Source organism: Lissotriton helveticus, chromosome 3_1, assembly GCF_964261635.1.
Source record: "Lissotriton helveticus chromosome 3_1, aLisHel1.1, whole genome shotgun sequence".
Lineage (NCBI taxonomy): Eukaryota > Metazoa > Chordata > Amphibia > Caudata > Salamandridae > Lissotriton > Lissotriton helveticus.
Window position 1 is genome coordinate 721,234,955 of NC_136061.1, and position 72,089 is coordinate 721,307,043.

Below are 72,089 nucleotides of genomic sequence, written 5' to 3' on the forward strand. Positions count from 1 at the left end.
ACTTTCCTCAGTGCTACCTACCACACTTAGCTGTAGAGGAGGATAATGATCAGCCTATCCCGCTGACTGCCATGGTATTACACAATAGATCAGAGGGGAATATAAATGTGATAGACCAGTCACATGCAGTATTAAAGCGTGGAAGGCCCTGGGTTCCCATACAGGACTTGAGTGTTTGTATGCCCTGGCTATGCTGATAGCGGCTCACCCGGATATTTAAGTGTCGCAAGACCACAGGGCACTCAGTTTCTTGTTAGGTGCAGGGATTACTAAGTTTGGGGATTGGTACACAAATGGAACGTTTATTTCCCTCGACAACTTTACATCAGGGAAATCTTATAGTGCAATGCAAGGGTTTGTCTACACCAGACTGCGCATGGCTGTCAGAACACTCAATCGGGTGTTCCCCAATGAGTCAATGCTGTTAAATTCATTACAAATTGTATTATCAGTAGAGGAATGTAAATGGCTAATCACTAGACTATATATAATGCATCCCAAAGAGAAATTGATGTCAAATGTTCTACCTCCCCTGATAATTGGAATAGATAGTTGGCGGAACCTTTGGCCAGGGAGGACTGGGAAGCGTGCTGTGAATTTTCCGGGTGCCTAACTGCCAACTGTTCCTTTCGAATAATACATTTCAAGTTTCTACACCAAATGTATTACACACCGGTGAAGCTTAAGAAATACAGGCTGCGTGAGGACGCTCGATGTGTGAGATGTGGTGAGGACGGGGCAGATTTTGCGCACCTGGCTTGGGCTTGAAAATATATTTATGATTTCTGACAGAACGTAACCCGGACGTTAACATTAATAGCAATGGAAACTGTGGAATGTACACCTGAGATATGTTTGCTAGGATTGGTAAAACAGCTCAAGCCATGTAACAGGTTTATGGTGGCTGTCACCACCCTTTTGGTGAAACGCATGGTGGCAAAGCATTGGGAGGCAGAACTGCCCCTACAGTGGCGAAGTGGATAAAAGAACTTGCCTACTGTAAAGAACAATTAGCCACATAAACAGAGAAATTCTTGTGGCCTCTAGACAAAAAGATGTCTGGGCGCCACTGACAGCATATCTGTTAAAGCACCCGGACATGGTGTAAGCACACCGTCTGTGCACTGCTGAATATGGGTAAATGTGATGCTCAGATTATTGATAAGAAACGTGGTTGCTGCTGAACATGTACTATGGGAAGTAGCACTGTACTGCACATGTTGTGCTTTTTGTTTGTTGTTCTTACCAAAACTATGCATCTTATGTATTATTGTAACCAATGCGTGATACTATTTGCAATGTAATGCTGTAATGTTATAGATGCCACAATTTAATGCAACAATAAAAACATTTAAAAAAAACTCTGGCCAGCTGCTCTGCCAGATTTACCTGTTGAGAAATAGAGAACATTGCTAGTGGTGGAAGTGTGGCATCTACATCCACATTTGTTGTGTCACAGTAAGTAGAGACCTAGGATGACACAAAATATGTAGAGATTACTATTGTGATCTATATGTGTGGTACTGAAGTTGGTTACAAGACATTTGGAGATATACAATACATGTAGTAGAATTGAGCAGCTCATTTGATGGGCTGATATATATCATTTTGGATTTAGGGATAAACATGACATCTCTAAAACATTTCAACCAACACAGTGTAGAAGTAACATGTTTAATTGACCATTCCAAGTCCTAGTGGTGTAGGATACAGGCGAAAAGGCAATTTGGTTGTATATTTAGCATTATTCATCATGTGAGTAGTGCAGAGTAAATGGGTCACCTATCACATCTAATCACAGAGTTACCTTCATGGCTTACATATATTTGAGGTACACACTTGGTATGGTGTCACTCACTGGTTTCAGTTGAGGAGACCAGGACACCATCAATTAAAGTAGTCAGACATGTCTATGAGTAGCACATTGGATGTAGATTGCACAGTCCATGATGAGTGAACATCAGTTGTAAAATGGCAGACAAGTGAGCAGAGGTAAGATAATTATTGCATTGAGGTTAGAGTTACTGTGACAGGGCCTCATGGTAGTTGTAGTCATTTTTATCTCGACTTACCAAGACTTGACAAATGGTTAGTGTAACATATCTGTTGGCAATATGCATTTGGGATGGACCATACCTCAAACATTTTAGACATATCATGGGTTATGGGAAGATAGTTGTCTAATTATACACTTACAGACAGCATTGTAAAATGTGGCATGTAATGGAGACTGATACATGTGATCTTCTATGCAACAGTACAGATTAAGATAGACAAACCAGCACCTGTGATACTTTGAGTATAAAATGGTAGGAAAGTAGCTAGATAACACAATAGCAACAGCAGAGTTGAGAGCCAACAGGACATTGAGATATTGTGACAGTCAGTGAAGTATAACTTACCAGACTCCACTCCCCCAAGTATGCCTGTCATGCCCTCAGTATGCAGGATGGCCAAGACCTTCTCCTCCCAGGGAAAAAGTTGTAATAGGCTTCTGGCAGGGCTGTCACCAGTCCTCTGGGCTTTCAGGTGGTGCATGGAGGCCAGAGTATGCACCTTCAACCTCAGGTCATGTCACCTCTTCCTAATGTTGCCCTTTGTGCACAGGGTGGTACTAACAGCAGTCACTCTGTTGACTATCCTGTTCCACAATTCCATTTACCTACTGAGAGGAGTATGTTGGACTTGGGCTCTAGAAATTGGTAGCTCTACTCCAATAATTTCATTTACCATGACTGACAACCCAGCCTCTGTGAAACGTAGATTTTTGGGGGAAATCACAACTGTAAAATAGAGTGAGTGACAAATGAACACAAAACAGAAGGGGTATTAGTGAATGGTTTAAAACAAAATAGGGTATGGAGAGTGCTAAATTGGAAGATGAAAAAAGGGCTGCCTTAGCTCAAAATGCACACAATGATGGTGCCTGTCTTGTGGAGTGTGTTTATAGTGTAATTTGCAGACATGTCCGCTTGGCAAAAGGACATCAGCTGTGTAGTTTTTTAATCCACCCAATAGGTATTGCTGTGGTGCTTTGCTTCAATCGTACCACAGTGGTCTACTGGTAGAGAACCTCCAGTACAACTGTGTTGTCATAAGAAGCCATGGCCCGACGAGGTCGGAATATGAATGGCCAACATCGCAAACTGCCGCAGCACAGGCAGGAACCACACCATCGACGCAGTTGGCGTTTAAGGCTGCATATCTCGTTGTACAGCGAGCAGATGACCACCGGCTCAGAAGTGTTCTATGGACTGCGGTGATAGGAGAGTTGGGCGGTCGGACCGGCAAACTCATAATCAGGGCCTCAGTCTCTTCTTTAGAGCATAAAAAATGGTACAAACTATTGGTACAAGCCTGAAAAAATCAGACACCTTTGTTGTGAGGTCCTGTGGAAACTCCAGAGGTCTTGGAAGTCCAGGTTTTCAAGTTTTCTGAGTTAGTTTAATCTTAGCCACTTCTAAGGTTTCCAGAATCTCAAGGACAACACATAGGGGCTGGGACACACTTCAACTAAGGCCACTGGTAAGGTCCAGTCCTTGTTAACCTATAACTGGTTAATACGTCATTCCTGGAAAAAGACCTCTTGCAGCTTTATTGTCCCTCTAGCCACACAGAGGTCAGCCACCTGACCCTTGCAGTTTACTTCTTAGTCCAGGGGATAAGTTGGAGCATGCCCAGCACTTCAGATCTTCATACAGGTTACAAACAGCCATTTCCGTCCTCTTCTGTTCTACCACTGGTCCAGAACGTGGCCTGAGGAGCTGGAGGTGAAGTGCTCCTTTTATTAAATTCACTGGCTGATAGTGACGACTGGACAGTAACTAACAAATGTACAAACATTGCCCAAGAGGAAGGTTTCCTACTTTGGCAGTACATCCTATTTGCCTCACTGCAAACTATTCCACAGTGTATAATTTTGAGTCAACTCGCTGGAGTGTGCTTGGTGCACACCTAGGGCTCTTTTTAGGTAATGAGCAATCCCATACCCCCCAACCACTCTAAACCGGTTCAGGGTCAGCTCCATCCATCACTGCGACTGTAGCAACTATACTAAAATGTGCTTTCATATAAAAAGATCTCTCCTCTCGAGGTCTCCCTCATCACTAACCTGTAAAAGTAAAAATCTCCCCCCAGTCCCTTCCAAGTTAGAGATGCTCCAAGGTACTCCTAAACTACTGTGCTTGGATTAAGCTGGGTCACAATCTTCCCTGAAGTCATCCTGCTGGTCTCAAGCCATTGCCTTGCTCTGATCTGAGACCAGTATTTCACACTGTTTAAAAGCAGCACCAACAGGCCAGATAGAGGATATCCAATACTGATTAACTTGCAGGTCCTTCAGGCAAGGAGAATATAACTTGTTAAAAATTACTGTTTAGGTCGAGCATTCGGGACCTCTTGTATACACTTTAGCATATACTTATATGTGTATGTGCTTTGTGGGCTCTGGAGATCAGCTTCCGCTTAGGGACTTTTTTTCTGGCAACTGCCTCTATTTAACTTTCTTTTTTTTGTTGTTTTCTTTTTTGGTTTTCCTCATATACCATGTTGGGCATTCTTGACGGGAAATAACACGTCCTTTCACAATTGGTCATCCTGTTCCGACCCTGGTGTTGTAGACCAATATATATGAACGGGGGCCAGATCCCTCAAGTTGCTACTGTTTTCTTAGTACACCCCATTTCGCAACACAACGGGGGCCCTATGTTACTTTGGAGAAAAAGAACCAACAGTGCCCGAGAGAATCATTGGAAGACCATTCACCTGTTCCGCCAAGCCACAAGGGCCGCCCAGATCTTATCGTAATTTGTACAGTCACAAGCCATATCGGATTCACTTGTAAAGATTATATATTTTAAGCATTCTGAAAAGGTTGGAGGATTTACATCTTTCCAGGCTCTGGAAATTTTGCGCCTTGCAAGAAGGATAACATAAAAAATGAATTTTGTAGGGAGTTCATTAAGATGGTAATCTGTCCTCAGTCCAGAGAAAATAGTCCTCAAGGTGACTACCAATTGTTGTTGGAGGACATCTTCCAAACATTCCTGTAGATTCTTATCTCTGGACAGTCGAGAAACATATGGAGATCATCCGCGGCAGGGTGCCTACATCTTGGGCAAAAATGCTAGTAAACTTAACTAGTTTTTTAGGAGTTATATAAACCCTATACATGGTGTATAAATGGTTTCTTTTTAGCGAGGCAGGCTTAACCACTGCCTGTAAGATGGTAAAGGAATCAATCCAGAGGTCCTTAATGTTGTCAATGTTTAGACTAAAAAGATTACCCCAAAGTTTTTGTAACTCAAGATCTGTAATACGCTCAGCCTCTAATATGGCCCAGTACCAAAAAGAGATCTTGCGCTTCCATCTACCCCTACTAGATACTGAGTCGAATTTTGAGTTTGATTCTTCAAAATCCCAAGATAGGGTTGCCCACCATCCTGACAACTGATAGTACTTAAATCCAGTGAGTGTCCCCCCAGTCAAACTAGAGGGGGACTCCCAACTCAACAGCTGCAAATATTTTTGGAGTTTCCCCCAGCAATCTAACCCTGCCATCCTCAAGGGCCGAGACAGTTGATCTTTAAGACAGGCTGGTGTACCGGGAGAATCCCAAATCGGGGCCTGGAATGTATAATAAGGAATGTTAAAACTTTTCCTGATCTATACCCAGTTTTTCAAGGCTGCACCCAGAATCTTAAGCCTCACTTTTTTAAAAAACTTGAAAAGAAAGAACTCTTGTCCCTGCGGTTTATCTTGCAATAGAGCTTTAAAGAGTATGCCTAGGGAAGATGAGTCTGTTCTATTGGCCAATAATCTAAAGTTTCTAAAATGAAATGACTGACAGTAAACAAGTATGTCTGGAAGAGCCAGTTCTCCTGTATTTAGACTTCTCCTTAATTTTTTCCAGGAGATTCTTGGGGACTTGGTATTCCAAATAAAGGATCCTATTTTTTCCTGTAATTTTGCAATATCCGGTGTGGGAAAGGATAAAGGAATAGTATTGAATAGAAATTGTATTTTGGGAAGGATGATCATCTTTATCAGGTTTACCCTCCCAAAGATGTTTAATGGGAGGCTTGACCACTGCTGGAGCGATAGAGTCCTTTAAGACTCTATCCAGATTTATTTTTGGTATATCATCAATTTTTTGGGCCAGATCCACCCGCAAATACCTCATTCGAGTCTTAGCTCCTGGCGTCCCTACATCTTGATGCCACTCCATAATCTCAGTTTTGTCTTTGTTTATATTATATCCTGAGATAACCCCAAAAGCTTCAGCCTGATCTATTAATGTAGGAATGGCTTCAGCTGGATTTGAAGTAATCATAAGTAGATCGTCGGCATATAAAGCAAATTTTAATTCGACATCTATGATTTTAAAAGGCTTAATTACAGGATCAGACCTAAGCTGACAAACAAAAGGTTCAATGTATAAATTAAACAATAAAGGTGACAGAGGGCAACCTTGCCTGGTTCCGCGAGAGATTGTTACCCAGTCTGTGAGAGATCCATTAACTAAAATGTTTGCTCGCGGGGTGCAGTATAGGGATCTAATTGCTGTCACAAAATGGATTGGGAATCCAAACCCCGATAAGGCCTTCCACTGGTATGACCAGTTGACTTGGTCAAAAGCCTTAGCGGCATCAATGGCTACAAGAGTCAGCGGAAGCTTCTTATCAATTGCAACGTCAATTGCCGCAATAGCTTGGAATGTTAGTTCATTTAATTGCCTATCGGGAATAAAGCCCCTCTGATCTTGGTGAACAATAGTTTTGATAACTCTTGCCATTCTAGCTGCCAGAACCCCCGCAAATATCTTGTAGTCTGAGTTCAACAATGAAATCGGTCTATAAGACTCAATTCTTAAACGATCTTTGTTAGGCTTTAACAATAGGGTAACAGTACCTTCAGACCATGATTTTGGGGCAGTCTATTTAACTTTCTTGATAGAAAACGACCAGCAGAGTTAGTAAAATACCAGAATCACTTTAGAATCTCTTGATTCCAGTCCATAGAAATTATCTTCCACGAGCACCTGAAGACAATAATATTTTCTTCAAATCTTGTATATTCAGTGATATGACCACCGAAGGCCCTGATTTTATATGAAAAACAGAGCTTTGGAATATACCATTACCAGCTGAAAGGCAATATTTCTCTTCATGTGTTCCCATACCTGGTGTGTCGCACAGTTTGGTGCTTACTTACCCTCCATGTCAAAGAATAGTAGATGTTTCAGCCCCCAGGCTAAATAGAATAAGGTCCGAAAGGCGAGACCAATTGCATTGCAAATGCTTGTTTTATATACTTATCAAAATGCAATTTCACGTTCAGATTGTTATTATAGTATATAAGAAAATTAATAATTAATCAACACAGTGGCTGAACCATTTCCAAGGCTTATTCCATACCCTGGATACAGGATAAACATATTAACTGTACTTTAGCTTTTTCTTCATCAAGCCAACTATAGCCCTAACAGAGAAACTAGCTTAAGGGAAATTGCTGTTGGAACATGCACATGTAGGCCTGAAGACATGTTTTCCTTGTCAGCATTGCGGATAGCACAACTGAGGATTTACCTATTTGACAGTGTTGTCAGGATCGGGGACACACATGGGGCTCTGGAAAGCAGTATTCCAGAACACTGAGGGGCAGACTTTCAAAACTGGCACCCAACACAGTGTTGTGTAGTTCCTATGTATCCTATACAGGATCTGCATGTTCGGATAACATAGCGACATTAGAATGCTTTATCTCCGCCAGCGGTGGTTGACGGTTCAACCGCCATTCACAGGCTGATGGAGATTGACTTTGAGGGCCCATTGCGGGCCCCCTTTGTATTTGGGGAGGTGTGAGTGTACCATTTCCCTGCACCAAGTGGCAGTAACCGCATGGTACCTGCAACATAGTGCATGGAAATACGAGACCTACATGTTTACCATTGCGGCAGGGGCTGCAGCCCAATGCGACTGCCACAGTGGCGGTTGCATTGTAATTCCATGGTCAGAACCGCCGCCATATAGTCGGACAGTCCCAATTCCGGTGATGATGGTGGATGGACTCAAGGTAACGAGCCCCTTAGATTGTCTCAGAATAAGAAGTCTGGGTGTTTCAATAAGGATTTATTGAACAGTTGTTATTCTAGTGCAGAATAGATTTGCAGAAAATGATGACCATAATGTTGATAGCAATACATTGTTTCAAAATCTGACGTGTCCTCCAACATTTCACTATTAAAAAACGCAGCAGATTTTAAAATATCAGACAACATATTATTCACAGTTTCATAATCCCAATCATCAGAAAATGTACTGGAGGCAATGATATCACTCAATGATATTTAAAATAAATGTGGAATTTTTCAAAGTTCGGTCTGACCAAATATGTTGAAATCAACCTTGTGCCATACTATACCATTGAGTATAGGAACTGCTGTAATGTTCACTGATGATGGCCCAAATTCTTTTTTGTCTAATCTGTTGTGTTGCATTGTAGTGTAGTTCCTATATTCCCAATAGGCTCTGCGCATTGCAATAATATATTCAGCAGTGTAGACGTAGGACTGAGGTCGACGAGGTCTCTACTGACTATATTAGACTTAAGGTTTGCCAGCTAGCTCAGAGGTCACTAGAAACTTTCTCGAATAAACGAGGAGGAGTTTTAACCTCCCGGGATAGACAAGAAGGGATTAGCTTCCAACAACCATATAACATGACAACTTTGATTAAGAGTGTATCTCTAGAGTCGTGTGAAAACAATAGACAGCTATTTCACTCAGTGAAAGGTGCGTACTTAGTTTCACCAGAATGCAGAGAAAAGAAAGATGGGCGTTTTCAATAAAAAGGTGTAATTTATTGAGCAGTCTTCTTCCTCATACAAGAGAAATGAATTGCCACAATTGCAATACTCATAGTAAAGTAAAGTGCGTACAGTAAAAGGAGGATTATAAAATAATACTGTAAAAGCATTGATATGGTTTCTTAGCCATATGATACTTTAAAATAGATAATATATATATACATATATACATTGACTAACGTACTCAACTGGTGCTTCTAAATACGCCTACCCCGGTGTACCTGACCTAAGCCTAATACGTGGGAAGGAGTAAGTAATTAGCAGTTTAAGTTAAGTTTGTTTTGCCAAGAATCTAACTCAAGAATTCTCTTTAAGGGTTTAGTCAGCTCCGTACCTGGGTAATAGAAAGCAGGAGGTCTTGTATCTCTCTCTCAGGACTCAATATCCCAGTAACCCGCGAAGGTATCTGGAAACACCGGAGCTGGATTTCTCGGCAGGAGAAAAGACAGCGTCTCTCTCAGTGCGTCAAAAGAGAGGGGCAGCGTCCGTGGGCTCTCGCATCAGCTGGGCTCTCGGGCAAGTAGATAGCTGCTCCCAATACCACCACCGTGTCTTTGCTTAAGGCAACGTTGGTATATTTATACCTGTAAGGTGCCGGGTTTGACGTAAGGCTGGACATAAGACGTCAATAAAGATGTCACTAAGAACTGGCCGTTCTTACAGTGCTTTACAGGAGTTCTAGGATGAAATCAAAACAAAGCAAGGGGGATTTCCCAGGTTGCTGGAGGTTTGGATTGTTTAGAGAGCTTGTTGTGCTTTCTAGGGGGCCGGGGAAGTAGCCTTGCTTAATGTGACAGCATGTGCTACGACTGAATCTGGATATGATTATTATGCTGATGTATGGATATTATTGATTATAACCTGACAAGGGCATAAAATAGGAATATCGATTTAGGCTCCTAGATAAAAACACAATACCCACTCCACGATCTAATGTCCATCATTACTAAAACTTAGCAATAGCAAACATATAAAAGTGCATGTGTATTTCAACTCACCCCAAAATACATTTTTAGCATTTGAAATGGTGCATAGATATACATGAAAATTGATCATAGGTACTGTACGCTATTCAAGCAGTGTAATCATTCAGTAAAAAAGATGCATATATATATCAGCATGAATGATTTGCGAAATGTACACATGAAATGGCTCTTAATACAGAAAAAACGTCGAGACCATTCCATCGTCTGTGTTAGTGTGCAGGTAATTCTGACATTGCACGCATTTTCCCCCTCCTGAGGCGGAAGCCGGGAGGTCTCCTATCTTTCCTGTATTTTAATTGCCGATTTTACTTGTCTTGCACTTGTTTTGTACTTTGCTCACACCTGAGTAAATAGGTGTGCTGAGACCCCCTGCGCTTAGTAGCACCTTAGATTTATTCTCACCCCCTCCCTGTAGCTCCGGTCCTGCTCTCGGCCGAGTGTTGACGCCGAGGGCAGGGCGCCGGTTTTGGCGGCCATCTTGAGTCGGGCTGGGCTGGTGACGCGATTGACAGCGCTATAAAAACAGACAGTGATGGCTCCGCGCAGCGGACGCGCCGGACCTGCGCCGGAGTCGTGCCAGAGTCCTGCCCGTCTGTGCCCGTCCACGCACGATCGAGCACAGGGCTCAGGAACTCTGGCACACACATCACCTATACTACTAATGATCTCCTAGCACTGAACTCTGACAGGCACAGTCTGTCTCCCACTATATGCGCCACTCTCAAGGAAAATAATATCCTCTGTATCCCCAGCCCTAAGAATTGCAGCCTTTTACTCCCTTTAAAATTAGCTACCCTCAATACTAGGTCACTACAGAAACACCATCTGGAAATTTTCACCCTCTTACAGGATGAGACTATCGACATTCTGACACTCACCGAAACTTGGTTGAGTGACACCTCCTCCCCGGATATCATAGCTGCCCTCCCTAGTGGGTATGATATGATCTGGCATAACCGTCCAGATGGGGCCCGAGGCGGCGGTGTAGCAACGATCTTTAAAAAACAGCTTACGGTGACCAAAATCCTAATTGAGACCATAAATGCCATCGATTTATTGGGGATAAAACCATGAATAACTCCTATCTTATCATCTTAAAAGTTTACTGCCCACCCCAAAGTACTCCAATGTTCAATGATCTCTTTTTCCCTATAATATCGGATCTATGCACACGTTATAAAAATATCGTGGTGACCGGTGATTTTAATGTCCATTGGGATAAAAGGGATAAAGATCTATTAGCTCAGAAACTGCAGATTTCCATGACCGCTCTTGGACTGGCACAAGTAGTGGAGGCCCCAACCCACATTAAAGGGCATATTCTCGACCTCATCTGGTCCTCTATACCAAAGGTGGCTCTCACAAATATTACACCTTGTATCTGGTCGGACCACCACCTAATCTTGTGTGATATACCACAAAGCAATTCCCAGGCTAAACTCCCATTAAAAACCAAAAAAGTGCGCCAATGGAAAAAAGTCAACCTTGAAACCCTGACTAAAGTCTTGTCCAAATACAAGCAGAAAGCCATAATTCCATTAGATGGCACTGACCTAGATCTAAACTATGATATTATTACAACCACCCTCAGACAATCAATTGATGTGATAGCCCCTGAAAAAACACAAAAAATAAATGGTGTAGAAAAAGGGGCCCCCTGGTTTACCCAAAGCTTGCGAGATCAAAAAAGAAAGCTCCGTTATCTTGAAAGATGCTGGAGGAAATCTAAAAAGGACACTGACAGGGAATTATACAGATCATCGTTTCAACTGTATAAAAAGCTCATCGTATCAGCTAAGAAGGACTACTATGAAACACGTATGAATAATGCCACAAATATCCAGAAAGAAACCTTCCAAATACTGAAAGAGCTAAGCAAAAAAGAGGAAAAGGCAGATACATTGATTGATTGCGACACTTTCCAAGGATATTTTCTTGGAAAAGTAGTGACCATACTGTCAGATATTAAGAAAGACAATTCAACTATACACACCATGCCATTGTCCCCTCTAAACCCCTCAACCCCCATCATCACTAGATTTCCCGAAATTGATTCCACTACCCTTAGACAACTAGTAATATCTACCAAATCAAGTTCCCCTGCCGATCCCTGCCCTCCCGATATTTTTCGATTAGCAATTCCGATTTTAGAGGACCAGATCTTAGACCTCCTAAATAATTCATTAGCTACTGGATCACTACCAACTACTTTTAAAGAGGCACGCGTCAGACCCCTGATAAAAAACCTGGGGCAGATCCAACTAGCCTGAAGAACTACAGGCCAATTTCCCAGCTGCCATTTCTAAAGTACTAGAACAGCATGTGTTAAAATCATTGTCATCCCTTCTGGAATCTCACCATCTTTTCCAGGAGCGGCAAGCTGGTTTTCGTGCCCACCATAGCACGGAACTAGTAATGCTATCAGTACTGGATGAGCTCAGATGCATGGCTGACAGTAAAAAGCCAAGCGCCCTGATATTATTAGACCTTTCAGCGGCGTTTGATACTGACAGCCATGCACTGCTTCTGGACAGACTAGCCAGGTCCGGGATAAGAGAACTAGCTCTCCAATGGCTAACGGCCTTCTTATCGGGGAGGACGCAGAGGATCCAGCTAGCAGATCAGGTCTCCGACGTGGGCGCCTTAGTTTGTGGAGTCCCGCAAGGGTCCGCGCTTTCTCCACTTTTATTTAATCTGTACTCACAGCCTTTGATAGAATCCCTGGCAAACATGGGCTGTAAAGTTTTTAACTATGCCGATGATACTCAGCTGCTGCTGAGTATCGACAATACAACATCGGCTCAGTCCATGGCCCAAAATATACTACGGTTCACAGTAAATTGGATGTCGTCCAACTTATTAAAAATCAATCCAGACAAAACGGAAGTCCTCGTAGTCGCAACCTCTACTTCCCCCTGGAGCGATCTGTTCTGGCCACAGGAACTTGGACCTACCCCAAAACCGTGCCCTAGTGTAAAGAGCCTCGGTATGAAAATCGATCAGGAACTCTCGATGACCAACCAAGTGTCCGCTGTGGTTGGCTCCTGTACCAACCTGATCAGGCAGCTACGTAAGCTCGTCCCCCTACTCTCAATGAATATGCTCCGAACTATTGTTTCAGCCACAATAGTGTCCAGAATCGACTACGGAAACGCGTTATACTTAGGTCTCCCAAAAAATTCCATAAATCGTCTTCAAGTTATCTTGAATGACGCAGCCCGCCTAATATTCGGAGTTCCTAGGCGGACCCATGCCTCCCCCCTGCTCTATAGATTACATTGGCTCCCTATAAAGCAGAGAGTCGAATTTAAGAGCATGTGCATTTGTCACAAAGCAATTCATGGACAGGCCCCAGCCTATATAAAAGATAGGCTGGAAGTGTATGAACCTAGACGCGCCCTGCGATCCTCCAACTCCTTTCTGCTATCCTGCCCACGCTTTAAACTGGCAACTAAAGGAGGTAGATCCTTTTCAGTCCAAGCTCCCTCCATCTGGAACAAGCTGCCGGAGGTGCTTCGTAGAGAACCCAATCTTCTCCGCTTTAGGAAATCCCTGAAGACCTTACTTTTCAAGGACGCGTTCACATCCCCGTAAGATTGGCCGATATTCCATATTTTCCCTTCTTGTTTCTTGTTGCTGTACTTGGTCAGAAGCGCTTTGAGACCTGTCGGTGAGTTGGCGCGATATAAAACCCAGATACAAATACAAATACAAATCACATATAAATACAGTTGCTGTAAATGTGCTAGAGGCTGAGGTAATATATTGTCTCTAGAGTTCCTAAAAATAGAAGCTCTGTTCTCTAAGAATAGTTCTACTTTAAGCAGAGTACAAGTGCCAGAAAAAAAGGTAAATATTTTGGAATCGAAGAAAAAATAATTTGGCTTTCAGTTGAGAGAAAAAAATATAGTTCCAAATATGTTCAGTAGCTTTTGTTTATCAAAGCCGAAGGCCGAATTCAGAGTTCAGGGAACGCTGTGTACTAGTTTGCTTAAAAAGTTATTCTTTTGTTCGGGGGAAAACATAATTTCAGACAGACTCGCAAAAAAGTTGTCTACGGCTTCAGGTGAAAGTTCGATTAAGTTCGAAAATGCCGCAACTGTACAGCCGTGAGAATGATTCCTATCATCGATGTCAGGATCAGCAATGCTCACAGAAGGTCCTACCTGGGTGATGTTGCTCTCATCTCGTACTTCACTACCCTCTAATCGCAGTGGTGAAGTCTCAACGAATGCCGTCATCAGAATGGGTAGCCGCTGGGGACAACACGATGCATGAGCCGTTACAGGACTTAGCAAAGTATCTGTATCCAATGGTAATTGCTGATGGTAGTGTAAGACAGACGTCCAACACGCATTCTTCTCCGCATAGCATACATCGAAGCACAGGTAAGATGCAATTCTGCCAGATGGGTCTAAATGTAAGAAACCAGGTCATATTCAGATCTCTTAGCCGGGCTAATCCAAGGACTTTAGTTATGCGGTCCCGATAGCGTATAGCTAGGATCGTTTCTTCCATCGTTGCTGGAGTCTTGTCTGCGATTTGGCTTGCCATATCGAAGCAGAAGTATCAAAAATAAAATGCCTGCTACGAGTCCCAACAGAAGTGGTAGGCCGCCAAAGACAGAATGGACAAAATTAGGAAAAATGCCCAGAACTGTTTGGAAGGGTGTTAACAGTCCCGAAAAAATTGTCTTAAATATGGGATACCACTGGTATCAGACATATTTAGGATTTGGCTTAGCATTTCTGCGAAATGCAGGGGGCAATTTGTTGATAAAAGTGTATGTATCTCTGCCGTTGTCCTTGCAACTTGAAGATCATACGTTTCTTTTGATGACGTCAAGGGCACAGTTGTCTGTAAAAGAACAGACTTCATTCTGCTTAAAGTATCAATTTGAATAGAAGAGATATTCAAAAAAGGCCAAATCTTCGCCTCCATGTCTGGAGTGCTGTTTGGATACAATACTTGCATACAGCAAGTGACCATGGAACTAACGCTCACGAGATAAGCTTTTGCTGGCACCATGCCACAACATCTGTGGTCCACTATTAGAATATAGCTCCCGTTAGAAAGCCGTCTAAAGAATGGCTCTATTCGAGTTGCAGGTGTGCCATGCTGGTGACATGAAAGGTTATTTGAAGTCCCCTCACAGGCCCATGCAAGTTAATACCTTGACAAAGAAGTATACCACTTAGTGATCGTTTACAATTGTTACCACTAAGAAATACATTCTGTTCCTTTGCACTATAACATGTGTGTGTGTAAGGTAATTTCCATGATGACTTAATGTACCCTTTACCCAACCTTTCATACTGGCCTGCTGGTATATACTCTTGACAGAATTTAAATTGGAAAGTTGTTATCGGAAATGTTATTATTCCGTGTATTATCCATTCAATGACAGGTCTTTCTGACATTGTCAATGGTAATCTCTCAAGTTTTTCAATGCTCAGAATTGTATACTCTGCTCCTTTTTGTGCCAAACTGATTTGTGTATCAGTAAGGTTAAAGATAGAGAATAATGACGTTGTGTTGATTAAACGCCAGGGCACGTAGCCTGAACGCAGATTTTGCAACGTCCAGCCAAGCTGTACAATAGAACGCAATTGGGACTGACCGTGTTGTAACATTAGTAAGTCCTGCTCTATTATATCAATAGCAGATGATACAATACTGTCCAGTGAATATATTCTGGAAGACAGTCATTAACCCATTGTCCACAACAGAAAGTGATTTTTGCAAATTGATACGATCAATTTCTCGTATTTTTTCTGCTGTTTCAATTTGCATTATTTTCGAAGCTTTGTTGTACGCAGCGTATACACCGGCCGCTATGAAACGTTTTTGACGCTGTTTGCGTGGTCCCATTATGAAATCACGCAAGTCAGCACTGTCTTTAAGTAAAGTCAAGTGTTGCTTAATTTCTGCCAGTGTGGATGTGTGTAGCCATTCGAGGCAGAGTTTTCCTACACTGTATGTTGTAACTATCCCTGGATGTTGTCTCTGGGAATATCTAGGTTCTGGCCTGGTCAATTTGAACCCCTGTAATTTGTTCAGGAATCTATCTTGACAGCTATTTGTGTCTGTGGGCCAGATCAACCATTTTTTCCAATCAGGATGTGTTCTGTTTCGGTTAAACATATGGGATACGTCTATCTCAACATCTGTAGTGCTATTACTGTCAGGTGTTGGCTTTGGAATAGACGGTTTGTTTAAGTCTTTAATTTTGGCTAGGCCAAGACAGGCTGTCTGTTGAATGGTGTCATTCAAGAATATAATTTGTTCTGGGATCATGCAGGCTCTACATAATGATTCTAAACCTTGGACCTGCCAATCTTTGGTACCCCAGATGGTTTTTGTTTCAATGTTGTTTTTCCGGAAATCAAAACCAAATATAGTCATTTTTTCATAAAATGCTACTGAATAGATTAATTTAGTGTTTGTCAGCATTGTTTTCATTCCTGTCTTATTTAACATTTTAAAATAAAACATTTCTGCATCACTTGTGTTAAACCCTGAGAAGTATGGGAATTTCTCGTAAAATGTTTTCGAACTGTCTTTTGGTGGAGTTGCACAATGTTCCCATTGATTATATTTAAAAACATTTCTAGGTTGAGCAGATTTATGCAAATAATGATGTGCAAAGTGGTTGTAGCAGTACATTTCTTCATAATTCGATGAACCCTGCAAGTAATCATGTTCTGTAAATTTTGCTGACATAACTAAATCTGACATCATATCATTAATACTTTCAAAGTCCCAATCATCAGAGAATGTGCTCGGTTTTACAAAGTCACTTAATGAAACCTTAAACTAGTGTGGATACTTCAAGAGCTCGCCCGGGCCATAGATTTCGTAATCTGTTTTGTCCCAAGCTACCCCACCGGGTATTGGATTGGCTGTGACATTCACGGATGATAGTTCTCTTTTCTCGATGTGAGATGACTTGTGTGGCTTTAGGACCAAGTTGATGTTCTGACTTGCTGTGTCCATTGTACTGTATTTTCCTTCAATAAAATTTCCCAAACAAAGAACCATGATTAGCCAAAGCAGGAGGAAAAGTACACCTAACACAATCCATGGAGAAATCAGATAGGTTTCTTTGAGTTGATGAAAGAGTTCTGTTACTTTGTCTTTAAAAGTTTTTGTTGTTGGCTGTTCTTCGGGCTCGCTTGGATCCTCATAAAAGTCATCGAAATTGATGAAGTAGCCAGATGCAGTTCTGTCAATTGTTGGTATCGCTTCCGGATTTTTTTTTGCTTTTGCATCTTTTGTTTCATTAGCATAGTCTGAGGCTACATCGTTGTAGACAGGTGTTTCTTGACGAACTGTTGAAATTTGGGTTTCAAGAGGCAGAAGTTCCATGGCATTGTTGCATAGTCCTTTTTTATTCACTGTAGGTTTATCAAATGTGATTAGTCTCTCAGTTTGAACCTCTTGTATTGTAGCAAGTTTTGGTGTTCTGCTACATCTTGGGAGTCCACTGGGCCTACTACTTATTATTGGCCACATGATTGTAGTTTTACCAGGTCGATGGATACAACTTGGTTCTCCTTTTTACCAGCAAGGGGCGGTAGTACTACTGATCTTGTTCCGCTGACAGCTAATACAGGTACTGCTTTTCTGTAAAGGCCCAAATTCCTTCTTCACCGCTATTTTCTCTCTTACTAGATCCCCAATCTTTAGAATCCAGACAGGCCTTGCTGGGACAAGTGGTTTCTCTTTAGTGGCTGTTGGCTGCTGTTTTAGCTTTATGTTGCTCAGGTCTTTTCTTGTTTCATTTCTGTCCTGTAAAATAGCCAAACGATCTTTGATATCAAAGCATTTTTCTTCTACCACTGAAGTCTGACTATCTAAGTCCTGAATAAGCATTCTAGTACCGAACAATAGTTCGTACGGGCTGAAACCTTTTCGAGAATTTCTTGGCAGATTATTAAGACTACGTTGGACACTTGTTAAATGTTGGACCCACCCATCACCCGAACCTAATACCTTCGCCGTTATAGATTGCTTTATGTCTCGGTTTTTTCTTTCCACAATCCCATTTCCCTCAGGATGCAATGCCCATGCTGGTCATGGCCTCCTTATAAGCTCGAGAGCTAAAAGCAGGACCCTGGTCAGAATGTAGCATGCCAATTGCGTATGTGCCGATATAGACTCGCAAATCTTTTATCACAGTTTTGGCGTCAGCCGAGCGCTGGTGTCTACATTTTAAGTGAATCTAGTCTTAAATAATATACATTGGGACGCATTTTTCCTGTTTGATTTTGCGTATGGATCGCCTTATGCTGTCTATTAGGTGTTCTGGCACTACTTCGGCCAGTTCGCCACTGCGATCTCTGTTGCAGTTTTGACAGTTTATTGCAAATTTGTGAATATGCAAGCTCATTCCCGGCCACCAGTATTCTGATTGTAATTCTGTCAGAGATTTTTGATCATCTGATACCTTAGACCTAATCCCATATGTGCTTCTTGTATTAAGAAGATTCTCCTGTTCGTGTTTGGAATTACTCTATCCCCCACTCCAGGGATTCGAGCAAAAGGAACGGAGTTTGCATTGATTATGTATGTATAATTGAGTGGATAGTTCACGGGTAATGCTGCACAGTCGCCTTTTGACGACGTTTTTACCGCCAGCATGGTTTCCCCGTCTATGTATTTTTCTGCATGCTTTTTTGTGGCTACGGAAGCCGGTCTAGTTGCTTCCGCTTTGGCTGTGTCAGCCAATGAATTCCCTGCAGCGTGAACGCCATCACGCTGATGACTCAGTGTATGTATCACGTGAGTCTTTTGTAGTTCTTTCTGCGAAAGAACTACCTGTTCCCAGAGCTTCTTATGCTTTATTGTGGCACCTGTGTCATCTTTGTAATCGTTTTGAATCCAGTTCTGCAAATCATCATTGTAAGATTTGACGCAGTAATGCGAATCGCACACTATTAGTGTGGGGAATTCGCGATTGGCAATATCGAGCACCATTTTTAAAGCTAATAATTCAGTTAGTTGACCTGAATTGACTTTTACGGATTGAGACATGGTTACCAGTGGTCTCAATTTACCTCCGTGCCACCGGTTTTTAACAACCGAGCACGTAGCATTGTAAGCTTGCTTTCCCCAAACTGAGGGTTGAGCAGATCTGTCTGTATATATTACACAGGCGTAAAGTTGTAGAGGCAGAATCTCGATTGGCAGAGGATATTCTTTTTCATATGTTAGATCTTTCAGTTTTTTCATTTCTGGGTCAAAATAGTATTTCACTTTTTCTGTAGCAAGAGAATTTTCCCATTCTATCCATTTTGGATCTAATGCCACGGTAGTTAAATTACGTGGGCTTGTTAATGACTCAAAGGCTGATTCTGCTGTTAAAACAGTTATCCTTTTGCCTTCGGCTTGGGCTTTTTCTTTTGCTACATCTGTTTGAACCGCATTTACAATATTTTCCGCAAGACTGAATGATTTTTCAGCTTGTGTGTGCAAGTGTGATTTGTAAGCTATTGGTACCGTTTCTCCCTCATTAGAGGTCAGGTACGTGAATCCGCATCTTCCTGGGATGACTCAGGTTACAAGGTTGCGTGTGTTATCGCGAGTTTGATTGGTTTAAAATCAGGTTTTATTAATTCATAGAGAGGTTTAACCCTCTCCGCATAATTTAAAATGTAAGTTCTTCCGAAATTCAGGAAACCTAGTATTGATTGTAAGTTCTTCAGCGTTTTAGGTGCTTGGAGTACAGCACACTTCTCTAAGAAATTGTCTGCTAGGCTTTTGCCTTCACTTGATAATTCATATCCTAAAAACAGGACTGTTAGATGGGCAATTCGTGACTTTTTAAAGTTGAATTTGTAACCCTCTGCAGCAAACCCAAGTATTATGGTGTTTACCCTTTTCAAGTGAGTATCCAAGTCATCATCTGTGAGATAGATGTCATCGACATATGATAATGCCTCATCATCATACATTTGTAGTAACTCTGTTACCCTTGCTGAGAATAAACCTGGGCTATTCTTGAATCCCTGTGGGAGTCCACAGAAATTTTCCTGCGACCCCATTATTGAGAAAGCGGTCAAATACCTGCTTTCAGGTGCTATGTTTTGACAAAAGAAACCATTAGAGATGTCTAATGTTGTTTTGTATTTTTTGCGCACAATGTTATTCATTAGTGCTGCACTGTGTGAGTTTTGTACTGCAAATGTCTTGCAACATGAGTTAAGGTGTCTGTAGTCCAAAACTAGACGATACGAATCATCTGGCTTGGAGACAGGAAACAAAGGGTTGTTCATTTGTGAGGTGCATGTTTCAATCACCCCCTGGTATTCAAGTTGATCTAAGATCTCCCTGACCTGTTTTTTAGCTTCTTGCTTAATTGGGTACTGTCTTTGTGCAGTTGGTTGACATTTTAACTGGATTTTGTGAGGAGGAGAGTCCTCATCCCATCCTACATGATTTTTATATAATGCAGGAGCTTGGGCTACTACCCATTTTCTTGCATATGTATATTTTTTATGAATTGGAATATGATTTGAGAAGGCAGGCATATTCATTTCTTCGCCATGAGGGCACTCCCTGACAAACTCTGGTGGTCAGTCTTTCTCAGCTAAAAGGATGTCATAGCCCTTTGAAAGGTTATCCCAAAGCAGACCCCTTACTTTCCTAGTCCTATCTCCCTCTATACGTAATGTTATCTCGTATATTTTATGAGGTTTGCTAACTCTGGTATCTGCAGTTTCCACCTGAATGTATTCATTCGTGTCCACTGTCTCCAGATGATTCATCAGGATCCTGCGAGCTATGGTCACTTCTGCTGCGCTGTCTAGCATTGTCTGGGTCCACTCTCCGTTTTTCAATTGTGTCCTCAGTATCCTCGGCATGTTTACCTATTTTAATGCTGGCTACCTTCTTCCTTGGAAATTGTAATTTTTTACTTTGATGAGCAGGTTCCTTGTCTTTGGACTTGACGTGCTCTTCCCTGTGTTCTGACCGTCCTCTTCTTTCCGATTTCTGCGAGGAAGTCTGAAAAGATCGAGAGGGACATGTATCAATGTCTTGATATCTATCAGGTTTCTTCAGATTATCCCTATTTCTAAGGTTGTATCTTTTCTCAGAGGGCTCCCTCTGGGGAGATTTGTGTCCTTGGTCCGGAGATCTTTCTCTCCGCCGAGGAGACCTACCTTTGGACTGGAATCTTTTTTCTTTGGGAGTGGATTGTTTATTTCCTTCCCAGATCTTTTTTTGGAGTGTTTAGATTATTTTTAATAAATATTTTTTCAGGATTTTCAGTTAGTTGGGGTTTTACTGGTTTCCCACCCAAACTATTTCTTCCTAGTTCTTCATAGGATTTTTCTATGATTCTGGCAAGTTCAAATGGTTGTTCTGCTATATCTGTTTCTTTCAATTTCTGGAGGTAAGTTATATCCTCCGTTGCCAATTGAACTAACTCTCTATATGCCTTTGTTAATTCTTTTATTTTAACTAAGAGTTCTTCGCTTGACATATTATCAATGTCTGGATGTGGTGTGTAGCTGGCTAGAACTGGCCACGTTGCTCCTGGTCTACCTAGTGGACCGATCCTGGTGATGTGATTATTATGTTTTAGGGCGCCTTTAAACCAGAGCAGGTGCTCTTGGTATTTTAATGGGATTTCCACCTCTTCGAAAGGGGTGTACTCATCCGGAGGTTCCTCTATTTTGTAATAGTGGAAGTCGTGTGTTACAGCGTTTGCTGCTGGAAAGTTTATCCATGTGTATAATACCTCTGTCTGCCGATATTCATGGGCCTCAATTACGAATACGACTATTCCACCTCTTGGTGTTAGTCCATTTTCTATAAGTTTAAGAGTTATAGTTTTTCTTATGTTGACCGGAATGAGTATAGCATTCGGGTCATTGTCTTGGAGACTTGTGTCATCCGCTAGGAGTTGAGCTGCTATTCTAGCTGCCTCCCTTTCTTCTTCACTTTCCGTCATTTTACTGGCAGAAAGGTTTTTGTTTGCAGATCAAGTTTCAAGGAAACAAAGATTAGGTGCACAATATTTTTGGAACACTGTATCCTTCAACGTTGACTAAACCAAAAACTATACATAGGAATCTATTCCTACTAAGTTCCGGAGGATTTTAACCTTTTACCCACTCCAGACGTCTTTTGGAGTATTTACGGGAAAAAGGGTCTGTGTGAAAAAGCACTTACTCTAACGTCTTGCGTTAGATTTATCGCCTTACCAAACGTTGGGCGCCATGTAGTGTAGTTCCTATATTCCCAATAGGCTCTGCGCATTGGAATAATATATTCAGCAGTGTAGACGTAGGACTGAGGTCGACTATGGATATGATTATTATGCCGTTGTAAGGATATTATTGATTATAACCGGACAAGGGCATAAAGTAGGAATATCGATTTAGGCTCCTAGATAAAAACACAAAAATGTCATCTAATTTAACCTCCTCTTGTGATGTTTCTTTACCCTCGGTTAGTGTTGGTAGCCGAGGTGTGTTCAAGTGTTTGTTCTTGGCTAGTCCAAGGCAAGATGTTTGTTGCACTGTCTCATTCAAAAACATGATCTGTTGAGGGATAAAGCGGTACAAAAGGGGGTGGTAATGGAGTTGACTGGGTATGAGTGTTTGATTGGTTCAGATCCTCCGTCCATTACCACCCCCTTTTGTACAGCGTTGTTCGCCATAAGTTGGCAGGGTATGCTCAGACGTGAGTCCCTTGCTCACTTTGCCCCCGGATTCAAGCAAGCCTGGCTGAAGACGGCTGTAATACCAGAAACCGGTCCTAGGAAGCTTGAATCCGGTCCAGGGAAGGCATGGCTTGACAGTTCGGACTGAACTGTTCCATGAGGCACAGGGTTAGACTGATTTGCTTATGGCCATGTCTGAACTGGGGTGGCAGAGTGGGCTAAAGAATGGTGATGGATTCAACCCAGATCTATTGACTGGGTGTGAGTGTTTGATTGGTTCGGATGCTCCGTCCATCATCACCCCCTTTTGTACCACTTTGTTTGCCATAAGTTGGCAGGGTATGCTCAGACGTGAGTCCGTTGCTCACTTTGCCACTGGATTCAAGCAAGCCTGGCTGAAGATGGCTGTAATGCCAGAAACCGGTCCTAGGAAGCTTGAATCCGGTACAGGGAAGGCATACCTTGGCAGTTTGGGCAGGACTGTTCCCATGAGGCACAGGGTCAGACTGATTTGCACATGGCCATGTCTGAACTGGGGTGGCATAGTGGGCTAAAGAATGGTGATGGATTAAACCCAGATCTGTTGAAAGGGTGTGAGTATTTGATTAGTTCAGATGCTCCGTCCATCATCACCCCCTTTTGTACCACTTTGTTCGTCACTATTTGGCAGGGTATGCTCAGACGTGAGTCCCTTGCTCACTTTGCCACTGGATTCAAGCAAGCCTGGCTGAAGATGGCTGTAATGCCAGAAACCGGTCCAGGGAAGCTTGAATCCGGTCCAGGGAAGGCATGGCTTGGCAGTTCGGGCTGGACTGTTCCCATGAGGCACAGGGTCAGACTGATTTGCATATGGCCATGTCTGAACTGGGGTGCCAGAGTGGGCTAAAGAATGGTGATGGATTCAACCCAGATCTATTGACTGGGTGTGAGTGTTTGATTGGTTCAGATGCTCCGTCCATCATCACCCCCTTTTGTACCGCTTTGTTTGCCATAAGTTGGCAGGGTATGCTCAGACGTGAGTCCCTTGCTGACTTTGCCACTGGATTCAAGCAAGCCTGACTGAAGACGGCTGTATTGCCAGAAACCGGTCCTAGGAAGCTTGAATCCGGTCCAGGGAAGGAATGCCTTGGCAGTTCAGGCTGGACTGTTCCCATGAGGCACAGGGTCAGACTGATTTGCACATGGCCATGTCTGAACTGGGGTGGCAGAGTGGGCCAAAGAATGGTGATGGATCCAACCCAGATCTGTTGACTGGGTGTGAGTGTTTGATTGGTTCAGATGCTCCATCCATCATCACCCCCATTTGTACCACTTTGTTTGCCACTAGTTGTCAGGGTATGCTCAGCCGTGAGTCCCTTGCTCACTTTGCCAATGGATTCAAGCAAGCCTGGCTGAAGACGGCTGTAATCCCAGAAACAGGTCCTAGGAAGCTTGAATCCGGTCCAGGGAAGGCATGGCTAGGCAGTTTGGGCTGGACTGTTCCCATGAGGCACAGGCTCAGACTGATTTGCATATGGCCATGCCTGAACTGGGGTGGCAGAGTCGGCTAAAGAACGGTGATGGATTAAACCCAGATCTCTTGATAAGTTGTGAGTGTTTGATTGGTTCAGATGCTCCGTCCATTACCACCCCCTTTTGTACCACTTTGTTCGCCATAAGTTGGCAGGGTATGCTCAGATGTGAGTCCCTTGCTCACTTTGCCACTGGATTCAAGCAAGCCTGGCTGAAGACGGCTGTAATGCCAGAAACCGGTCCTAGGAAGCTTGTTTCCGGTCCAGGGAAGGCATGGGTTGGCAGTTCGGGCTGGACTGTTCCCATGAGGCACAGGGTCAGACTGATTTGCATATGGCCATGTCTGAACTGGGGTGGCAGAGTGGGCTATAAAATGGTGATGGATTCAACCCCGATCTGTTGACTGGGTGTGAGTGTTTGATTGGTTCAGATGCTCCGTCCATCATCACCCCCTTTTGTACCGCTTTGTTCACCACTTGCTGGCAGGGTATGCTCAGATGTGAGTCCCTTGCTCACTTTGCCACTGGATTCAAGCAAGCCTGGCTGAAGACGGCTGTAATGCCAGAAAACAGTCCTAGGAAGCTTGAATCCGGTCCAGGGAAGGCATGGCTTGGCAATTCGGGCTGGACTGTTCCCATGAGGCACAGGGTCAGACTGATTTGCATATGGCCATGTCTGAACTTGGGTGGCAGAGTGGACTTAAGAATGGTGATGGATTCAATCCAGATCTGTTGACTGAGTGTGAGTGTTTGATTGGTTCAGATGCTCCGTCTATCATCCCCCCCTTTTGTACCGCTCTGTTGAGGGATAAGGCATGCTCTAAATAAAGCTTCTGTACCCTGCACTTGCCATTCTCTAGTACCTCAGACCGATTTTAAGTCTATGGTGTCTTTCCATGAGTTGTAACCTTGTTCATACAACTGGACAATAAAGGATGTAAAGTAAATCTGTTTGGTGCTTGTTAACACATTTTCTGTGCTGATGTTGGTGCAACCTTATAATAATATGAGGATGGGTCCGAAATATTGAACCCTGAAAAATATGGAAACTTTTGTGCAAATATTTTTGAACTGCCTTTTGGCGGCAGGGTCAGCTTTAGGGCAGTGCAACTGTGGCAGTCGCACTGTGTGCTGACCTGGTGACATGAGCCGCCGCCTCGAGCCCTCCTAACAGCTCCGTAATCTCGATTTATCAGATACGGACAGCTGATTGATCAACATCAACAGTTTCTCCAGAATAACAGATTGTCTACGGACCTTACTCTGCCGCATCTGACATCTCCCGACCCGCTATTGCGGCAAGAAATCAGCCCCCCCTTCCCCCGCACGTCCTGACGAAGACCCGCGCTGTAAGGATCAACTATCCTACAATTCCCAGGGTCGAAACGTAGACTGCTATCTACTTTATCAACTCCTACCATCAGCACGATATATACAGCCGTTCAGGAGTTTGATTGTCAAATATAATGTTTTGATTTGTGCATAGCATGTGTGGCCTTTCTCATGGGGACCATTTAGTACTAACTGAACATATACGTGAATTTAAATGTATGTTTTCTATGTTATGAATTATTGAATAGTGAATCACAACTATCTCTAACTTTACCCTGCACACCTTCCCCCTTTCCTATGTGGGCACATTGATTAAGGAAAATTCAAATGTTTCTTTTTGATACATATCTTCTAACCATTTAATGGTAATACAAGTGCGGTGAAAATAAAAACACTGCCCTTATTTGAATTGTTGTCTTTATCTATTCGTTTAAATACTTGTATATTCTATACTAATTTCTTTCCTCCAGTCTGAGACCCCTATGCCCATAACGACCTGTGGAGGGGGCGCTGACTTTAGAGGGGGTGCGGTGTTTAGCAATAACTTATGACTGGAAAGATGATGTACACTTTTGCCCGGTGGTAGTAAGAACCCGAGGAGTTAGTCAAGGGGAGTGGGGGCACCAAAAATAATTGTCGCACCGGGCGCCACCAGCGCTAAAGCCTGCCCTGTTTGGCGGTGTTGGGAAATGTTCCCACTGGTGGTATGTGAACACATTTCTAGGATTAGCAGATTGATGCAAAAAAATTATGACCATAATGCTGATAACAATACATTATTTTGTAATCTTCTGAGCTCTCCAATGTTTCGCTATTAGAAAATGCTGCAGATTTTTCTAAATCAGACAACATATTATTAACAGTTTCAAAATCCCAATCATCGGAAAATGTACTTGAGGTAATGACATCACTTAATGATATGTTAAATAAATGTCAAATTTTTAACATTTCTGTCTGGCCAAATATATTGAAATCAAACTTGTCCCAAACTATACCATGCGGTACAGGAACTGCTGTAATGTTCACTGATGACAAGTCTCTCTGTTCTCGATAAGATGATTGATGTGATTTTTAAAATTGTTAAAAACTATCACCAAGCTTGACCAGAAAAGAAAGAAATAAATCCCGGAATTTACCCATAGTTCTACCAATGGATGATACCAGGTAAGTTTTTCTAAGAAAGTTCACAAAGTCTTTAACTTGCTGCTTGCATGATTTGTGTGCTGGTGGCATTTCTGGTTCACTTGGATCCAAAGAAAATGTATCAAGGTTTATGTAGTAGCCAGAAGCAGTTCGGTCAATTGTTGGAATTGCATCAGGATTTGTTGAAATCGAACTTTGCTCTTGTCAAGGCATGTTGATGTAGACATCTGTGTTTGGTCAAATAGCAACTTGATTGTTATTTTGAATTTCATTTTGAAGTTGAACTTCAGGTTCAAGGGGAACGAGTTACATAGCATTGTTGCAGAGTCCTTCATTCCGTACAGGTGATTCTTTGAATGTGATGAGTCTTTCCATTTGAACTTCTTGAATTGTAGCGAGAGGAGGGCATCTGCTACTGTGGAGTCCACACAGCCTACTGCTTAGTTTCAGCCTCATAGTGTGGTTTGATTAGGTCAATGGAGACAAATCTTTTCTCCTTTTTTCTGGCAAGAGGCGGTAGAAGTACAGTTCATGTTCCTTTAATTGCTAGGACTGGTACAGATGTTCTGTAAGGATGGCTCAAATTCTTTCTTTTCCGCTCCTTTCTCTCTGACCAGATCCGCAACTTTTGGGATCCAGACAGCTCTTTCCGTGACTGGTTTGACTTCCCAAGTGGTGGTCTGCTTCAGGTGGATGTTACTTTGTCGTGTCCTGGATTAATTTAGATCCTGTAAAACAGCGAAATGTTCATGGATGTTAAAAGGTTTTTCATCGGCCACTGTGCCTTCACAATCAAGATCAGGTACCCATATCCTTGTCCCAAAAAGGACCTCATATGGAGTGACCCCCCCTAGAGAACTTCTTGGCATATTATTAAGAGCCCGCTGGACTCCATGAAGATGTTTTACCCAACTTTTGCCCCATCTTAAAACTCTAGTTGATAAAGATGCTTTAAGTCTCGTTTTTTTTCTCTCCACTTCCAAATTTCCCTCTGGATGGTACAGAGATGAGTACCACAATGTTACAGCCAAACTTCCCATGGCCTCCTTGTAAGCCCTAGAGCTAAACGCAGGGCCATGGTCAGAATGTAATGTGCCAATTGCGGATGCTCCTATGAAGACTTGCAAATCTTTTATAACAGGCTGGGCGTGCACCCATAGGACTCTCAAGCAGGAATCCACTGCTACCATGGCGCCTTCTGTATGATGGGGAGGCTAAACTCGCCTATAAGGCGGTGGTGAAGGCCTACCATCGGGACATCCTGGGAGCTAAGAGGGACTATTTGGCTAGGAGGATCGAGGCTTCGGCGAACTCCTGTAAGGAGATCTTCACTATTGTGAAGGAGTTCACGACCCCTAGCTTCCAATCGCCCCCTCTAGTCTCTTCGGATGCGTGGGCATGTGATCTTGCCGGTTTCTTTACTAATAAGATCAAGGCGATTCAGGCCTCCTTTGTGGAAGGACCGGAGGATGGAAGCGGCGTCACCGGGGCGGGCTGCGGACTTCCGCATACACCTGCGGCGGTGCTGTCTGATTTCCCTGCTGTATCCAGCGATGCGTCTAGGCAGCTGTTGGCCAATCTGAAATCTGGCTCGCCACTTGACCCCTGCCCCACCAAATTCTTGGCTGGGATGGCGGCGGTGGTGAACCCGCTGGTCAATCCCATCCTCAATGCCTCCTTGAGGGAGGGGAGGGTCCCTAGCTCTTGGAAAAGAGCGATGGTGATCCCCCTCCTAAAGAAACCGGGTCTCGACGCCGAGGTTCTGGCCAATTATAGGCCAATTTCACTTCTTCCGGCCCTCGCGAAGATCACGGAAAAACACGTCCACGGTGCCCTGTCGAGCTTTCTGGAAGCTAACAATCTGCTCCACCCATCTCAATCCGGTTTCCGTCCTAATTTTAGTACGGAAACGGCCTTGCTAGAAGTTACTGAGGTCATCAGGGAGACTCTGGATGTCGGCGGGAGGGCCATGTTGGTCATGTTAGATCTATCGGCGGCCTTCGACACCGTCCCCCATAGGGCGCTCCTAGCGAGGCTTTATGACATCGGCCTTAGGGGGACGGCGCTCAGGTGGTTTACATCTTTCCTTGAAGACCGCCGCCAGACGGTCTGGGTTTCCCAGAGCTCTGCCGAGATGCCACCACTGGGAGTTGGGGTTCCACAGGGTTCTGTGTTGAGCCCCACGTTGTTTAACATCTTTATGTCCCCTTTGGCGGCCTTGGTGGAAGCATATGGGGCCCAGATCGTCTCCTACGCCGACGACACGCAACTCCTCTTCACTTGCGGGAAAGACCAGGAGTTTGACGGAGGGAGAATTCGGGACTGTCTTGCTCTGGTCTTTGACTGGTTCCAACGGAACAGTCTAAGGGCCAACTCAAGCAAGTCCGAGGTTCCATTCTTTGGTTGCGTAGCCGATCCGGAGTGGCAGCATTGGTGGCCGTCTGACATGAGCCCTCCTGCACAGTCTTCCTTGGTAGCAAAAAATCTGGGTGTCAAGCTAGACAACCAGCTGTCGCTGAGAACTCACATTCTGGGTCTGGCTGGCACCTGCTATGGAATTTTGAAAATGCTCCGCAAATTCCTGCCCCTGTTGTCTGAGGAGCACAGGCGGATTACTGTGCAGGCTCTCGTTGGCTCAAGGCTAGACTACGCCAATGCCCTTTTTCTTGGCCTCCCTGATTACCTAGTCCAGCGCCTACAGGTGGTACAGAATTCGGCCGCCCGGGCTATTTTTGGCCTGCGTAGACGAGCCCGAGCCTCCGGGCTGCTCAGGCGTTACACTGGCTGCCCATCCGGAAGCGGATCCAGTTCAAATCCCTGACCCTGATGCACAAAGCCCTGCATGGATCAGGGGCTGGATACCTGCGGCGGAGACTCGCCTTCTATTGACCAGTCCGCTCATTGCGTTCAGAATCCCTTTATAAAGCGGTGGTCCCGCGGGTGAGGAAGGCTCGTGCGGGAGGGCGCTCTTTCAGCTGCAAAGCTCCCCAGCTGTGGAATTCGCTCCCTCTCACGCTTCGCAGCACTGCCAATTTGTTCCAGTTCAGGAAGAGCCTGAAGACCTGGCTTTTTAATCTTTAGGCTGTTCTCATCGTTTTCTGTTTAGATCTTTTCTTGTATTTGCTGTGTTGTGTTATTTTTATCCTGAGCTGCTGGTGGAAAGCGCCGGGACACTCTTTTCGAGTAGCCGTGCGCTATACAAAAACATTATAACATAACATAACATAACATACCTTTTAACCCCATCTCTTTTCAAGGGGCCACCGTGGTCTAGGTAGACACATGCTAGTGGTTTGTCAGCTGTTAACAACGGTGTCTGCACTGGACGTGTTACAGTGGAACCTTTAATCTGCTGGCAGATGTCGCATTTCTAGACATAGTCTTTAGTCTGCTTTGTTAAACCAGGCCAACAATAGCGTTTTTTCAATAAGGAAACAGTCGCCATAACTCCAGCATGTGCAGAACCTATCCCTTCGTGTGCTGCTAGGATTAAACCTAAACCTACGATCCATGTTTGGAATTACTCTATCCCCCACTCCAGGAATCTGGGCAAATGGAATGTTATTGGCCTTTTACTTATAGGAGTACTTGAGTGCAAATCGTTTAGGTACTGCACGCTTGAAGCAATCACAACCACCATAATCTCACCGTCTATTCTCGTTTTAGAATGAGTGATTGTAGCTACGGCAGGCGTACTTACAGCCTCCTTTGCAGCTTCATCAGTCTATGAATTCCCTTCAATGTGAACGCCATCATGCTGATGACTCAGTGTATGTATCCACTACCTGTTCCCATGGCATTTTATTGTGCCACCTTTTGCATATTTGAACCTGTTTTGAACCCAGTAGTGCAAGTATTCATTATATGACTGCACACAGTAAAAAGAATCGCACACAATTAGTGTGGGAATTCTCGATCCGTATTTACAAGTGCCAGTATCAGTGCTTTTAATTCTGCCAACTGCGCTGTGCAGTCTCCTAGAGATTGCGTTTTAGTGCAACTTGGATGGAACTTTCCATCCCGCATGTGACCTTTAACACTTGCACATGCCACACTATATCGTTGCTTACTTCCAATGGCTGGTTGAGCACATCCGTCAATGTAAAATATATATTCATACTGATCTAGAGACATTATTTCATTAAGTGGAGGATATTCTTGTTTGTATGCGTGTGATCTTAAATTTGGGTCCTGTATTCTACATCTGTTGCAGTGAGAGAATTAGCCCATTGTATCCATCTCCGATGTAAGGCTTTAGTGTTAGGAATGCTCACCTTTGTTGCAGCCTCTAGGCTGGAACTAGAGTCACTACTATTATTTAATCCTGGGCAATGAACTCCACGCCTCTAGACGAGCAGAGTCAGCTACTAAACTGCACCCACAAATGCTTTGATAACACAACGTTACATGCTAAAAACCAATTCACAAAAGTGAACTTTAAAAATGAAAAATATTAGGCAATGAGACAGGTGATGATTTTGAGGTCACCCCTAACCTAGGGGAAGGACCAACCAGATGCCTTGAACAAAAAGAGCATATCATGCTGAACGATTCAGTGGTGGTCCCATCCTCTTAGGACGACCCCAAGCACAGTTATGGGCAAAAATACAATCCCAACTAAAGGCCTGCACAGCATTATGGGACAAGATTAACAGTGGGCAGTGAATATTATAGTATACAATATCAAAATGATTCACATAGAGCTGTAATTCAACTAGTCATTACTAGGTGTCCCTCACGAGTCAATGCAAAAGCATTAAAATGATTACATCAAACTGCAGTTCAACTAGTCATTACTAGGTGTCTCAAGTCAAATGCTTTTGCATTTGATTCATGAGGGACACCTAGTAATGACTAGTAGAACTACAGCTTCATGAAAGGGTGTTAATGCTTTTGCATTTGACTTGTGAGGGACATCTAATAACGACTAGTGGAACTGCAGCTTGATGTAATAATTTCAATGCTTTTGCATTTGACTTGCGAGGGACACCTAGTAATGACAGGTTGAACTGCAGCAGATCAATTATTTTGATATTGGATACTATATTATTCACTGCCCATTGCTAATCTTGTCCCATAAGGCTTTGCAGGGCCTTTGGGTTTGATTGTATTTTTTCCCATAACTGTGCATGGGGTGGTCCTAAGAGGATGGGACCACCACCGAATCGTTCAGCAAGATGTGGTCTTTGTTTTCAAGGCATCTGTTTGGTTCTCTCCCTAGGTTAAGGAGGATCCCAAAATCATCACCTCTCTCACTGCTTGCTTAATTTTCATTTTCACTTTTGTGAAATAACTATATGAATTTTAGCATGTAAAGACAGAGATACTTTTTATTTTACCAAAAGTATATGAGGTTTCTGTTATATTAATCAGATGTTCGACGGAGCAAAGTTGCAGAATTCACAGAGTTTTTGTTCAACTTTGTGGAATTCCATGTAGTAATACTCCACCAACTACACCCACCCTTACTATTATTCGCTTCCCCTGAGCCAGTGCTCTTTCTCATACTACAGCAGTCTGTACTGCTGTCAGAATCTTTTCAGTAGATGCTGAGCGCATCTCAGCATTTGTGTACAGATGTCAATTGTATGCTATTGGACTGTCTCCCCTTCATTGTATGTGAAATAGGTGTACCCAGATTGACCCGCAATTATACGGATCACTAGGAAGCGTACGTTTACATGTGTCTGTAAGTTTTTGGAAGCTATCATGTCAGCTTGTAAGGAATGTAGTGTATCTGTGTGTTCCTGTGTCTAATTTGTTGCTGAGAAATCAGGTATTATTAAGTCGTAGAAAGGTTTTATTCTTTCTGCGTAGTCCAAAATGTATGTTCAACCAAAATTTAGGAATCCCATTATTGATTGTAGATTTTTTAATGATTTTGGAGGCTGGAGCAGCGCACATTTTTAAAATAAAATTGGCTGCCAGGCTTTTTCCTTAACTTGAAAGCTCATATCCTAAACACAGGACACTGAGATGGGCTATTTTTGATTTCTTAAAGTTAAATTTGTAGCCCTCAGATGCAAATCCCAAAATTATGGTATTCACCCTGTTCAAGTCTTCATCTAGGCCATCGTCTGTCAGATAAATATCATCCACATAGGACACTGCCTCTTCATCCAATGTTTGCAGTAACCCTGTTACTCTGGCCGAAAACAACCCTGGGCTGTTCTATACCCCTGGGGGAGGTGCCGAAATTGCAGCTGGGACCCAAGCGCTGAGAATGCTGTTAAATACCTGCTTTCAGGCACTATATTTTGGCAGAAAATGACAATTGAGATATAAAAGTGTTTCTATTTTTTTCGCACAATGTTATTCATTAATGCGCACTTCGTGCATTTTAGACTGCGAATGTCTTAGTGCAAGTGATAAAATGTCTGTAATCTAAAACTAGAAGCAATGTATTCTCGGGTTTCATGACTGGAAACAAAGGATTGTTCATTTGAGAGGAGCATGTTTCAATCACCCCTTGGTATTCAAGTTGATCTAAGGTTTCCTTGACCTGTTTTTTAGCTTCTTGCTTTATTGGATACTGTCTTTGTGCCGTTGGATTATTCTTTAAAGAAATTATGTGGTGGGTTGAATCCTCATCTCATCCAACATGGTTTTTATATAATGCTGGAGCTTGGGCTACCGCCAACTCTGATGCATATGTGTGTTGCAAATGTATGGGAATGTGATCTGAGAAGGCCGGGTGAATTATCATTTCTCCTTTAGGGCAATCCATGACGATTGCTGGCGGCCAATCTTGTTCAGCTAACAAAATGTCATAGTCAAACGTAAGGTTCTCCCAAAAGAGACCTCTAACTTTTCTACACTTGTCCTTCTCCATCTGGAGCGTTATTTCATATACTTTATGTGGGAGACTCACCCTAGTGTCAGGTATTTCTACCATGATATAATCATTCAAGTCCGCTATCACCAGAAATTCCATCAGGTTCGGGCGAGCTATTGTTACTTCCCCTGCACTGCCTAGCGTCATCTGAGCCCATTCCCCTTTCAGTAGTCGAGTCCTCAGAATTCTGGGCATGTCTGATCTTTGGACCTGCAACCTCCTACTTTTTGAACTGTGGCTTGTGCTTTGGTTTCTCTTCTTTTTTGGAAGGGTAATCCTGAGCATGCTCCTTGTCTCTGGACTTTGTACACTCTTCTTGTCTTTCTGACCGTCCTTCCCTCTCAGAGTTTTTCGATGAACCCTGAAAGGAACGAGAGGAATGTGTATCACTATGCTTACACCTGTCAGGTTTCCTAATATTATCCCTATTCCTGAGATTATACCTCTTTTCGGAGGGCTCCTGTGGAGGAGATCTACCTCGGGATTGAGATCTGTTTCCCTTAAATGTTTGTTGTTTTTTATTGTCCCACTTTTTTTTGGAAGAAGCAGGTGTCTGCTTTGAAGTGTCCTTTTAAGGACTGCCCATTAGCTGTGGTTTTAATGCTTTCCCACCCAAACTGTCTCTGCCTAATTCTGCACACTCAGTTTCAATTATTTTTTGTACTGCTTGTTCCTGTTCTAAAGGACTGAACTCCCATCGGCGTTGGAAGATAGCCACCGAAGTTGCTTCCCCTTTTATGTTAGCTAAAAATATTGCTGATACCTGGGCACAGTTACCTAGTAACTTCAGCCCTACGTTCAGAGCAGGTTCTGCTCTGTACTTGTTTTTATTTGTCTTAATATATCGGTTATCACCGCTAATGAAGGAATACCATGAGTTTTGGTATAAATGGCAGCAAAGACTGTACCCCAAGTGGTACAATCCTCTATTTGTGGTGTCATCTTCATGGGCAAGCAGATTGTTAGCATTCTTTGTTTTTCAAATGGGGTAGTATTCGGGAATACTTCCTCTAACTGTGTTATTTTCTGAGCTACCCTGAATGGCATTTGTTCGCGTTTTGTGGGTATTTTTTCCGATCACTGCGTGTAATGTTTGTGATGCGATTTTAGTTGCTGTACCTTGAGATTGAGTTCCATTTGTTGCAACCTTCGCTGTTTGGACTGTGAAGTCCTCATGACGAATTGCGTCATGTTTCTGTAGATTTTAATTAAACTTGTATTGTTATATGAGTAAGTGTCCTGGTGGCATTGTTTCAATGTCAGGATGTGGTGTGTAGGTCGCTAATATCAGCCATGTTGCCCCTTCTCCTCTGAGTAAGCTTAATCTTACTCTTCCTCTTAAATGGGGTAGAGCACATTTGAACCAGTATAATTGTTCCTGGTATGTGAGAGGGACCCCTTTGTCCTCCAACGGACAATATCCCGGGGTGCATCTCCTTCAGTGTAAAAGTGAAATGTCTGTGTTCTTGCATCTACTGCTGGGAATGTAACCCACAAATAAAATGCCTCTATTTTGTTAGATTTGTGCGCCTCAATCACGAAAGCTACTATGCCGCCCCTAAGTGTTAACCCATGCTCTAGCAGGTTCAGGGTGACTACATTTCTGAATTTTTCTGCAATTGGAATTGCGTCTGCATCTTCTTCCCCGACTGAGATGTGTAGATTTACTACTGGGTTATCCCTGGTCTCAGTAATTTTTTGTAAAGAAGAGGTTTGTTCAAGAGAACTAAGATAAGGTTTTAATGCACAATTTTAGGAACACTGTGTCCTTCAAGCTTGATTTACCAACAGCCAATAAATAGGATTTTTCACCTACTCAGCTGTGGCGGAGTTTGTGGCCACCCATTCAAGACGTGTTTTGTGAGAAGGGGTCTCTGACAACAGCACAACTGAACTGCTCAGATTCTAGTGTTAATTAAGTACCCAACCAACGCTGGCGGCACCAGGTTGTTTAGTTCCTATATCCTATACAGGATCTGCGTGTTCGGATAACATGAACAGTGGGTTTGGTGGCAGACTCGTTCCGCAAACTCCCGCCGAATATGTTAGCCTGATTGATAAGCTAGCTCACAGTGCCACTAGAATGTCCTCTTATCGGGATAGAATAGTTTCTGGCAACCTCAGAACATGACAACCCTGATCCCTCAGAATCGTGGAAACAATATACTACTTTTCGCTCAGTCACTCGTACTCACTAAGTTTGTCTCACAGAAACACAGAATAAACAGTCTAGGCGTTTCAATAAGGATAAATTGTTGTTATTCTAGCATTCTAGCATTCAGTTGTTATTCTAGCATAGAATAGATTTGCCGTAACAACCATTAGAAATTAGACAGTTGCAGGGATATATGATTAGCAGTACTACGAAAGTAAAGGGATGGTACAGTTCTACCATTTTGCAGTAATCATGAATATATACAAGTATATAAAACACATGATAAGAAAGTGCGTACTCCTACGAGGCCTCCCTAACTAGATGTACCTAAATGTACCTAGCATCTGTGTAGGTATTATGTGAATAATCCCTCTAAGGTCTAGTCAACCCAATTACCTGAGAAAGGAGAGAATATGGGACCCCTTCCTGGTCTCGAGTTGGACACCCCATGAGGGATGTTAGACAACTGCGAGCTGGAGCCTCTGAGTGCAGGAACTTCAAAGTCTCTGGTCAGTGTGTCAGCCGTAAAGTCACGGTCTCCTCTGTCTGTCTCAGCAAGACATGATGTATATATACCCACAGGTCAGAGGTCCTACCTTGCTGTGTTACTGTGTCAGCCTAAAAGGATGACACCGGGCTTGAACTTTGTACATAGATATTATACAAAGTCAAAATATGCTTTATTCGAGATTTCACTCATAAAAGCAAGAACAGTCTAAATTTTAAAAATACAATTAAATTGTCAATCAATTACATTAAAAAGATAAAGCATATTATTTACAGTTCATGAATTATCATACAGTTCAAATATTTTAAAAATGACCTATAGCAATAATTATCCGTTGTTAAAATAGTTTAAAAAGAGTTAAAAAAACACCCAGGACTAACAAGATTCTAAAAGAAAAACATGAATAGATTATTCGGGCAGTTTACCTAGACAGAGAATAGTCAAATGACTAGCAGTCTCTGTCTGTTCGGCCATACAGTTTTCCCAGACAGAGAATAGTCAAGTAACTAGCAGTCTCTGTCTGATCGACCATGCCCATCCAAGGTATTTGGCAGTTGCTATTAATATCCATATCTCGCTACTGGTGCATATAATACGCAAGGCAACTGTGCTACTGGTAGTCCCTAAGTTCTTACACATCGGTTTTAGCCAAACACGTCTTGGATCCAAGTAGGCTGTGCAAGAAAATAAAAAATGACCCATAGTTTCATTAGAGGAACCACAAACAGGGCAGCTAACGTTTAAGCCACCTTCCCATTTAGCAGTCAGAGATCTGAGGGGTAGTGAACCTGCTCTTAATTGGAATAGAAGTTTTCTGTCGCCAGGCCTAGTTATACTATCCCAGTAGGGCTCCAGGGAAGGGTACAACTTAGCCTCTAAGACTCCTTCAGTCATAGATCCTAAGCTAGTGCTACTCCAACCCCGAGAGGCTACCTTTTCCCAATAGATGTCTTTTAATACACTTTTAGTAGGGAATGTTGTTCCAACTGGGTCTGACCAAAGCGAACCCATTCCGAGCTCATTCAAGATACCCTTCAAGGATTTAAGCCACCTATTTTTATGGAATATATCCGCTTTAATGATGTCTAGAAACCCCTCGCCATAGTGGGAAAGCTCAGGCGTAGTCCAGAGCCTTCTCCAGTACAGAATCGGTCGGAGTCTGACCAAGTCTGTAACCGCTTTTCTGCCCAAATCATACCTGAGGGGCAGCAGCGTAGTACTTTTCGGGACACCAGTTATAGACCGGAAGAACGTATTTTCCGAAATTTGCAGTGCATCCACCTTCTCGAAACCCCATAACTCAGCACCATATAGTGCAGAGCCAAGAGCCTTTGCTTCATATACCTGCAAAGCAGGCTTTATAGGTTTCGTCAGGGACTTTCTATGCTCAGATCTAATAGCACCTGATAGTTGCCTGTGCCTCAATGTAGCTATATCTATATGTTTGCTCCATCCGTTCTTATTTGAGATATGAATACCCAGGTACGTGAAAATGTTCACCACTTCTAAAGGCCGACCATTCATAATGATTTTAGATTTAAAACTGGGATGGGGATGAAAAATCATAAGTTTTGTTTTGGTCACATTGACCTCCAGGCCATGCTCACCGCAAAATAAATCAAAAATAGCCAATGCTCGCTGTAAGCCACTTGGGTTTTTGATAGGATGAGCGTATCGTCCGCGAACATTAAGATTGGTATTTTAGTGCCAGCTAGTGAAGGAGCATCCAGCTCTGCCGATACCATGCGGGATACAACACCGTTGATAAACAGTGTAAAAAGAGTGGGGGCCATTGAGCAGCCTTGCCGGACACTCCGCTCTACCGGGAAATCCGCTGTCAAAGAGCCCTGTCCCCCCCACTGGATTCTAGCTAATGTTGCTTCGTGAAGCCGCATAATCAGAGTCAATAAATCATCAGGTACACCCAAGTTCTTAAGAACAGACCACAGCTTCGACCGCGGCACTAGATCGAAGGCAGCCCACAAGTCGACAAAAGCCGCGTATAGGCTGCCCCCGCCCAGCACCACAGTCTTCCATTGCAGTAAGTTAAAGCGGAAAACCTGATCCACAGTACTTGTGGACCTACGGAATCCCGCTTGAAACGGTGACAGAGCACCATTATCCTCAGCCCAGTCAAGAAGCCTATTCACAATCACACGCCCTATTATCTTTTGTATGGTATCTATAAGGCTAATAGGCCTGTAATTGCCGGGCTGGGATCGGTCACCTTTCTTAAACACTGGTATTATTACGGCTCCCTGCCAGGATATCGGTATCTCTGCACCCCTAGCAATGTTGTTAATGAGGAGGCAAATGTACTTACACCAGCGTTCTTTATCATTGATAAAGACGATGGCGGGTACACCATCCATACCAGGCGCACGCCCGCTATGCACGGTCCTCAAAGCCGCCAGAATTTCTTGTAGACTGAAGAAATTATCTTTAAAGTGGGTACGATTTAAATCTGCTATAGCTGTAGCCTGTTTTATCTCAGCATACTGAGTTCTAAAAAATGTTACCCACTCCTCCTCCGGGACATTGTTATTTGGGGGTTCAGGTTTCCCCTCACCACCCCATTTAACAATGCTCCAGAACAGTCTAGAATCTTTCTTATCGCTAGCTCTTTTTAATTCGGACCAGTGATGCTCATCCCAGGCTTTCTTAGCGTTTGCTATACTGGCTTTATATTCCTTTCTAGCGGATTGAATAGCCATGGTATCCCTACCCTTTAGAGCAATACCTAGGGCGTTTTGTGCATCCCTACAATGGGCGTTATACCATTTTGCGTTCTTGGGAACTCTCTCGCCCTTACCCTTCGCAGGCTTCAAAAAATGGTCTTTAATTACGGAAAAGAGGGTATCATGGATTACAGCCAGGCTACTCAGCTCAGAGCTGGAAGGATTAATATATTCAATGGCTGATATCGCTTTATCAGTTTCGATTTTGATGTTATCCATGGCCTGTTGATTAGTTACAACATTTATCCATCTCAACCTACGCATGTCATTAGTGGGGACAATTAGGGGTGGAACAAGGGCAGTTGGGCCGTTTCCCCTGGTGGATAATGACCACCATTTATGCTTTATACACAGAGGATTGTGGTCACTCTCGCTCCTCCATACAACCTCCATGTCACGTAACAATGGCCAGTTTCAGACTGCAAAGTACATAATCTATTCTGCTCTTGTGCCGCCCATTGTCAAATGTCATGGAACCATTTTTGTCACTAGACGTCCTTCCGTTTAATGCTCCTAAACCTTTCTCGAAACATAACGCATTCATACTAATCACATCCTCAGTCCAGCGCACAACTGGTTTTAACTCTAGTTTTGGGACCCCCCCTAATGCCAATCCTCTTCATCCCCAAGAAAATCATCATCTGTGGCTAAGGGTTCAAATGTTCGATTAAAATCACCTGCAATCACAATATGATTATCTTGGGAGTAGGTATCTAGAAGGGAGCCCAAGGCCGCTAAAACCTCTGACCTCCCACCCCTAGCACTCCTTACATATACATTGTAGATGTCTAGTGTTCCCAAAATATCTGAATTCATTGTGATTAGTTGGATGTCTCTATGACTAGTTTCTTTTACTTTAACCTCTAATTTTAGGGACTGCCGAACCCAAATGGTTAGACCGCCCATTGGTCTTCCCCTTGGGCCTTTTAAAGCAGGCACAGAATAGTTCAAATATCCCTGTGCAAAGGATGGTTCACATGACCAGGTCTCCTGAAATATACATAGGTCAAAGGAATTAACAAATTCAAGCCACTCTCCAGAGTCAAGTTTAGAACCCAGGCCTGCAATGTTCCATGAGAAGAATTTCCCCATATTGTCCACAATACCATCCGTGTCCGTCAATGAAGGATTCGCAATATTAGTCTCCAATAGTTCCTGTTAATTTCCTGCTGGCATGCCTTCGTGGCAGATAACATCAGTAGCCTCTATCCTCACTGAGGTGTTCTCAAAGTTAGTATCCACTATAGAAGCTACAGCACACGCTTCAGACTCAGGCTTTGCGGTGGAAATAAACGGTGGCTTGGTAATTTCGTTCTTCTTACTATTAGCTATAGGAATTGTGTCACCCGTTAGTGTTCCCTGGGGCATGCAAGTAACATTACTAAACCCAAACTCCTCGACAATAGAAGTATAGATTATGTTTGGTTCAGCCAGATCATTGAATACAACACTGCTTGCCCTCTCAAGTCAATCGCATGCATTCAGGTCTGACAGTGCCGCAAATCTATTTTCAACGCTGATTCCCCATTCACTAGGTTGTACAGCCCTACCCCAGTTATTTGTTACCGAGTTCCATTTTGTTTTTAAAATACTTGGATTCACTGTGCTACCTCTTCTATAGAAAAAGTCCAAGGTTAACGGGACAATCTCGGTACTCCTACGTTGGGGGGGAAATATGTATTTTAGAAGTTCAGGAAGTACTTCTGGGCTTAAGAAATGCAGAACTACACAGTCTCCTTTCAGTTTTTTCACGCTGTTCCCTATCCACTCCACCCTTCTTGCCATGGTAATTTCCCCGGCTAGCTGTTGTTTTCCCCTCGGAGTTATCATCGTATTATTACATAGCCAGTGGTATGCTTTGCTAATCAAAGAGGAGGTAGATTCTACCTGACCTGATTTTAGGGGGGGTACGTTGGCCAAGACCAACACAAGAGGAGAGGCCTCTACGATAAGTTGAACCGGGCCTTTGTCCGCACTGATCCCTATGGAGTTTAGTGGTAGATCTTTATTGACTGTCCCCTGGGCACCTTTATCTACAGGCTGTTTAGTAGGAGGCGGGACTGGTATTACACCGTCACCGCCCCCTGTCCCACCCCTAGGGATATTTGTAGATGATACAACTCTATTTGCCACTAAAGTTGGTATGTTACCCACTTCCTCCGTTGTCTTGTTTATCAGGCCCCCTAATCTATTTACTTCAGCTGTTAATAGGTCAATTTTGGTTAGCAAAGGTTTTTTATAGAATTCATCTTAGAGTCTATCATAATCACTAGCTTTCTAATCAAGTCGTCACCTAATGTCTCCTTCTCACCTTGTTCCCCATTCACCTCTATTATGGCGATAGTTTTCGGTGGAGACGCTGTTCTTTTCCTACTGGAGCGTAGCCCACCCCGTTTGCTCTGACCCTTTCTGCAAGCTCTAACCGCTCTGGATACAGGCACAGACACAGACACAGGGGAAGGGGAATGACCTTCTATCGTATTTGACTCCTCACCTGGTTCATTGACTAAATTAACAACAGCAGATGTATTTAAATCAAGGTTAACATTTGGGCTTATCTCGATAGCTGAGATATCACTACTATGTACCTGTATCGGGACTTCTAGCAGAGTAGGATCTAGCAGAGAACTCTGCGTAGAGATGACAGGTGGTGAGCTCAAGCCCAGCGATATCCGTCTGGTGTTATTTATTTGACTCACAACCTGTACCAGATAATTGTCTATTGTATTGGGTACAGATGAAGACCTTTGCTTGGACATGTTGAAGTCAATAGATAATAGACAACTAGGAATATCACTCCCGAAGCCAAGCAAGCAAAAAGAAGTTACCAATTAGATAGATGGACAGGGAATATAGAGATATGGTGACAAAGATAGGTCTTACTTGAGGGGTGAAAGTGATAGACTGTGACGGGAAGGGGAGGGAATCAGGCCCAGCCCGGTTACGGTCAGTCACGGACTGTCTCAGACTGACCGCCCTTTGTCCGGCGCGTCCCACGCGTGTCCTCGCGGGACGAGGGACCTGACGCTATTTTATGCGCCTCCTGGCGCGCTCGGTGGTGGCGTCGGCTGGAGACACAACAGTGAGCCCCGGTAGCAGAAATTGGTCAGATTCAGGGGACTCGGCCCCTGATGCTGTTTTATGCGCCTCCTGGCGCGCTCGGTGGTGGCTTGGTGGTGGCGTCGGCGTTTTGCCCCGTGGGATCCTGGGGATTGTAGGGTCTTTCATCGGATCGGCGGAGCCAAGCCCGGCCGGTCGTTCGTAGCGATTCGGGGGGGGCGGAGCCAAGCCCGGCCGCAGGTCAGGGAGCTAGAGACACAACAGTGAGCCCCGGTAGCAGAAGCAGAAGTCGGTGAGATTCACTTTATATTCCAGAATATAGTTCAAAAGTTTTTTCCTTAAAGCTCAGGTAGCCAAATAGCCAGGTAGACCGTAGGCTCGTTTTTTAAATCGCACCAGCCCCTACAAACTGGTCGATGCAGACACAATACTCCCACAGTGCAATGACTGCTGGTAGATGTAGTCCAAGCCACACTACGCCCTCAGAGTACAGGCGCTGTGGCGGCAAAGCACCCTGACACCAACAGCAATAGTAACGGACAGCAGATAGGCGATTATCAAATGTCAGAAAACGAGAGGATGGGAAACTAAAACAGGCTTGCAACAGTAATCCGTCTCTTTTTTTCCCGATGTCTCCGGAAACAAAGTAGCAGAAGTAGGGAGATGAAGAATGACGCTTTACTGCTTACTCACATCAGAGCTTACTGTCCGTATTCAAATGATGCCCTTCAGACTCCGGAGATCTTAGCTCAGCTCAATCACCTCAGCCGCAGCAAACGCCTCAGCAAACGCTGCAAACACTGCACGGGAGCGGACACGACATCGACGCCATCAGCCTCGTGGAGAGGAGGAGGAGTCAAAAGCCGATAGTCATTTTCTGCCGATCTGCAGGCATGACCCTCCTGTCCGTCCGTCCATCTGTCTGTCTGTCAGCGCGGGCAGCTGGAAGGAACGGAGCCGGGAGACTGTCGGTAAAAGGAGAGCAGCACAAAAGTGTCTAGAGAGTTAAAAGTGAACACGAAACAAGGATTAGCACCAAGAAGGATGTTATACAGGAGATGTTCGTCCTGCTGTCCGTCCTGCTGTGCTTCCTAGAAGCTTCATGAATAATTTATGAGTTTCGAGTTAGGGAAAAAACAGTGTTGTATCTGGGTAAAAGGTCAGTCCCTATAAACCGTTAGGTATGTAATGTAGTGAAAGATATAGGTGAAATGTTGCAGTGTTACCTGCGCCCATATAGGGTACCTATCTGGAATATAACAACAACGCAGCAGCCAAAAAACGCTACGTTGCGTTTGGTGACAGGGAGAGAGCAGGAGATCGCCACATCTACAGATATATGGCTCTCTCCTCCTATCTACCCAGTGCTGATGCTGATTTAATCTGCAATGCGCCAGACACACACCTTAGTGCCATATCGCTAGGGTGCATGCCTATGTCTACCATGGGTTTTAAAAACTTTTCCTACTTTGTATGTGTGCTGCACAGTGCAGCATACATGCAAAGTCACAAATGAATAGAGGAATAAAATCATTCATCATTTTAACATCAAGAAGAGACATTTGGTCAGACTCCAGATCGTACAGAATGCGGCAGCCAGCCTGCTAACAGGTACACCCAGGTTTGTCTTGGTGAGGTTGGGACTCAGAATTCTTCACTGGCTCTCCGTCAAGCAACGGGTACAGTTCAAGGCTCTGTGTATTGTTTTAAGGCCCTTAATGGTGTTTGCCCTGATTTCTTGAAACATGCAATACAATGGTATGTTCCTGGAAGAGTTTTGAGCTCTTCGGAAGCCAAACAAGTGATCCTTCCCCTCTATAACAAGTTGGGTTGGCATGAGCTTTCGTCACTGTGCCACAAAGGCATGGAATAGCCTGCCTTTTCATCTTAGAAACTCAACTGATCTCCTCCCCTTCAGGAAAGAATTAAAAACATGGCTATTCTCATGAACAGTTACTTCTGATTTTCTCTACGTAGGTAGCACACAGCGCCAGGACAGCTCAGGGTAACAGAGCGCTTTAAAGTCTCAGTAACATTAACATTAACATTAATGCCTCCTTTGAAAAGACATTAACCTTTGATACTACTGTATGTGTGCTGCACAGTGCAGCACACATGCAAAGTCAGAAAAGAATAGAGGAATAAAATCATTCATCCTTTTAACATCCAGAAGAGACATTTGGTCAGACTCCAGATCGTACAGAATGCGGCAGCCAGCCTGCTAACAGGTACACCCAGGTTTGTCTTGGTGAGGTTGGGACTCAGAATTCTTCACTGGCTCTCCGTCAAGCAACGGGTACAGTTCAAGGCTCTGTATATTGTTTTAAGGCCCTTAATGGTGTTTCCCCTGATTTCTTGAAACATGCAATACAATGGTATGTTCCTGGAAGAGTTTTGAGCTCTTCGGAAGCCAAACAAGTGATCCTTCCCCTCTACAACAAGTTGGGTTGGCAGGAGCTTTCGTCACTGTGCCACAAAGGCATGGAATAGCCTGCCTTTTCATCTTAGAAACTCAACTGAGCTCCTCCCCTTCAGGAAAGAGTTAAAAACATGGCTATTCACATGAACAGTTACTTCTGATTTTCTCTACGTAGGTAGCACACAGCGCCAGGACAGCTCAGGGTAACAGAGCGCTTTAAAGTCTCAGTAACATTAACATTAACATTAATGCCTCCTTTGAAAAGACATTAACCTTTGATATTAACCCATGTCTACTATTGTTTGTAGATAGGGATTTACATTAAAAGGCATGGGCAGTGGCGGTTCTTCCATGGTGGCGTTTGGGCGCCGCCCCCCCTGCTTTCTCGCCGTGCGAGAAGAAGGCAGAAAAAAATGGTAGTTATTTATTTATACCTACCATTTGTTTCTGCCTGCCCTTCTCGCACGGCGAGAAAGCAGTCAGCAGAACTTCCTGGTTACTCGAGCCTCAGGGCATGGGGGAGTGGCTTGGGGGAGTTGCTTGCCCACTGTTGTTAATACTGATTGTTTGGACAGCCTGAGAGGCTGTCCAAACAGACAGTATTAGCAACAGTGGGCAAGCCGCTCCCCCAAGCCACCTCCCACTCTCCGTTCTGCAGGATGCAGACTAGGAGAAATGACGCGGTTAGGGCAGCCGGCCGAACCAATCAGCGCCGGCTGCCATGGAGAGGAGGGAGGCTGCCTGCAGCCTTCAGTGACGAGAGCCCACATCACGTCAGACGCAGCGGCGGCATTCAAAATCCAGGACGGCGGGAGTCTGCAGTCTCGGGACTCGAGTCGGGAGTCAGCGCGGGAAGCCAAGGTAAGTCTTTTATATTTATTTTATTATTCTGTGTCTGTTATGCTTGTACCCCTGCTTTATGTGCTGTCTTTTCCATGTGTAAAGTAAGTGTGTGGGATGAGGCTAATGGATTCAGAAACACCGCGAGCGCAGAGGTGTTCTCAGCTCCTAGGAACATATCTCCAAACATCTAAGGCTTCTCTATGTGCTTCGGCGCAACTAGCAGTCGAGGTGACACCTTTGCAGCACTGCCAAGCCTCGTGCCCAATGCCAGACAGACTCTTCCTACAAAGGGCCGCTCTATGAACCCTTAACAGGCCAAACAGCACAGTATACTTAGCACACTTCTCCTCCTTCAGCACTACAAATGCTTTCTAGTCTCTACATGGGTCTGAGGCGCTATGAAAATTATATAATGCAAACTATTCGTTTTCTACAAATCCCAGTTGCAGGCAGCCTTCACCTTTGCCCAAGATATGAAAAGCCTGGGTACATGTGCCTGCAGGATTCCTATGATATGCCTGGCTCATTACAGGGCATTTTTTCCAGTGCCGGGCCTCTGACCTTCGGGTCATAATGAACAAGCATTTTACTCTGCACTACAAAATAATGACATGAAACGATGGCTCTTTAAAACGTGTGTTGGTATTACAGCACCTCACCACAAGTTAACGCAGCCAGCGATGGCAGCAGTGAACCCCACAAAGCCACTACAAATGCTTTTCATTTGTGTCAGCCCTGAGACATAAACGAGAGGCTGCCAACGCCCAGGTTCTTTGCTAGGCAACTGGGTGGACGCTTCTGAGTTCACAGAGACTGGCTGTGAGCGATCACCGTTTGACCGAGCTCTTCACAGTTAAACTAAGCTGTGACAGGGCAGAGACTTTGGTCGAGTTGTGCAATTGCTGCGTGTTCCAGGCAGGCCCGACCTGTGTGACGTGCATTTTTAGATCAGGCTGCGATGGCTCAGCTGGACAGGAAGAAAGTGTGACTCAGACAGCTGTTGTCACGTCTTTCAGATGATTGCAGGGGTGGTGCACGTCACTCTCAGGAAGGAACAGTGCTGGTGTTTGCTTGTACATGTGAAGTGGAGGAAGACGAAGCATACACTGTGAATCTGGCACTTTTTAATGCCTCTATTCACCTGTTTTACCTAACCCTCCCGAAACCCCCATAGGTGTTTTGAGCTCGCTCGCTACGCTCACTTGCAACATTGCAATACGATTATTGTGTTACGCCCTACCACTTTCAAATGTCACCAGCCGCCACTGGTGGTTGTATGGGAATGCTTATGTACCACTCATGTAAAGCCCCCTTTGCAATAAGTAATGCAAAGCAGTGCTTCATGTTGATTTACGTTATATTTAAGGTACTCTCCAGCACAAAACAAGTTTTTAACTGGAAAACAAATGAGGAAAAAAACATTTTGTGCTGGCTAGCATCACTTTTTTTTTTAGGCTAACCAAGCGCAATGTTTTTGTAAATCTACCCGAGTTCATAAATCTGCAGCTTTTATCCACATTAAAAATGGTGTGACAATGCAAAAAGGGGGCATTTTCTCACATAGGCAGAGTTGGTAAGATCTTTGATGCTGTACAGCGTGAATGACACTAAGGAAATCATGAGAGCTCTAGGAAACACACAAGTGCTGGACAGCATGAAGGACCCATAGCTATTCTGACCTTTCATGAAAATGGCTTGCAGTAAAGGTTTCACTCCTTTCGACCAAGCACACATACTGTGGATCCCAGAGAGCTTGATCCATCCCAGATTGCAGGACACTCACGTTTGATAAATAGCATATAATAAATCAAAATATAACTTATTTATATAGACATCACTTATAAATGAAGCAGTGACATGGATCCAGCCTTCCTCTGCTCTCGCTGCACACCATTGCTTTAAACACACTAATGATTGAGCATAAAATGTGTCAGTATTTAAACCCATATTGCAGGTTCTGAAACTTCAGTAGAAATATTTTATCTATAATCCAGATCTCTTGTGATTTCCCTAAATATCCTTATTGTTGATCCTCTAATTTAGATCAAGGTTGTCTGCTTCTTCATAAGTTCCCCTGGGAGTCTTTCTAGAACTAGTTCAAGGCTATTAAAAGCAAATCTGCACAAGAGAGAATTTCAAGTTAAAACCCATGTTTTTTTCATTAAAGAAAAAACAAAATAGTTAGTTACAAATGAATTAGCTCAATCAAAATATTCAAAATCATCATCTGCGAGAGGACTAACATAAGGCCAGTCTCTACAGTAAGCTATTTGCCAAAATCAATTATATAGCGATAGACAAACTGAGATAGAGTTTGCTCAGTTAAAGGCTAAAGAAAGTCTAAGTATAACGTAAGTAAACAAAGTAGCACAGAGTACATCTTCAAAGAAAACCCAGAAATAGCATTTGTATTCCAAAATTCTGTAGTTTTTATAAGATTACAGGGTACAGAAGCAAAGCAATATTCAATGTATCGTTCTAGTAAGCCATTGAATAGTCCAATGCTTAAGATGCCTACAATAGAATGCATCTTGAAACATCTACTTTTACTGGATATTAATAAATGAGGTGTCATAGCAAATGAAAGAATGTTTATGACATTTATATAATGCAGTCATAAATTAGACTCTTCAGCATGTGAATGGTCCCTAGAAAAGGCTCGTCAAAGGACCTTGAAAGTTACAAAGACAGGAACATACAGGACATTTTTCCCTCACCACAACACAAAATAGTACATTGCAGATACCACTGCAGAGTTTATTTTCAGTGATTTGACTCAAATGGGAAATGACAATATCACACAAAGAGAGAGAGAGAAAGACTTTGCTCATGTAAAAACAATATGCACTGTTATTCTGTAAATGTGAATAGTTGTCTAGGCAAAGTAACTGAAGTCTAGTCAGGCTAACTAAACCATTTCTAAATTAGGCATTATTTCTAAATGGTAAAATCATTCTCAAATGGCCATGCCATTCACTATTTTAGACCCACTGATGTTTAAACAACATGATCATCAAGATTGTCTTAAAAGTAATTCAACATTCATGGTGACTGTTGTTTGCAGCATGACTGTACACTGCAGTTGATGAGCAAAGAAAAAGTAGCCTAGTCTCTCGATTTCTAAGCAGATCGCCATATCACTTAATGAAAACAGGAACTTCTTCCAAGTCACAGTACCCTGTCTATTAGATAACAACCACTGTCCTTGATCTTAGCTACAGACTGGTGATTATCAACTTCATCTTCACGTAGATAACCCTCACATTAGCCGCTCCTGATAAATAGTTTGGTTGCTCTGTATTACCACATGATTGGATATTGAGCTCCTCTTGGCTTGAATGAAAGTAGTACATTATTAGCTCAGGACCATCCAGTGCATCACTAATTCAACTAATACAATTGCTTGTACTGAGTACTGTTTATTTTACAGCAAGTGAGCATATTTTGGTCATCTGACATTCGGATTTCCAGAAGATAAATTAAGAGACTATTTACTATGCGATATTTGCTAAATTGAGGAATTAATTAGAGGGAAACACTTATCCTTCCAACTAGTAAAACTTTCAGGAGGTCATATAGGATAACGAATTTGAATAACTCTTCTGAAACACACTCTTCCTTCTGGGTCTGCCTTTACATCTTTCTCTAAGAATATGCATACAAAAGTGAGTGGTATTGTTTCCAGACTCATACAAAGAATGAGATCAAGTTCCCAGGCCTCATTTAAAATTTAGTAGTGAGATAATTTAACTGTAAATTAGAGGTGTTCACAACATAACAAAATAGTGGTTCACCCACTCTATTTCAAGTCATGGAAAGTCCTGTGTTTACAGCAGTGGAGTCTCCTCTGGTTCCGCCAGTGTAAGCTTCTGATCCCACCAGTGTAAACCTTTGACCTGGGGAACCCTCTGACAAAGGGCGCATTTCACAGTTACAGTCATTCCATTTGTCGCTGAGTTTTCTTGACCATGTCTGCCATTCAAGCGATGGTAGACACAGGCAGTGAACATGTAGAATGGCCAACACTCACAGGAAGAAATGTTCTTCCGCATCAGGGTCATTTATTTTTTGTTGAGAGAACAAAACCCTACTTAGGCAGTTTTTTTTCTTCTCTAAACAAAAAGTTTGGAAAGCGCGTGCTTTACACATAGTGCTTGCTCGGCAACTCTGCTGTGTTTTGAGAAGACCCACAGTGATGATGTTTTCCTTTACAGAATAGAGCTTCCCTGTGCCTAATTATCATCATGTAAAACTTTATTTCTCGATAATCCGTTGTGGACATTTTTGGGATATGAGATTTATAACAGTGTACCTCAAATTCAGATACTCTTTTAAGCTGTTTTGAGGTCTGAAGTAACCACTCCATGCTTTCTCTTGTGCATATTTCCTTTACATCTCTGTCTCTCTCTGCTCTCCTCATGTCTCCTAAATGTGTGCAAATTGTTTTATCCTCTGACATTATTTTGCGTAAATTTAAATTTGATGACATTTTGTAAACCTTACATTTTGATTGATTTTTGCTGGCAGGTGAAACTGACGCATATTTCCCCTAGAAATAAACATTTGACCATGAACCAGCCTCCTGCCGGTATCTCATGTGTGTTTTTTTCGTGAGGTAAACTAAAGCTATTGCTGCATTTAGGAGTGTCTGCATGTGTATGTGTGTGTGTGTGTGTGTGTGTGTGTTTATGTGTCAGTGTGTATGTGTGGTTGTGTGTGTGTGGATGTCTGTATGTACGCATGCTTCTTTGAAGATATAAAGAAAGGCATTGTATTGGTTGACCTTAATTGAACAGCTTCCTGGTGTTTGTTTATGTTTATGTTTATGTTTATGCAATTTTTATAGCGCGCAAATACCCGGGGGTGTCTCGGCGCTCAGAATACCGAACCATAGCTACGGCAAGCAATTATGATGAGAAGAGCCATGTTTTTAGTTTTTTTCTAAAGCTGATGAGGGTGGGGGCAGTTTTGATGTGGAGGGGTAATGTGCTCCAAAGTTTGGCTGTGGAGATTGTAAAACACTTGTCACCCCAGTTGGCCCTTTTCGTTCGCGGGACTTTAAGCAAATGAGCAGAGGAGGAGGGAAGTGCTCTTGCATGTTCGAGAGGACAGAGAGCCATTCTAAGGAACTGTGGGCCCACGTTGTTGACTGCTTTGTAGGCAATGCACAGTGCCTTGAATTTTGTCCGACTCCTGACTGGGAGCCAGTGCAGTTGCCGGATATATGGGGAAATGGATGTGAACTTGGGGACGCCCAGTAAAATTCTAGCCGAGGCGTTCTGGACTACCTGCAGTCTGTTGATGACTTTTTCCTGGGCGTTCAAAAGAAGGGCATTACAGTAATCTGTTTTGGAAAAGACCAAAGCGCTAATTAGAGTTTTACCGGCTGACGAGGGGAGGTATGGCAGCAGTTTTTTTTATCCTTTTCAGGATAAAAAAAGATGAGGAGACCACGGAGTTGACGTGATGATGAAAAGTCATTTTATCATCAAATACGACTCCAAGGTTACGAACCTTAGTGACTGGCTGGCTGAGGTGGAGCTCCCATCTCGGGTGGCAACCATTGAGGGGACCAAATAGGTTCCAGTTTCCCGAATGTCATCACCTCTGTTTTGTCAGAGTTTCATTTGAGACAATTTGATGACATCCAGGAAGGTGCACAGACATAATATCGACTCCACAATATCGAATGGACAAAATATCGAGTTAAAAATATCGAATATGATAAAATATCGATAACAAAAATATCGTTGTGAAAAATATCGAGTACAATAATGATAATAAAATATCGAGTACAAAAATATCGACTCAAAAATATCGACAGGACAAAATATCGATTAATAGTCAAAGGAAAAAATATCGATATTATGTTGAAAAAAGGTAAAAAATATAAATAAATTTTAATAGTAATATAAATTGTAGTTAATGTTTAGGAGCGGGATGTTGGGTTAATAGGGGATAAGGGTGGGGAGTAATTTAAAATAAATAATTAATTTATATATGTTTGTAAATATTTTTATATTTTAATTAATTGGGAAATAATTAATAATAATTAGTTAATTAATTAATATAAATATCTATACATTTTTAATTAGTAATTAATTGGTAATTAAATAATATTAATTAGTTAATTGGAAAATACATAATATTAATTAGTTAATTAAATCATATAATTGGAAATTAAATATCAAGTAGTAATTATTTGGTAAGTAATTATTATTAATTAGTTAATTGGAAATAGAATATTGTTAATTAATTAATATAATTGGTAATATAATATTTATTAGTTAATTGGAAAATAAATAATATTAAATATTTAATTAATTCATATAATTGGAAATAAAATTTCAAGTAGTAATTAATTGGTGAGTAATTATTATTAATTAGTTAATTGGAAATAGAATATTGTTAATTAATTAATATAATTGGTAATACAATTTTAAGTAGTCATTAATTGGTAATTAATTATTATTAATTAGTTAATTGGAAATTGAATAATATTATTTAGTTATTTAATTTATATAATTGGTAATAAAATTTTAAGTAGTAATTAATTGGTAATTATTTATTATTAATTAGTTAATTGGAAAATAAATATTCTTAATTAGTTAATTGATTATTATAATTTTGTTTAAATTTTGTATTACTAATAAATTGATAAATAATTAATATCAATTAGTTAATTAAATTATTTAGAGTAATTGTTATATATATAAAAGTTGTTATAGTTTGTTACATAATTGGGGGGAAATTCATTAATAATTAAATAAAAAAAATTACAGTTAATGTGCTAAAATATTTTTATCCTTGTTATTGGTATAAATTGTACTTAATGTTTAGGAGCGGGATGTTGGGTTAATAGGGGATAAGGGTGGGGAGTAATTTAAAAATAAAAATTAATTATGATATGTTTCTGATAAATTTAAATTATCAATTATTTGGTTATCAATAAATATTATTGTTTTAATTAAATCATATAATTTGGTACATATTTATCATTAGTAAATAATTAGTAATTAATTAATAATAATTAGTTAATTTAATTATTATTTATACAAATTTTTTTTTAAATAATTTGTTATTATTAAATATTTGTTTGGGAATAAATATTATAAATAATTACATTCAATTAATTACAGATACTTTGCTAATATATTAACTTATTATTTATAGTTAATAATACATTAATAGTTAATTACATAATAATATTTACATTTGGGTACAGGAGGAATTTTTGTTTTCAGGGTCAGTTTTCTCTCTTTTGGTAAAGGGGTATTTTTATGTTTCAGGGTCAGTTTTCAGTTTTATGGTAAAGGGGTATTTTAAGAGTTCAGGGTCAGTTTTCAGTTTGTAGGTAAAGTGGTATATTTAAGGGTCAGGGTCAGTTTTCAGTTTTTGGGTAAAAGGGTATTTTAAGGGTTCAGGGTTAGTTTTAAGTTTGTGGGTAAAGGGGTATATGTAAAGTTCAGGGTCAGTTTTCAGTTTTTGGGGGAAGGGGTATAATTAATGTTCAGGGTCAGTTTTCAGTTTTTGGGTCAAGGGGTATTTTTAGTGTTCAGGGTAAGTTTTCAGTTTGTGGGTAAAGGGGTATTTTTATGTTTCAGGGTCAGTTTTCAGTTTTATGGTAAAGGGGTATTTTAAGAGTTCAGGGTCAGTTTTCAGTTTGTGGGTAAAGTGGTATATTTAAGGGTCAGGGTCAGTTTTTAGTTTTTGGGTAAAAGGGTATTTTAAGGGTTCAGTGTTAGTTTTAAGTTTGTGGGTAAAGGGGTATATGTAATGTTCAGGGTCAGTTTTTAGTTTTTGGGGGAAGGGGTATAATTAATGTTCAGGGTCAGTTTTCAGTTTTTGGGTAAAGGGGTATTTTTAGTGTTCAGGGTAAGTTTTCAGTTTGTGGGTAAAGGGGTATATTTAAGGTTCTGGGTCAGTTTGCAATTTTTGGGTAAAGGGGTATTTTTAGGGTTCAGGGTCAGTTTTCAGTTTGTGGGTAAAGGGGTATATTTAAGGTTCAGGGTTAGTTTTCAGTTTTTGGGTAAAGGGGTTTATTGAAGCTTCAGGGTCAGTTTTAAGTTTGTGGGTAAATGGGTATATTTTTAGGTTTAGGGTCAGTTTTCAGTTTTTGGGTAAAGGGGTATATTTAATGGGTCAGGGTCAGTTTTCAGTTTTTGGGTAAAGGGGTATATTTTGGGTTCAGGGTCAGTTTTTACTTTTTGGCTAAAGGGGAATTTTTAGGGTTCAGGGTCAGTTTTCTGTTTTTGGGTAAAGGTGTATTTTTTAGGGTTCAGGGTCAGTTTTCAGTTTTTGGATAAAGGAGAATTTTTTGAGTTCAGGGTCAGTTTTTAGTTTTTGGCTAAAGGGGTATTTTTAGGGTTCAGGGTCAGTTTCCAGTTCTTGGGTAAAGGAGTATATTTTTGAGTTCATGGACACTTTTTAGTTTTAGGGTAAAGGGGTATTTTTAGGGTTCAGGGTCTGTTTGGGTGTATAAAGTGTGAGAAAAATTATTATAAATATTACAAATATTTGAAATTTTTGAGTGACAAATACTTGCTATTTTAAATGCTAATAATAATTTTTGGAACTATTCAGCAAAAAATATACTAACAAAATATGTTTATAATATTTATACAATATATATAAATATTTGACAATTTTTACTCAATAACATTATACTAAAGTAGCTATTCTAATTTATACATGGTCAGTATTCAGCACCTTTCAAGATATTCTTTTCACTTGAGTAGGAATAGTAAATAATAATTGGTCAGTGTCCAGCAACTTCTCTGATAATACTTTGACTGGAGTAGGAATAGCAATTATTAATTGGTCAGTGTCCAGCACATTTGCATATAAATTTATTTAGTGTGGTATTATATTACAAGAAAATGCAAAATGGATGTTTTCACAAAACTTTATTACATTTTTTTTATTTTTTCATGTGTAATACAATACAATCACTATCAAATATAACATAAAGATTTTTGGAAAGGTTGTATTTGCAGAATAACACATTATCATTTATGTACATGTTTTAATTTGTGACACAAAAATTTTTCACAACATTTTTTATGTCAAAACAAAATCTTATTATCAATCACTTTCTGTTACAAGTATTTATATTTAAATAAATAAAATACCACTTTTTTTTCAGTTTCTTCCATTTATATTTAATAATGTTAATATTAGATATTAATATTATTAAATATTTATTTTAAATATTTACATTTGTATAAAGTAACATGACAATTATTATATTTGCTTAAGATATGGAAATACTAATTAAGACATTTTTTTACACATATTTCTGACAATGTTGTTTTTAAATTATACATATAAATATATAATGTTGTTAACTTTATAACTGTAAAGGGGAATAATATGTATAATAATAATATCTGGTATTGGTAAAAGATTATTTATGCAATTATATACTTTTATAATACTTAGACATTATTATTTAAAATGTATAATTAATTAATAAAAATAATAACAAATATAATTATTATTATTATTATTAATTAATAAACTTAAACATTTATCTTTTCTTTTCAGAAATACATACATTCAGAGAAATAAAAATACATTATTTAAGGCAATTATTTATATAGTAAATGGTTATAAATTTTATATTAATAATAATAAATAAGTTATATTATTTATTATTGTTAATTATTAACAAAACAATTAATCATGTTTAGTTATAAAGAAACACAAATTTTTTCCTATTAATGTACACAAAATTAAATTTTTTACATATATTATTTCAAGTGTTACATAATTATTTAATATTATTAATATATATTAATTACTATATATTAATTAATATTAACAAAAATTATTTTTTTTAAACAGTTTAAATTATAATGAGTCTACTGTATTAATTTGTTACAATAACAATGTGTATGTATTATATTTTTAGACTATAACATTGTATTTTCTATGATACCTTCTCAAAATTGGTTTAAGGGGACTATTTTTTTACCGCGTAAGGTTATTGTGCTTCATTCAGGACTGGAGAAGCTCGCGGTTGGGTGTTGCTTCGTGTGGAGAGAGGTAAGGTAAATTTTATATACTATTTATGACTGAGTGGTAATGTGTGAGGGTATATTCGAACTGTGTAGTGTTTTTGAGTGTATGTATGAATTGTTTATGTAGCGTTTAGGTGTAATGTCGTCGTTATAGATGTGTCGTGTATGTTTTAGTTCTAGTGTTATTTGAATTGTTAGGAAATGTTTTCTTACATGGTTAATGTTAATTGTGAGTGTATTTAGAAATTTTAAAGGCTATTTGTGGGTGGGTTTCGTTATGTATGTTTTTTTACAGGTTCCGGTTCCTCGCATGAAAACTACATGGAAGGAAGCGTGGTTTTTTTTTGGAGATACTAATGTATGACTTATTATGGTTATATTTTAACGTGTATCTCCTATTTTTCGTGTTTGCCAGGAGCGGATTTTAATAATGTTTACCTTTATTTCGGGTTTTTTGAGGGTTTCGTATTGAATTGATACATTGGTATGCGTCAACGTTTTTTTTAAAGTTGTGTGTATATCACTTTAAATAATAAAGTGTCCACACTACAGTTTTCGGGATTTCCTGGAGCGTTTATTTTATTTTACCATTATTTTCGAGTTTTTGATGGTTTCCCATATTGGATTTCTCTTACTTTGTAATGGATTGTATGGATTGTATTTTGCTTCATTACGTCTCTGTCATCTACAAAAATTGTACGTAATTTTATATTTCTATTTATTGGGTGGGAAATGTCGATCTTTATGTAATGTGTATGTGTGATGTAATTATAAATATTGCATATTTGTTCTGAAATAATGTCCAAAATTTTGATAAGTTTGTAAAACGAATATGTATTATTTATAATTGTTTAAAAATGTTTATGATTGTTATATGTACCATTATTGTAAGAAGATATTAGTATATTTTGTAGACATTTTTAAAGTAGGGTTTTAGCTATTATTGACAGATATTCTAATCCTCTAGTTGTAGGGTATAGTGTGACTTGACTTTGCAGTTGTCGGAACATTTGTTTAGTTTGTTTACTTAGTTTTGGACCAATTTGGGTCACTGATTGTTCCATTCTTAGTTCTTGATAGCTTTGTTCTTTTATCAAAGCTTCTAGTAGGTTATGGAATGTGGGTCTTGTTCTGCTTGTGGTAGCTTGGAAAGCATTATGCCACCCTTCTACACTGTTGTTGGTTTTTGCCTCTTTGTTTAAAGTACTAAGATAGACATTCCACCAAGGGATTTGGAATTTGGGTTGGCGTCGATGTCCAGATCTGTGCAACCTTCCCACCCAAGTATCTTCGAAATAATCCAGTAATGGGGTTAGTTTATCTTCATTTCTCTTGTAATATGTGCTGTCAATTAATAAATTATAGTCTTCCGCTACATCGGTAACAGGAACGTAGGCCAGTGCTATCAATTTATTAATTTGATAGGCAAAGGTGCTATCTGTTGAGTACAAAATACTTAAAGTTGATTTTTGGAGATGTCTCCATATGCTCTGATTGAAATGATAGTAACAACCCTGGATTGCTGTGTGGGGAAATATTTTCAAAATGCTATTAATCATAGCTAATTCGAAATCAATAATTATTTTTTCTGGAAAATAATTATTGATTTCATTTTTGAGAACATTTAATATTTCTGTGTAAGTGTTTTGCTGTTTGTTTGGTAGCAAACAGTAAATGAAAGGGATGTTATAGTTATGGTATAACCCGTGGATGGAATATAGTTGATAAAAAGGTTTTGGGCATGGTTTAAATGTTCCATCCATCATCCATTGGGGACACTGTTGGATTTTTCTTAAATTACTTGCAGTTGCAAACATTATGATTCTGTTTGTACTGCTTTCATTGTCAAAAAGGATAAATTTGTATTTATTGTGTGTGATGGACATTTCTGGTGAAATAATAATTTCCTCAAAAGTAGTAGGGTTGGGTGGAGTTGTGGAAGTGCGTCTTTTAGTGTATGCAATTGTGCGTTTTAGTGAGTCAATAGAGGGTAGTTGACCTGAAGCATGGGCTGGGACTTTTAACAGTTCCTCTTTAAGGATTTGTGTTGTTGGTCTATCACTTTGTGTGCTAGCAGTCTTTATACTTTCTAAAGCATCTCTTATTTCAATTTCTGTGACATTGGGGGGATGATTGTGTTCCCTGGTAAATAGCACATTAGTTTCCTCTGTAGTAGCCCTTCCATAACATTTGTTTGAGTAATATTTTGTACATTTCCAGAAAACTTTTCTACCACTTTGTCTTTCCTGACTATAAACATAACCCATATAACATAACAGTAATTTATTTTTCTGTGACATTACAAATTCTGCACCTTCTGTCATTTTGTTTTACTTGTTCTAGGAAAGAGTAGAAAGAAACCAAATCAAATTACATATATTTCACTTAGTGGTGCAAACATAATTAATGTTGTATTTATACTTACGTTTACTAAAAGTAGTAATCACAAATGCAGAACTGTATTTTGAAGGACTTTCTTGTATGTATTTCTTTATTTACTGTTGGTATGAAAATATAGAAATGCTAAGTTAATGTATATACATAACACATGTTTTTCCTAGGAGAAAGCAGTTTTTTAATTTGCTTAGTACTACATTTGATGTGAACATTACATATACTTACTTGTTTAAATAGTTGAGTTGTAGTATTTGGTGGAGTACATGAAGGTAGTCAAGTTTAGATCTGTAGAGAAGATAGAATAAATACATGTCACATATTATAAAAATTATTTTTAACGTTGGGAAATTGGAAATATTTAAAAGTATACTAACTTCTAAATATGTACTTTTCTTTGCTGTAGGTAGAATAGATGTATGATGTATTCACAATATCTGTAGAGGAAATATAAAATACATAACATGGTGTTAAGAACATAGTTCTTGTTTATTTCTGAAGTTTTACACTAATTGATGTATACTTACATTTTTTACAAGGGTAGTCTTGTCTTTTGGTATAGTTGATGTAGGATGTTTTTATTTGATCTGTAGGGAAGATGTAATATGCAAGATATGTTGTTTAGAAACTAGCATTTTAAATTTTGGTTGTTTAATAACAAAAACATATATACTTACATGTTTATTTAGTGTAGTTCTATACATTTGTAGTGTTGAAATCGGAAAATCGCTGAATATCTGTGAATAAAATTTTTTAAGTAAAGTATGAATCTTGTGAAATAGTGTTTAAAACAGCTGTTGTTGTAGAACAGAGCATTAATATATACTTACTATCTTATTTTGCAGGGGAAGAAATAGGAGCAGGTATTAGGATTTTGTTTGTAGTAGTTTCTATCAGAAAAGTAGGAGGAGATAAAAATTACATAAGTGGAAGAGTTAGGAGATATAAGTAAAATAGTAGACTACTAATTTAGATTTTTAAATAATGCAATGTAACTTACTTTAATGATTAGCTAGTGAGCTGGATCTTTAAAGATGTTTGTTCAGGAACAAAATCTTCATAGTGTTGGCATCTTCTTTCTATAGAGTTAGCAGCAGCAAATGGTAGAATGGATTTATCCTTTTTATAGTATGTGTATTTTGTGTGCTTGGATTTGATTGGTTGTAGGATGAAAGGAAGAATTGTATAGGCTAGTTAGAATTTTTTTAAGTTCATTGGTGTGTTTGTTGATGTGAGAATGGTGGTATGTGGTGGTTTCCGCATTAAAGCAGGTTAGTTGTTAAATAAAATAGATGTGTAAGTATAAAAATATTATGAAAATTTTAGTTACATGTAAAGATTCTTTTTCAAATGATATAACCAATTTAATATAATGTATAGGAAATGATGATAAATAGTAATGTTATAAAAGTAACAGGTTTTATATGTAAAATGTTTTTTGTATAGAGCAATGACTTTTATAGATGAGTAATATGGTATTTTAGACATGAAAGGGTACAAAAAATAACTCGATATTTGTTTAGAAACAATATTTTTGTACTCTATATTTTAGTAGTCGATATTTTGGTAGTGTTAGGTGTAATTTCATGAACAACGATATATTAGTAGTCGATATTTAATAAGACGATATTTATGTACTCGATATTCTAAGTACTCGATATTTTGTAGTCGATATTTTTGTATTTTGTGTAATAAGTATACAAAGTCGATATTTTTGTAGTCGATAATTATTCAACGATATTATTGCTAGTCGATAATGTGACCGTCGATAATATTTCAGTGATCCATCCAGGAACTGATAGCCCGCATTCCCTCTTGGAAGTTTGCCGCAACTGATGTACCATTGCTGTGTACAGATAACACCAGTTGTGTATCGTCAGCGTAAGTTGTAAGGGCAATTCCGTAGGATTTTATTACCCTCGCTAAGTCCGAAACATAAATGTTAAACAATGTCGACTTAGCGAGGAGCCCTGTGGGACGCCGCAGGGAAGGGTGAAGGTGTGGAAGGTGAAATGGCCCATTTTTACTGTTTGTGGACGGTCAGCTAGTAAAGAAGCGAGAAGTTCTTTCGCTTTGTTTTTAATTCCTATGGCTGAGACACGGTCGATCAAGATGACATGATCGACCGTGTCGAAGGCTGCAGAGAGATCTAATAATATTAATACAGCTGCTCCTCCTTTGTCCAATGTCATCCTTATTTCATCTGCTGCTTTTAATAACGCAGTCTCTGTTCCATGACCCTGTCTAAACCCAAATTGGGTATCGTCCAGTAGGTTGTTTTTGTCTATGAATTTCGATAGTTGTATGTTCATTGTTTTCTCGAAAATTTTAGCTGGGAAAGGAAGACATGCAATGAGTCGATAACTGGCAGGGAGGAGGGGATCGAGTATAGTTTTTTTTTAAAGTGGCTTAATGATAGCCTCCTTCCAGACTGAAGGTTATGTGCCCGTTGTGAACATAGCGTTGCAGATGGTCGTCAGAGTGGGGGAAATAGCTTCAGGGATAAGATTGAGAATGGCAGGAGGGTAAGGGTCTAAAGGTGATTCTGATTTAGTACCCGAGACAAGTCGATGGACTTGTTCCTCCGTGACAGCTTCGAAGACCGAGAAGCTAGGTATATTGCTGTGTGGTGATAGATTCGTCGTGGTAGTAGGGGGGGCGTGAGTGAAAGCTGAGAAAATAGCCGTGACTTTGTCTTTGAAAAAATTGGCAAGAGAGTCGCAGAGGGATTGTGTTCCGTCAAAGCGCGGGGCAGGGGGGTTGGAAAGGTGAGTGACCACCTGAAACAATTCTTTTGATGAATTTTTTGCCTGGTTGATTTGGGAAGTGTAGTAGGATGTCTTTTCTGCGGTGATAAGATCTTTATATTTGGAGAGGGCGCTTTTGTACACAATTTTGTCCGTAGGATTATAATAGCGGCGCCAATGTCTTTCCAAATTTCTGCAGTGTTGTCTCTGCAGTCGAAGGGATTCAGTGAACCAAGGGACCGAGGGGAGTTTTCTGCTACGATGGGAGATTTTGAGGGGAGCTAGGTCGTGGCAAGCCATATTTAGGCTGTTAAGATAATTAGTGGAAGCTAGTGAGTGATCCTGTTCGGTAGTGATAATGCTGTCAAGCAGCAAAGCAGCAAGGTGGGGAGGATTGATATTTTTCCAGTCTCTGAAAGTGATAGGAGAAGAGGATGAGGAGGAGAATGGAAGGGAATTCAGTTTTATGGAAAAACAAACTGCTGAGTGATCGGTCCATATAAGAGGGATCACCTTAGGAGCCAGAATGTGTGGGTTGCTGGTAAATAACTCATCTAGGGTGTGTCCGGCTTTATGGGTGGGCTGATTGACAATTTGCTGTAGGCCGGCTGCTGCTAGATCGTTAATTAGCGCCGCGGTGTCAGGGTCACATATGGCTTCAAGATGGAAATTGAAGTCTCCCAGTATGGTAAAATGTGGCGCTCCTGCTGAGACCTCGATTAGGTTATTAAAATTGTTGAGAAATTTCGATCTGGACCCTGGGGGGCGGTGGAGTAAAATGCCTATAAGTGATTGGTTACCAGAGAGGCTGATGGTAAAGGAGAAAGCCTCACACTCACTATATTTAGAGTCTGTAATTTTGACTTTGAGATGGTTCTTATACATGATGGCTATTTCCCTACCCTTTCTTTTAGTTCTATCTAGCCTGCATACGCAGTAGTTTTCTGGGGTGGCTGCTTTGAAATCTGGACCTGAGGAGTCATCACCCCAGGTTTCGGTAATGAATAGAAGGTCTAGGTTATGTGACTCAATGAAATCTGAGATTTCAGTTTTGTGCTTAGGAACAGAGCGCACATTGATAAGTGCTGCTACAACCTGAGGGGTGGGGATAATGGAGAGGGTAGGAGTAGTGCAAGTAGGACATTTGTGGGGACCTATGATAGGATTGGTGTATAGCAGATGTGGCAAAGGATGTGGCAAGTCTGCTGAGGTGTTCAGTTTTCGGAGTTGTTCAGAAGTGTATTTGAGTGCGCTCGATTTATGAGAGGTGTGAGGCACATCAAAGTCAGGGGGGGTGGCCCTTGGCCCGGCCTCGCCGCGGACGAGCGCAGACAAGCTTGCCTTAAGCGCGCCTTCAGCGCGCAATCGTCGCGCCCGCTGCGCTCGTCCGCTGCGCTTCCGGTGACCAAGCATGTTTTATGGAGGATAAGGGGAAGTGGAGAGGGGGCGTGGCCTAACTATGTGAGCATGTAAACATTGATAACAATATGTAGGCCCTCCATCAACAATGTCTCTCCATTAGCTGATGTGATTATTACATTGTATGCCCTATTCAGGAACAGTTGTTTTACCGCACACATCCCTATTACATCTGTTGGATGTGTAAGGGGAGGGATCATGACCCAGTTGCTTGATCACCTATTTAGGCATTCACCAGATAAAACAGGTCCTAGTAAGATCTTTGAAAATGTCACTATTCAATCAAGAAAACAAATGAAAGACATATCAATTTTCATTCAAAATTGCAAGTATTAACTTAATAGCTTAGAAAAGGTGTGTAACCTAAAGTGATAGTCGATGGATTAAAAATGTATTAAATCCAATGTGTTCGAAACTGTGTGATCATAATCAACATCCCGGCGAGACTGTTTTCTCGTTCGCGATCAGCAACATCAAGTTGCCGATCGCGAGCGTGGAAAATATACCTATCGGCGAGATTCTCAATGCGGGGTGGTCAGGTTTCTCATTGCGAGTGGTCACGTATGCTCGCGAACGCTCGGGATGAGAAACTACCAGTTCGCGTTGAGAAAGCTGCTGCTCGAGTACAAATCTACTCAAGTGGCAGAAAACGACCGCTTGCACTGTGCAAGATGCCGTTTACAATGATTGCACAGTGCGGACAAGTATCCGGCACCATGCAATCAGTGCGAACAGCATTTTTCCTACCGCACTATGCAGTTCGCGCAGCTCGCGTAGTGCGAAGTGCACTACTACACAAACTACGCTCAGGGTTAAATAAAACCCCTTGCCAAGCCTTGGGCTCCCTTTTTTTTGTTTATTAGTATCACCTAAGATAGACCGTAGGTAGCCTGTAGGGCAAGGTACATTGTACTTAAAACGTTGGATATGTACTTTTAAGTTTTAAATGTCATGGTAGTGAAAAGCTCCTATATCAGTTTTCACTTATTTGAGGCCTACCCCTCCCATGGGATAACATTGGGGATTCCTTATTACACTTAAAAAGTTGTAATGTGCACTTAGGAGCAGGGGGTTATATCTCATGTTTGATGTCTTTGGAATTGGAGAGAAAATAACAAAGTCAAGTTTTTTTACAATTTAAAAAATGCCACTTTTAGAAGTTGGCATTTTTCTTCCCTTAGCCCGTTCTGGCTACAGCCTTGGGTCACATGACTGGGTGTAACTGACAGTTAGACTTTGTGAATTTCTCCCAGACAGTCACACAATAGAGGGATCAGGTGTGCCTGGATCGGCCATCTGCTGGTAGGATGAGGGGGTGGATCTGAGCTTTACTTTCTCAGACACTTTTTTCTTAGAATTTCTTCTAAATCCTAAGGTAAATACAGACCAGGACCAATCCACTTCTCTGGTTCTACTGATTGGATTTTTGTCTTTTTGTTGTTAAACAATTCATTACAATGTACTCTTTTTTACTAAATAGCTGTGTGATTTTCCTTGTTTTGTGTATTGACTTTATTGCTGTTTGTATGCTGAATAAATATTTTACACACTGCCTCTAAGTTAAGCATGACTCCTTTTTATGCCAAGCTACCCAGGGCTAAACACTGGTTAATATATTGATTTTTTGTGGTTTATCCTACGAGGGATTGTGGCTATGTTTTGATCAGGGCTCAAACTCCAGTCAACGAATACCCCAATTTCTCACAAACACCATTCCCATAGAGTACTCAGTGACAAACATTCAATTCAGAATCCAAGTACATTGCAAAAATGTCACGCTGCTTCCCCTTATACAAAAGTAAACAAACATCAAAACATTGATTAACAGCACTAAAGAGCATACTGGCAATTGGAACTATGGCACAGGAGAGAATTAACCTTGCACAAGGGGAAAGGCAAGCAAACCAAAGAAGACCATCAGTAAAGGTTTCTTGAAGTAATTCTCAAAAAATTCAAGGTTTGGTATTGAAGGAAATGTACAACTGCAAGGTAAAGCTAAAGTGCAATATAAACTGGAGAAAGCATGGTGTGAATAAAATACATGAATGAATCCAGAAAGTAATAAAGCCCCTTTAGCTACCCAGGGTGTTTCTGAAACCCACCTCCTCTCATTCAAACACCTCAATCCTGATTATCTCTAGGCCCTCGATTTTGCAAACTGTGTTCCTCCGAACATTTCTCGACTCCTTTACACATCAAATGCATCTCATGTTCCAAATTCTCCCATTATATCTTTACTTCATTGTTAAATAATTTGACAACCTTGAGTGGTATGGCAAACACAGACCGGGGGCCGTATTATGGTGAAGGGCATTTTTATTGTTTGTGGCGGTCGCACCTTTAAAAAGGCGTGCTCAACATAAACAATGAAAATGCCCTGTAGTCCCATGAATGTTGTGGTAAATAAATAAATAATACCTCTATTTTTGACTAGATATACAATAACAGATAGCTCAATAAATAAGAGTCAAGATTCGAGGTAGTAGGAGTTTGCAGGTTTAATACAGCATAAAGGACAGGAACAGGACAACCTGCACGGGAATAGGATGGCAGCGCTGCACGGGGCAGGGACAAAGGAATGGAATGGAATGGCAACTTTTAATAACAGTGCACAAGTATATATACTTAAACAAAATACATGGTATTCAATACAATAGGCGTAACAGTAGGCAGGGCCTATAGCAGTCGCGAGAGATAAGGCAGAAAGTAGGTGTAACAAGAGGCGTGAACAGGGCGTATACATAGACATGTGATGTAAACGTAACGGAATATGTCACAAATGGGCGGAAACATGGAGGGGGCTACCTAAGGAGCCGGGACCTCTAACCTAGTGGTGCGCGCAAGCTGGCAATGACGTGTTACTAGGGAGAAGCTGGGGGCTATGACTTCTGAGCTAGAAGGAGAGACGAAAGTCTGGAGAGTCAGAGCGACATGTACCTAAACACTATCTAGTATCTGATGTTTAGAGAACATGTTGATAGAATCCAAAAGTTATCAGGGCAAAGGCTAACAGACACTAAGACTGGTGCATGCATTATTCTACATGTAGTGTGTGTTGAGGAATATTAAATGACCATAAATACAGTATTTCTCTTACATGGAGACGTAAAGGCTAGACCATGACGGAAACTATTGATGCGATTCAGTAGCTTAGGAATGCAAGGAAGGAGAGCTGGACTGATAACTAGAATCATAACATACTCTTGGCAGACTGGCAGGCAGAGCCAGGCCGAGCCGGGCACTGTGAGGCAGGAAGTAAGTGAAGGGTCAGGGATACAGGTGGGGGCTGTATCGCTCCTCAGCGAGGGTTCAGAAGACAGGAGCTGAATCTGAGTCCGGGCCCTTTTGAGGCCTAGAAACGGGGACTTTTCAATGAAATAACGTGCACACTGAGAAACGTGGCAACGTAGCTTTACATAGGCTCAATACTCGTAGCTTTCACGAGAACTGGAAACTGGCATACTAGAGATGGACACAACTATAATTGCGTCTTTAATCGATCATGGGGGATACATATGCATATTAATCATGCACATACAACATAGGATGGGGGACACGTAGGGACACAGAACATGGCAAAATTTACTTTTCCACATTCCCTCCTTGTCACTACGTTTCCATCAGGAAACATCAATATTCATGATACCGTCTATCATTTCATACAGTATCATTTGCTCGTCTCGAATTTTCTTGGAACGAGATCTAGGACGGGACTTGGGACTAGGAATACAAGAGGTAGCACAAATGCCGCAAATCGCAGGGCCACATTGTATACAGAGGCAGCAACTGAATATGATCGCTACTGCAATACCTAGAAAGGACAATACTTTCCATCCCCAGGCAGAAATTATACTCCAAAACCAACCGGACCATGTCCAGGTGCCTGGATTCTGGTGTAACTGATGGGCAATTTTATGAAGTCTGGTTATAGCTGAATAAACAGACGGCGCGTTATTAGGAATGAAAATGCAGCAACTAGATCCGATGACTCTACATGCTCCTCCTCTATCGGCCAGTATGACGTCAAGAACGAGACGATTTTGGAGCACGACAAATCTCATAGCAGATTGCTCTTCGGTTAAGTTACCTAGAGCAGAGGCAGTCTCATTCACTACTGCTTCAAGGGTTCTGGTCAATCTACGTATTAACTTACTATTCTGGATAGGTCCTATAAAGAAGAAGAAACCTTTATTGAAATCTGTATACTGTTCTAGAGCAGTTTCAGTTTGATCGACAATTGGGGACTCGATCTCCCTTCTATGTCTAATGTGTACTAGATGTGTGTTTCTATGATAATCAGATGGGGCTAGAAAAACTGGTGGCAGTAGGAAGGCAATGTAACAGGTTCCATCCCAATCGAGGGGCAGACGAACATATGCGGTCTGACCACAAACAAAATAAGTATGACGTGAAGCTTTGAAAATAGATTTCCCACTGTCACTATACTTGACGATAGTAGTACAATCACTATGTCCTACATGTACGGAACCATTATTTCTGACACATAATTCGCCTTTGACTGGTAGTACTGAAATAGCAGGTAAGTCTGGAGTAGGATCAGACTGAACATTCAGGACCATGAAATTCGAAGAATAATTACCCAAATTATAAACTTCATTTTCTAGATCTAACCCTGTTCTGTGGGGAAGACCTTGCTTGTCTGGAAAACATGTACTGTTCAGAAAGGACATATCAGTTGAGGATGACGTCAACGTGGACCATGCTCCACATGAACCGTTATGTGAAAATGGATAAGGAAACAGTGGCAGAACTCCCTTCGGTGTCTGGAAAGGGGGGAGTCGACCACACACCCAACAATTAGTGGCATTGCTGGTCTGGTGTGAATAATGCAACATACGGATAAATGAATTGTTGCGCATAGCAAGACGATAAGATAGTTCATGAGGAGGCAGATCACTAAACGTGTGCTCTACTGTAGCATTAGAAAACTTATTTACATGAGAAATTGGAAAACATAAATGAAATGCATAACTCGTGCAGGTAACCATTAAGCTTAAAAACAATATAAAACTTAGAAAAACGATACATCGGATTGAGTTTTGACTAACTCTCTCGCTATGGGGGTCTATTTCATATATGTCAGAGACCTGTCTAACCGTTTCACCTAGGGGAGGACTTAGACAATTAAACTGGCTGACTTATTTTACTAGACCGTAACTTCTTTTTATACTCCTGCTGCGGAGTTTCCTCTAACAGGGGAGGCTTGGTATCAATGTCTTTTGCGGGACAGTCCTTGAGAATAGTATTTTGGCAGTCTTTAGGTAAAATGCAATCCTTGGCAAAAGTTTTAGGTTTTAGTCCATGAAATTTCTTGACGTGAGACAGATGGACCCACCCCTTACGGCCCTCCAACTTCACGGCCGTACGGGTGGTCAGAAGGACTTGCTTCGGTTCCTTCCAGCGAGGCTCCAGCGGACTTGAACGATCAAAATTGCGGACGAGGACCAAGCTTCCTGGAACGATTTCATGCGGTTTCACCTCGGTATTGTCTGGAAATGCGGCGGCAACCTGTGAACGACAAGAGTGGAGGGCAGACATCAAGGAAGCTAGGTAATCTGTCAGCATATTACTGGAAACATCTGTAATACTTCGGGGTCTGGGTGTACCCCACATATTTGGGGGGCGGCCGAATACGACCTCATACGGGGACAGACCTGATCTGGAATGTGCGACCATGCGCATATAAAACAGAGCGACTGGCAGGGCAACTAACCAGTCTACACCTTTTTCTTGACAGATTTTGGCAATGCGGATTTTCAAGGTTTGATTATGTCTCTCTACGAGACCGGCTGCTTCTGGATGGCGTACACAATGGAACTTCCACTGGTACCCTAACAACAGGGAAACGTGCTTCATCAGTTCAGATGAGAATGGCTGGCCGTTATCAGAATATACGACCCTAGGGAGTCCATAGCGGGGGAAGAATTCACGAACCAACTGCTTGGCAGTGGTCGCGGCTGTGTAATCTGGGACTGGATATGCTTCTGTCCACCTGGACAAAGCGCATACAGCTACAAGGACATACTTAAAACCTCGACATCGCTCCATCTGAATATAATCCATCTGGAGGACTTCAAAAGGGTGGTCAGGGGGCTGGAATCCACCTTGTTCCACCGGGACACTTTTACCTGGATTGAACTGGCAACATATCATACAAGTACGGACTTTCTGCTTGGCTGCAGCTCGTAAATGCTTGTTGAACCAAATGTTCTGGATACTGTCTAACATGGCTTTTTCTCCTAAGTGTGCTGGACTATGTGCGGTATTGATAATGACTTGAACCATTGAGTCGGGGAGAAACCATGTGGCTTTTCCCTTCGTCACCCATCCTTGATCTGTCTGGACCCCTCCTTGTTCGGACCATTTCTTAATTTCTTCGGGAGTAGCATGTAACTGGATATCTATGACATCTTGAGTAGGGTCCTTAACTGTCATACAAGTAGTCTGTTCTAGAGTGGATGTCGGTGTCTTGTTAACTGGTATGTCTGGTGTCTGTGCTGTAAGCTTGGCTGTTCGGTCTGCTAGATCATTACCTTGAGAAATAATGTCAGTAACTTTAGTATGTGCTTTGCACTTCATGATAGCGATAGATGTCGGTAAATGTATTGCATCTAACAGAGCTTGAATAAGGAGACCATGCTGAATCTTGGTTCCATGAGAAGTCATGAAACCTCTCTCCTGCCAGAGCACTCCAAAGTCGTGTACGACTCCGAATGCGTAACGTGAATCTGTGTAAATATTAACTTTCAGGTTCTTGGCGTGTATGCAGGCTTGAGTCAGAGCAACTAGCTCTGCTGCTTGAGCAGACAGGGTGTCAATACGGTGTGTTTCAATAACTTCAGTGTCAGTAGTCACTGCATACGCGGCTACTAGTTCTCCTGTACTTGTTCTCATACATGAACCATCCACATAAAGTGTCAGGTCGGGATCTGGTAATGGAATATCTGTCAGATCTTGTCTTGGCTTAGTCATAGTGTTAACAACTTCCACACAGTCATGTGTGGCAGGATTTGAAGTAACTGACGGTAACAGTGTAGCAGGATTTAAAACGTTGCAGCGTCTGATTTCTATGTGTGGCTGGAACAGTGTCAGTTCATAACCTGTCAAACGTGCAATTGTCAAGTGCTGGGTCTGTGTTCGGTTTAAAAGAACTTCCACGGAGTGTGGAACTTGTACTGTCAGGGAGTGTCCTAATACTATGGAATCACTTTGTCTGATAGCTAGAGCTGTAGCTGCAACTGACTTGAGGCACGCAGGCAGAGCCTGGGCTACGGGATCTAGTGTGCTCGAAAAATAAGCACAGGGCTTGTATTGTCCGGCTTGATCTTGTGTAAGAACAGATAATGCTGTACCATTACGTTCTGTGACAAAAAGTGTAAAAGGCTTACTGTAGTTCGGTGTAGCTAGAACAGGTGCTTGGCATAAGGCTTTCTTTAATTCATTAAAAACAAGTGTATGTTCAGATGTCCAAGGGAGGACAGTCGATACGGCTGCCTCCTGTGTCGTTAACTGTATCAGTGGCTTAGCTAGAAATGCATACTGAGGAATCCATTGTCTGCAGTAAGAAGTGAGGCCAATAAAAGCTCGTACCTCCTTCTGTGTCTTGGGCTGTGGAAGACTCGCTATTAACTGGATACGGTCTGGTGTCAACTGCCTACCCCACTTGGACAGTAAGTGGCCTAAGTAGATCACTTGCTGGACACAGAATTGAAGTTTTGAAGGGGACACCTTGTGCCCCATCTCGGCTAGGAAATACAAGACTGTAAGTGATGCTCGCTCGCAGTCACGTTCAGAACGGGCTGTGATCAGTAGATCATCGACATACTGGAGCAGGGCAGTGTCAGTTGGCATGTGAATATTGTCTAGTTGTCTCTTAAGTGCTTGACTGTAAATGCTAGGACTTTCTGTGAAACCTTGAGGAGCTCGTGTGAATTTATAGCTCCTTCCATTTAAACAAAATCCAAAAAGAAACTGGCTGTCTGGATGAATGGGGACACTGAAAAACGCGTTCTTGAGGTCTATGACTGTAAAAAATGTAGCCTCAGAATCAATGGCTGTCAATAGAGATGAGATATCTGGGACTACTGGATACTGGGGGATGATACATTTATTAAGTTCTCGAAGATCAATCACTAATCGATATACTGGAGGTGCATTTGGATCAGTACGTTTCATGACTGGAATGATAGGAGAATTACATACATTGGAGTCAGTTTCTACAACTACTCCTTGAGCAATGAGCTTGTCAATAATTTTGGATAAGGCTGCTACAGCCTCAGGTGGCAATCTATACTGTCTGATTCGTGGTAACACTACACCTTGCTTGAGAGTCACACGATGGGGTGTGATTTGCATAAAACCAACATCAGTTGGACCTTGTGCCCATAGATGCTGCGGGACATTAGACAATCTTGGATCAAAATCTCGTAATACATAGTGACCCTTGAAGTCACGTAAAAACAAACGTATTCCCTCTGGGGAACAACAAATAACTGCACCTAATTCTTTCAGTGTCTTAATGCCTAACACATTTTCTGGACATGACTTAGTAAGTAACAGATCAGTAGTTCGGGACAATGGACCTACTTCTAGAGTAACTGGTTTTGATATCTCGTTTACAATAGGCTTTCCTGAAAATCCAAGGGAAACATTTCTAGAGCCTGAGAGTGGAGCCCCTGGAACCTCGTCGTGACTAATGGTAGTCCTACTTGCCCCTGTATCAATCAGAAACTTTCTGTCTTTCCCTAATACTTGACTGTGAACATAGGGACCTTCTTGATCTACAGGAATCTCGATGAGAGGCAAGCCTACCTCCCTCTCTAGGCTGTTTCATGAATACGCTTGATACTCTGGATACTCTGTCTGTGCATACTGGTACATTTGCTGTGTAACATGCTGCGCTGCAGCTATAGGCTGCGGTGCTGTAACTGTCTGTTGTGCATTCTGTGGCTGAGAAGTCTGTGAAACTTGTTCTTGTCTAGGCGGACGTGGTCTTTCTTTAGTTTTACCAGTGGCTATATTGTGTTTCAGAACTGCACACTTGTTTATAAAATGACCTGGCTGTTTACAATAATTGCATGTCCCTTTAACGGGAGCTGCAGGATGACTGGCTTGATTCGGACCCCTCTTCTGACTGTCTTGTGGAACAGATTGTGCAACTAGTACTTTCATTTTCGTGTCTTTCATACGTCTTCTCTTGTGTTCTTGCTCTTCTCTGATTCTATTCTGGTGATACTGGAGCATCTGGAGCATTTGGGACGGACTATTAGCTTGCCAAGTACTTTCGACTTTCAAAACTCGATTTTTAACTTGTGGACTTGAATTCTCGACTAGTTTAGTAACAAAAAGATGAGGGTATGACTCGCTACTCGTCTTCAAACCACTGTTGATACTAAAACATTTCTCAAATCTAGAATAAAAATCACTAGTATCTTCGTCTTGTTTCTGTTTACAGGCTGAGATTGCATCCCAGTCTTCCTTTTTAGTGGCTAATAATCTAGGTAAGACTTGTATTAATAATTCTGGTAATTCTTTACATTTGTCTCCAAGACCGGTACCTGGTACTCGTATCTTATCTTCAGCTTCTAGAGCTGTCCAATCGATCTTTTTCTCTCCCACCTCCCAATCTTTTTCCTTGAGTTTTTCGTATATGCCCGCAGGCAACAAGACTTTTAACATTTTAATAATATCTGGATACGTGTATTCTCCCATACGGAGCATGTCTTTTAATTCTCGGTGGAACCCTGCTGGATCTTTGTCGTGACAGGGAATTAATTTCTTCATCTCTAAGAGTTCCATCTTGGTAACTGGGGTGTAAACAAATACTCGTTGCATTTCACCATCCGCTGTCCTAACTGGGTGTACTTCTCGTAACGGATGCTGTCTATCTATGTAAAACGGTTTACTTTCTGGAGGTGACCCTCGGCTATATTATCACTCCACTTTGTCAGAATTTTCATTTCGGTCGGATCTTTAGTCGGGGAATCTTGTTCCCTAATTAAACAATTGATCAGAAACTTTAACAGCATGAACTGGATCTCAGATTTTCTGTGAGACATGACTTCACCAATACTTTCTGGATCTTGTCCTGTACGAATGAAACGATACATTCTGTCTAGATCTTCTTTCATATTCGGTAGGGTGTCCAAATACTCGGTCACCCGTCTTACACGTAATGAATATATAACCATACTATCATCACCTGGGACCGGATCATAACGGCATTCGGTAAGAGCTCGTCTGATATCTGCAACAGACTGATGTTTGGGCGTGCGCTGTAACGCACGTTCATGTAACTCGACTGACGTTACACGTTTGTGTGGCGGCGGGGTTCCCGGAGGACCTCCTCCCGCGGCCCCTAAACTGGAATCGTCGACTGATACTCTTCGTGCTGGCAGAGTGACCAGTGTAGCGGGTAC